The 64,849-nt window shown below is 29.0% G+C and overlaps 2 protein-coding genes, 2 long non-coding RNA genes and 2 pseudogenes across 4 annotated transcripts; 3 read left to right on the top strand and 3 right to left on the bottom strand.

Annotated features, from left to right (window-relative positions):
- Positions 1 to 1,191: 1,191 nt before the first annotated feature.
- On the top strand, positions 1,192 to 1,938 carry LOC126555081 (uncharacterized). Its single transcript, XR_007606762.1, has 3 exons — positions 1,192 to 1,538; positions 1,619 to 1,708; positions 1,792 to 1,938. It is a non-coding gene; the product is annotated as an uncharacterized LOC126555081 (long non-coding RNA).
- Positions 1,939 to 10,620: 8,682 nt separating this feature from the next.
- LOC126555084 (uncharacterized) lies at positions 10,621 to 11,370 on the bottom strand. The gene has a single exon (XM_050210049.1). The coding sequence runs from the start codon at positions 11,368 to 11,370 to the stop codon at positions 10,621 to 10,623; it is 750 nt and encodes a 249-aa protein (XP_050066006.1).
- An 18,239-nt stretch (positions 11,371 to 29,609) lies between these two features.
- On the bottom strand, positions 29,610 to 34,367 carry LOC114130256 (uncharacterized). The gene is made up of 3 exons (XM_027995186.2): positions 33,659 to 34,367; positions 33,026 to 33,527; positions 29,610 to 32,944 (listed from the first exon to the last, which is right to left on the bottom strand). Exons 1-3 carry the CDS (start codon positions 34,136 to 34,138, stop codon positions 29,610 to 29,612), a joined length of 4,317 nt encoding a protein of 1,438 aa, XP_027850987.2. The 5' UTR covers positions 34,139 to 34,367.
- An 8,132-nt stretch (positions 34,368 to 42,499) lies between these two features.
- LOC126555083 (uncharacterized) lies at positions 42,500 to 42,999 on the bottom strand. The gene is made up of 3 exons (XR_007606763.1): positions 42,928 to 42,999; positions 42,787 to 42,872; positions 42,500 to 42,558 (listed from the first exon to the last, which is right to left on the bottom strand). It is a non-coding gene; the product is annotated as an uncharacterized LOC126555083 (long non-coding RNA).
- A 3,142-nt stretch (positions 43,000 to 46,141) lies between these two features.
- Positions 46,142 to 47,159, top strand: LOC126555085 (uncharacterized; annotated as a pseudogene).
- A 5,237-nt stretch (positions 47,160 to 52,396) lies between these two features.
- Positions 52,397 to 60,601, top strand: LOC126555082 (THAP domain-containing protein 1-like; annotated as a pseudogene).
- Positions 60,602 to 64,849: the final 4,248 nt, after the last annotated feature.

Here is a 64,849-nt window from a genome sequence, read left to right on the forward strand (position 1 = left end):
TGAATTTATTGAATAATAACTATTTTATTCATAGAAATAATATAAGGTTTTCTAAAAAAACAAAAAAAAAAAAAACAATAGTGCAACAACATATTAATAATAAAAAAAATTAAATACAATTACAATATTTACAGTAAAAAAAAAAAAAAATTAAAAACATTAAAATATGTAATTAAAAAATTCAAATAGTATATTTAAATAAAAGTTATAATTTAAATTTGCCGCAAAAAAATCGTTCATTCTAGCGCACCACGCCTACTGCAGTTCTCGTTATTTCTTTGGTCGTTATAATTTTGGCGCCAATATTTTGTAATATGAGATTATTACATAATATTACTACGGTACTACAATGTTTACACGTTAATATCTTATTAATTCAATTTTACAATTTCTTTGCTAATATTAATTAATTTTATTGACTTGTTAATTTAATACAAACATTGAAACATGCTGGTTTGCTGCTTTTTAAATTACCTCAGTGGAAGTAAAAAGGTCAAGTGGAATACTGTCGAAAACCTATTAAACTCCATCGATTTCCGAAAGACTCCTTTTTTTAGGAAACTATGGGCTCAACAAGCTCTTTCAGGAATAGATAAAAAGATTAGTTTTGATTCAGGTTTGATATAAACTAAATAAAACAATATTCTTTTTTGTTAGAAATTTAGTATGTAAGCTATATTAAACATTTTGCTTTATTTTATATTTGTACCTGTTGTCTATTCACACCACGGGGTGGCCATACGTATACGTAAGTGAATCATTTCGATGGAGAACGCTTAGAGTGTCCAATTGAAAAGCATTAAACTATTGTACCAAATTATTGTATCCCTCACTCAACCTAATCACTGATAAGACAAGGTTATCACATTTTAAATTGTTTTTTAATGTTATCATTGTTATCGTTGTATATTGACCACGGGTATAGATACTATGGTTGCGTGACGGCATATAGTGGGTTGCAGAAAATAACGGCGTTAAATGTTCTTATCAAAAACCTCCAGATTACTAGCGCTTTTAGCGGAATTTGTGGTATACCATACAGTCATATTATTTTTCAAATCCCGCATTTTTTTTAAATAAAGTTGATGTACAAAAAATTAATCATAATTATTGTTTGTTGATTACTGGTATTGTTTGCCGCAAATAAATGAGTATTTATGATTTAGTGGACTATTTATAACCACTTATCAGTCACTACTATCTATTATGTTCTGGCTTCTTTTGTTATTTTGTTATTTTTATAGTAATAGACTATAGAGTACTACATATTTGCATTGTATATTAGTATATTTCGTATTTTAAAAAAACAAATATTTTTTTTTTCAAACATAAATATGCCAAACTATTGTTGTGTGCGAGAACTTCATACCATCTCCAAAACTATTTTTAAAGTACCACAAAATGAGGATATGAAGAAAAAGTGGGAAGAAGTGTTAGGATTTACTATTAAAAAAAGTTACCATATTTGAGCTACTCATTTTGAAGACTCTGATATCATCAGTAAATGGAAGTCTGGTCAAGAGTCTAATAAGTACACGGTAAACTAATTTTTAATATTATTTTCAATTTTTATCAGTCGTTAAAATTACAATATTTTTGTAATATTATCAATATTTAGATATGTTTGAAAAGACTTCATTTAAAAAAAGGAGCAATTCCTGTTCCTTGTAAAAAAAAGATTTATTCACAAACTTTGGAAAGTATAAAAGTTAGTTAAGTTTTAAATATAGTAATATAATTATAAATATAATACAGCATTTATATAAAATACAATTACTTAATTTATCATAGGATAGTGAATTAAATAAGGCATGCACATCTAGCTTGGACAGCACATTAGATCTTCCTCATACGGATACCTTAAATTCATTTAATTTAAGTTCTCCAAATATTGATTTAATAAAACATGATCACTTGTACTGTATTCAGACATTATCACCTAAGAAGAGAAAGGTAAAATAACTAACTACATTTTGTTATAAGCAAAACATAATTTGTACTTAAATTTTTAACTTTATTTTAAAACTATGTTTCTTGTTGGACAGAAAATTATTTTTATTTTACTAAAATTAAATTGTAGGTATAAATTAGAAAGTTGTATTAAATTTTTATATATTGATGTAATGATGGTAAATTCTGTTTTTCAACTTATTTACCAAAATATTCAAACAATACATTTACCAAATAACTGGTACTGCAATAAAAGTATAGAATACATAGAATATAAGCCAGTTATTGCATTTCATAAATTAAGTGCTTTCAAACCTAACTATAAAAGGCATATTGAAAAACAACTTGTTTTAAACGAAGGTATAAGTAACAATATTGTTCGATTTGATATATAATAAATGTATATTTAATATATAACTAATCTTAAGAAGAAATTAGTTAAGGATGGGTATTTTATGGACTTATGGGGATGATGAAGCGATCACTCTTCTTAAACAATAACAATGTAATTTTACTTAATTAGGTTGTAAAGTAATCTTACATATCAATTATAAAGAGGTTACAACATCAGATAGTGGACTACCAGATACTGCCATAAAAAATATTGAAGATTTAAAATTATATATGTACACTCTGGATGAAATTAAGTTTTGTCAAGGAGCTGTTTCTTCCATAAACTATCCTGATATAAGAGCATCATTTGGAATTCAGTATATAAAATCTAATGGTTATTGGCGACATAATAAATGTTTAATAGTACTGAACGATGACAATAGGTAAAGTATAATATACGTAAATATTTAATACTTTAATATATTGTATTTATTTATAAAAAGTACATACAATATAATTATAAAATTAATCTTATATAATAATTTATATTATAAAATATTACCATTAAATTTAATATTTTAGTAAATGTAATGTTTGTTCTTGGTGTAAACGTTTGGTATACTCAATACAAAAGAAACATACAAATTTACTTATAAAAAAATAATTAGAACATTTTACTTTCCTAATAAAAACAAATTCACTAACGACTTTTAAAATCAACCAACATCATAAGGGGAAAAAATAAACGTACACAAGTAAAAAAAGAAGTATTGCAAAATCAATTAAACCAAATGAAAAATGAAATGAAAAATATAACCGAAAAGAATCTTGATGAATTGTTGATGAAATCAAATATTTCCCCGGGTCAATGTGAAATGGTAAAGGAAATTTATTCAGCATCTAAAGTCAAAAATCCTAAGAACAGACGTTACAATGAAAATTGGATGCTTTTATGCTTGTTGTTTCAGATTAGATAAACAAAATAATATTAATTTAAATAAAACATCATAATAATATAAAATAACATGTTTACCTACCATAGGTCTCCAGGAGGGTATAAGTTTCTCAGAGAACAGAATTTGCTACCTTTGCCTTGCGTAACAACCCTTAGAAAACATCTATTAGCTGTTAAGATTGAATGTGGGTTTGATGAAAAGTTTTTCAAACTTCTAAAAAAAAAATTTGATGTGAAAAATAAATATGAAAAAAAGGTTATACTGGTATACGATGAAATTTTTTTAAGAGAAAATATAAATGTCAACTCAAGAACCTTAACATACCATGACTTAGAAGACTTGGGAGATGATTTTGAAAATAAATCATTGGAAAAAGCTAATCACACTCTTGTGTTGATGATTCAAGGTTTAGCTGAGAATTTACATCAACCTATTGCAGTTTTTACATCAAGAGGATCAGTGAAAGGTATCTAATTATAATTGTAATTAATACAAATAAACATTATGATTAATTACCCAATTATACAGGAATCGATCTGGCTAAAATAGTCACAAAAGCCATACTGCTTCTTGAAAATGCAGGTGTAGAAGTATTAGGGATAACGAGCGATGATGCATCTACCAACAGAACATTGTGGAATGTTTTGGGTGTAAGTGGGAAACTAAATCAACTTCAAAATTCATTTGTGAATCCATTTGACAACACCCGAAGAGTGTTTGTGTTTTCTGATGTGCCACATTTACTAAAAACAATAAGCAATCGGTTACATGCTAAAAAAACTCTCCAAGTAAATTATACAACATGCATTAATTTAATAATATTGTGCAAGTTATAACTTTATAATATGGTTTTAATTTAAAGATTTGCTCAACACTTTCTCCAATTCAATGGAAAATATACGAAAATGTATTTGAAATCGATAGCAAGGCAATTACTAGAGTTTGTCCAAAACTAACAAAAAACCATTTTCAATTGGACAACTTTTCAAAAATGAAAGTGAAATATGCCTCACAAGTAATTTTTTTGAAACCCATTTATAAATTAAATTATTAAACTTAATCTACCCTACACAATTTTATGATTGTATTTTAGGTGTTTAGCAAGTCAATGGCAGACGGCATAGTGTTTTTTAAAAGTAAACATTTTTTTGGATTTAATTGTAGTGAAGAAACCGTTAAATTTACTTTATTTATTAATGATTTGTTTGATGCCCTTAATCGAAAATTTCCTTCAGAAGGGATAAGAAAAGATAGTAAAGATTTACAGGTTTCACAGAAGTGTTGTTTTGTGTTGTATGTTTAATGTTTGTAGTAGAATAGTCAATAGTGCAGTATTTAAATATTTATGTCTTATTTTATGTATATATGTAATTAGAGTTGTTTGTACTACACGTCATTTACAAATTATGTATTTTTAAAGGTATTAAATGAAGCATTAGAATTTCTCAACAATTGGGAGAGGAATTTAATCAAGCAGATAATAAAAGACAATAATTTCCTAACTAAACAGACTTCTGAAGGTCTCAGAGTAACAATTCAATCAACGATTGATTTGGTGAACCATTTTCATGCTAATAGTGATTTAAAATATGTATTGACAAATAAATTTAATCAAGACTGTTTGGAAGTAAAATATTATTAGTCATGTTAACTTTTAAATACTATTAATTTACATAAGTGATATGTATTTTGCATTATAAAAAATCAATAAAAATTTTCAGAAATTCTTTGGTATCATTAGACAGACATCTGGACCTAATGATCATCCTTCAACACCAACTTTCTTACAGTTGTACAGAATACTTTCTGTGTATTCCATGATTAAACCACCTAAAACTGGTAATTGCAGTATTCTAAAAGGTATACAATTTTATATTAGATTTAAATTGTTTTATTTTAAACTAAGTACCTACCTGGCTATCTAATTTCTGTTCAACTGACTTTTTTTCTTTAGAAAATGTTCCAATAATCACCATAACTGATTTAAAAAATATTGTTAATGATGAGAGTAATTTAGTAGAAAGAAATGAAAAGATTTTTAAACTCAAACAAAAGTTAAATAATATTATCGAAGAAGACTGTTGGACTTTTGATGATGTATTTACTGAACGCAGTTACAGTAATATAGATTCTTCAGCGTTTGAATGTATAGTTTACTTTTTAGCTGGGTAATTATTAAAAAAGCATAACAAACACAACTTATAATAGCTTATAAGACTATATTGATATTTAAAAATAATAATGTATTAATTCAACAGATATACTACAAGAATAATATTAAAAAAACAAAATGTGAAAAGTGCATAAATTGTTTAAAAACAGAGTATGGGTAATCAAATAATCAAGCTGCAGATTTGGTTAACTTAAAAACTAGAGGGTTTTTAACTCACCCAAACAATACTTTGTACAAAATCCTAGAAACATTAGAAGTATGTTTCATAAAACATGCAGCATCCCTTAATCTATTGAAGACACATATGAGGAATTCTTTCAAACAAATGACAATAAACTAACATTTCCATGTGGAGTACATAAAACAGATATGTTGACTGATATTTGTGTTACATACATCACTATGAGAATGAGACAGTTTAGTTATTTAAAAAATCAAGGTGTTAAAAAAGTAAACAAATGTAAAAAAAAAGTTTTAAAGTTGGTTCATACAAATATATAATGTATTTTAATGACGTGTGTGAAGTTGGGTGACCAAAGCTAGGTGACTGTTTTTCAGACGAATAGTGATAAGAAACCTTGTATGTGTTGCTGCATTATGTTTAATTCCAGGCGCCAAACATTTATATTGCCATTTCTAAGTTACTTCACCGTTATAAAACACAAGATAGCGCAGCTATGTTGCTAATTTTTATAGCACAGTAAATCGCCAGGTGTTCCCAGTGGAGTCGCCAGTGGCTTTAAAGGAGGGCCGAATATAGGCGGAGATTGGGGGGGCTTAGCCCCCCAAAAATATCGAAAGCCCCCCCAAAATTATCAAACATTTTTCATAGTATATAATATTAAAAAAGTCGGCAAGTGGGTACCGCTCTGCTGTACATTAGGGGGTGGGGTGGACCTCGGACTGGGGTAGATTAAATTTGAATGCAATGATAGGTATCATTGTATACGAAAAACGATTCTGAACGGAGATGATTTGTCAGTCTAGAATATATTATAATTAATATTGTCATATATTCTATTTTGAAACAAATATTTTATTTTTCAATTAGGACGCATTTGCATTTGGCATGGTCAATCAATTTTTCCAAAAACATTGCATGTAGTATCATAATTCACATAGATAATATCTATGATAATTCATAATACCTTATATTATCATAGATATACCTGGTATACCATATTTTTTTTATATAATCACATATAATACACAGATTTCTATATAGAATATATATATATTAGTATAGAAGTCTGTGATATAATATTGTACACAGCCAAGGTTCTTAGATTATAATCTATAAACCTTGCACAGTAAGTTGTAATCACAGAATAGATTAAAAAAAATTTAATCTATTCTGTGTTGTAATGCTGCAGCTGCTGATATAGATAATACACTTTATCTAGATCTGTGATATTTTATGTTTTGTTTACATTCCATATGTTGACGTTGTTGGTTGATTACGGTTTTTAAAATTTTATTTCTATTATGAATTAACCATGACGTATTAATTGTAATCGTTTTAAATTAATATGATTCTACGTCGTATTGATTCCTTGTGTAACAATTACATATTAACATCAAGACGAGCCATTTCTTAAAGATTTCATTATGTAAGTTTAATAAGTACCTATCACATTAATTACTTAATATTTACTTATAATTATGTATTTTGTTTATTGTTTAGATATTACTAATGGCTGAATTTTATCATCAAATATGCATATTATAGTGTAACCAAGCTCAGCTGATGTTATACTCAGTGTACTATAATACAATTAGTTATTAGTTTCTCTCAACTGGTAGACTTTAGTACAGAGGTATTCCAAATAAATTTGACCAGATTACTATGGACTATTTACAATACTAATAATTCAAATTAAACCATTAAATAAAGTATTTTTTTTTTATATTTTATAAAAATAACAGTGGATTAATACATTTCTTAATTCTAAGTTCAATAGATACAGAATTTTGTATCACACAGCACATTGAGTAATGATAAATTGTTTATAAGATTCATAGTTCACAGTACATCAACGATATCAACTAATAAAAATGTTTGCACTGTTAAACACAATGAAGGCCATTGAAAGATTCATATACTTTCAACCCTTAAATTGATTAAATATTTTGAATCTGTAAAAAATAACAAATTTAATGTAATAAATTAGTATAAACATAATATATAATAAGTGGCTTTTTAAGTATTACCTAACCTAACCTTTAATGTATTATATGTATTATATATATTCAAAATTGTGAGTATTCGAGTTGTATCATAGTTAAATGTACAATGTAAAAATGAAGTATTGTATTATGAATAAATAAATTTAAATAAACTCTGATTATTTATTTTTAGTCACTGTATATTATTATTATATACTGGCACAAAATTACAAAATAAAATGTCCTAAACAATTTAAATTATGTATGGAAAATAACATCTATTATACAGGCTAGTCATCTAAATACTTAACACTGGAAGATAGGCTTTGCTGTATAACTGATATTATATAAGTTATTAAAATATGTTATGATCCTAGGCGAATACATATAATGAATGTTGATAATCTTAAGACCGCACAATTAAAATTGTAGTTTGTATTTGGAGGATTGAATACAAACATACATAGTTAAGGTATTAAGGTCAGAAGTGTGGATAATAATATATAGTTCGATATTATTTAAATAAAAATAAAATCTAGGTTTCTGCTTATGTTAAAAAATAACAATTATTATAAGGTTAGCACCCTCACACTTTTTATCCAGGCTTGGGACTGGCAACTCATACATAATATTATGTAAGTGAATAGTTGGCGGTTTATACGTTCCTTTTTGAATCCAATAACAGTCAGATTGTATACTTACAGGTTAAGTTTACAATTTATTTTTAGCTGTGTTATGTTTGTTTTTTTTCCAATTGGAAAATATTTTTACATTCTTTTTAGAATGATAACATATACATCTTTGCTGTTGTTTGGCCATCTTTTTTCTGCAACTATTGTGTCATTGGCGCAAACCAATTGGAAGTTCCTTGTCTCAGGTATGCAATGTAATGGCCAGAACTTGTGTTTTCTCCCATATGTAATATTGCAGCTTGAGTTTTGTATTGTGCTCCAGCAATTTCCAAAATAGAGGTGGGTACGCCACTAAGTTTTAGATCTGTTATCTTGTTGGGAACAAATTGACCATTTACAAATGTTGGAATAAATAGTTTTAGTTGAATTACTATATACTCATTTGCCACTATTATCTGATGTTTATCTTCAGAACTTCCGATGTTATTACAATTATTGCATTTGTAGTCATCTAATGTATTCCAAACATTTTGATTTGTTGAAAATAATGTTTGCAAAGTTTGTGATCTGTGCTGTGGAATCTCAAAATGTAGAATCAAACTTGTAGGTGCATTGTTAGCCGTTGTATGTTTACAAGTATTGCAACGAATGGTATACAATTCTTGAAATCCAAATAAAGATTCAAATGTAGGTCTACTACGGTCCATAAGTGCTTCTAAAAATTCTATACAATCTTGTTGCTGTTGCAGAGTATATAATATTGTCTCATTGTCCAAATATTCTCTGATTGTTCGAGTATCACATGACCCACTGTTACTTGTATATTCGTGTAGGCTATGTTGAAGTGTTGGTCCGAGTTGATTATTGCGAATTTCATTTACAAGAGATTGACAATTAAAAAGAACCTGTATGACAGAATTAGCATAACATGACACACCATCAGTGTTAGTAAAGCCACAAAATGTACTACTTGATGTTATGTCAACTTTATTCTTAATACTTGATATTTTTATTGTTTTTGGAATTTTTTGACACAGTTGCATTATCACTTATTGTTTCTAATAATGAACCTGACCTTATGTTGCAATTTTCTGGAACTTTGAGAGTATTACTATTGACCTGAATAAATTGAATATCATTAATTATGATATTATAATCAACTATTTTGGTTGATTTAGTTTTAGTTTCTGGAACCAAAATAGTGTCACTATCAACCTGTATGAACTCAATATCGTCCAAGTTATTATTATTATTATTCAGGACCTTAGTTGATTTAATCGATTTTTTAGATTTTTCCACAGGAAATCCATCGATTGCAGGAACGTTTGGTTTAATAAAATTGTTTTTGACTTCTTCTTGTACAATTTGGTCATCAACAGTCTCAGAATATTTTTCTATTTCCTTGAAAGTATCTATGTCCATAACCAAAATAGGTCTGTGATCACTTATGAGGGACTCGTACACCAAAGCCGCAATGTCAACATTTGTAATGACATTGTCAATGGTTGTTCCGTGATCTGTAGTAATACCGTCAACCAATATTTTGTAATTGAAATGTTTTAATATTTGAACTAGTTGTTTTGGCGGTTTGTTGAAGTTTATATTGAAATCACCAATAAAGATAACATTGTTTTTGGCGGAAGCTACCGTTTCAATGAAATCACAAAGCTTCTGTAAAGGAAAATTTGGCGATGAATAAATCCCAATATAGGTAATATTTTCAATGATAACTTCAATTGCTTCTAAGTGTGTGTTTTTCTTTTGATCTTGAAGCAATGTTGTGCTGCAGGTTATTTCTTTATGATTAATGGATTCTCCAACAAAACAAATTGAACCACTTTTACCATTTGCATGTATACTGTCTATTCTACAGCATTCAGTATGGTTCTTAATGGTGTATGTGTCAGTTGATTTTGAACCAGTTTCTTGGAAGAACATTATTTTAGATTGTAAAAGAACGATATCCGCATTAATATGAGCTTCATATTTTTTTAAAGACCTTATATTGTGTGACATGCAGGAGAGTGGCATGTTGTGTGTCATAATTCTAGAAAAGCATGGAATAAGACACAACTTGGTGTCCTGAGTCTGCACATTTCATGTTCAACTTTTGCAGAAGGTTTTGGTGGCTTTGCAGGAAAGTAGTCTATACGCAAACCTTGAGCCGAAGTTGCTCGACTACATCCTACATATAACATATTACACTTCAAGAGTTTTTGAGGTATATGAAAAGCTACAGATTGATATGTGGCACCTTGACTTTTGTGTACCGTCAATGCCAAAGCTTCCACTAAGGGCAATTGCATTCTAGTTACTTTATGGTGCTCTGCATTACCAAGTTGAAATTCTAATTTTATAATTTCAATTGGTGTCCACTTGCACATATCATCTGTGTGTTCGCCTTCGGGTTTTAGTTTGTTTTTATCTTCTGTCTGGTTAGTGACCCCACATCTGGCTCATCAAACTTGATCCAAACTCTTTTTGCAACTTCTTTACCTCCTGTAGTCTGTCCTTTGTTTATTTGCATGAGTTCTCCGATTGCACCGTTCACTATGCCGTCTTCGGTTGAAATGTTTACTATCACCATGTATTTAGCTGTTTCTTTTAAAACTAACCTTAAAGCTAAACCCATAGTCTTTTGTCGTGGCAGTTTCTTGGCAGATTCAATATCCGATCGTTTCGCAGACGTATCAATGGCTTCGGATATGAAACTAACTTGATTCATAGAGTTAAGCACTCTCCTGTTCATTTCGTCGACTTCGTAATTAGTAGCCCAAAGATGCATTACTTGTGGTTGAAAAGTAATGTCTAGGTGGGTTATAAGATTTTGGAAATATTTTACATCAGCTTCCTCCAACTGTCCTCTGGCCAACTTTGTTAACATTATTGCAAATTGTTTGTCATTTTTTTGGCGCATTATTTCAGTCAACTCATAAAACTTGAATGTTTCCCAAATAGATTTAATCGATAACATTTCTACAGCACTTGGAAATTTAGTCAATATTTCTTCAAAACTATCGTACAATGGTGTTGCTAATACCGGTGCTAATTGAAAGAAATCGCCAAACACTATTACATTTATGTCACCAAATGGTTTATTTATTCTTAATATAGACCTCAATCGTTGATCAATGTATCCCAGTGTTTTTATGCCAACCATGGAAATTTCATCAATTATCAAAAGTTTTACATTGGCAAACTGACAACGTAGTGTATTTGAAATATCTGAACTTAACTTTGGTAACAATCCGGCAAATTGATTCAATGGTAGTTTGAACTTCCTATTAAGTCTTTTAACTGTTCATTGTCTATCAGGTGCACTATTATCTTACCACCATCTTTAGGTGAATCTACATCTGATGTATTGGTATTTTCAACATAATCTCCAACATCGTTTATTAGTACATCGTCTGGTACCCAATCTTCATCGTCTACAAGCTGATTGTTGTTACGGCCTTGTTCTCCTTCTATTTGGATTTCATTATCGTCTAATTGGGTTTCTTCTACTTTATTAAACTGTTGGTACAACTTTTTTATTTGATCAATGTTTGTTTCATACACTTGTTTACAGTTAATATCTAACAAATCGGTTTTTTCATTGCGCCATGGTAAAAATAACATAATATTTTCTCTGTAAAAGTCTTGTTCATTTTTATCCACATTAAACCTAACATACCGTATGATTTTTCTGATTTTACGTTTATGTATATACTTGTTTGGTTTTCCGATTAGAGTGGAGTCAATCGGATAAGTGGTATCAGGTTCATTATCAGTGTCAGAATCAGAACTGTTTTTAGCCGGTTTTTTTTTACCGCGAACTTCATAATTGGAGCCAAATTCTGCTAAAGTTACATCTTCAAGACTGTGTGGTCTACATGAATAGTATTCATTGAGACCGTCAAAAAAAATGTCATCAGATTTTGGATCCATTTCTCCTCTAACTGCCATTGGTTTCAACATTCGAGTTCTTTTATCAGGATGGCTAGTGTTTATAAATATATACCCAGTTGAAGTATTGCATTGCTTCATACCTAAGCAAGTGTACACTGCTTCCTGTGCAGAAATTTCCTGACTCCCTGAAAAAGTTGACGCTATCTTTTTCAGTTGTTCTTTAACCGATAAATCAGTAGAAGACTTAAGATTTTCGACAATGTCTCTCATTAGTTTTGATATTCCACGTTGGCTTTTTCCAATATACTCGATTACATATCTAACACAAGAATAAACGTCCAATATGAACTGTATATCCATGTTAGATTGCCATAACGGAAATAATTCTTCATTGAATCCAGAAACCATTCGTTGTTTTATTGTACGTTTTAGAAAAACTGTTGGCCGTCTGATAACAGTTCGAATAATGGATTTATATTCATTAACATCTTTAATTGACAATTTTTGTAAAATGTCTTCTAATGATGGATCTGAAGATGAATCACTGTCCTTGAAGTCCCTGAGGTATTGCAGAAGTTGTTTCATATTGTAGTGTACGAATTTTTTTTGTGATCGGATTACTTATGTCTTCTGTTAGCGGAGTCAATATACAGGTTTCATTCATTGGCGGATATGGTATGTTGAAGCGACACTTTTTCATTTGTTTGTCTTTGTCAGTTCTGTAACAAGTGTGTGTATGGCTATGAGTATTTTTATGCAAATACTCATGGGCCGGACTGCCATCGTCTACCATACACGTAATGTATTTGTTGATAAGAGTTACACATGCACCAAAAGTTTCTGGTTTGGCTGGGTCGAAAACAGGTGCATTGTCTAACCACAATAACATGTGTACATGTGGACTGCCCCTATGTTGATATTCGACACGATAAAAGAAATGTTTCACACTGTGTTCTTTGAAAATAACATTTTTGGACTTGATCAATTTAAAAAGTGCTCTAAACCTATGATCAAAATAAGTAGCACAAACAACTGGGTCTCGTCGAATTAAATCTGATTTTTGTGCATAAGTTAGGACAGTATCATCAGACAACGTTTTGGAGTAACGCAGTTTATACAAAATCTTTAACAGATCAGTCCAAGTTGATTCACTAGGGCTAAATGTTAAGAATAATGTCGGTTGACCTTCTTGACGCACCATGGCAAAAACATTTTTTCTCATCGCTGCAAGATATGAAGGTGAATTTTGTACGTTGTGTAACATTCGGTATCCTTGATCGTTATCTATAATTTTGTTTAGAACAGCTGGATTTGCTACGTCATTCGCAGTTGTGTTTCCTTTTTTGTTTTTTCGTAAAACAATTTGCACATTGCTTGCAATTAGTTTTTGAACTAATACTTTGCATTTAAAAAACAAGTTAGATGAGTCCGATGCAAACCTTCGATCTACATTCAGCAGTTCAGACCTTACTACTTTTGAATAATTTTTTAAAGGTGATTTATTTGTACGTGGATGCCCACCAAATAAATCAGGAAAAGCTTTTTCCTCTGCATGGTCATCAATAAGAATAGATAACGGTTTCATGCCTTCACCTGGTGCAAAAGAAACAAAATCACAGTTTTCAATCATCGTGTCCATTGATCCCGGATTGATTGGTTCAATATTTGTGTCTTCATCGTCTGTTTCTTCACTTTCGTGATCTGAGCTGTTTTCCAAACTTTTTGTTGTTTCTGACACATGCGCCAGCCAATCTTTGTCTATTCAGCATCTTTATATAGAGGTTTTTTAATCAAATCATTCAATGCTGATACGACTAATGATGGTCTGACATTTTGATAAAGATAATGTTGTTTAAAGCACGATTTTCTTTTTAATTTTACCTTCATCATCTTAACTGCAGCTAAATTTTCGGTACGCCTTGGCAAAATAGATGTAGTCTTAGTCAGATCTATTGGAACATTGATAACGTTACCTTTGATTTTGAGCTGTCCATCACTGCGAAGACATTTGAATATTTTCATAAATGGTAATCTAAGGGAAACCATTTGCTTTTCTATTTGATTTAATTGCGTAACTGAAGACGGAACACTGTTTAACTCATAACCATTTCCTATGTACAACGGAGGAACTTTGGATTTTTTTATATGCGGAAGACAACTTGTACATATCGTCACAGTACTCTTGGCATCACTTGGAATTGACATCCCAATCGATTGAAGATACCAGAGTTGCATTTATTGACACTGGATGGGAAACGCAATCTATGACACGAATAACATTTTTCTGATAAACCTTGAGACCTTTTCAAAATATATTCAGATATCAAAACATCTTCCTTCTGCCTGGTTTCATTTAATTTTTGCCGTTCTCGTTTTTTATAAGATATTGAATTTGGTGTTTTTTTTTTAGTAGATACATTTTGACATAAACTACTATCTGATGGTAATCTTCGCTTTCTAATGTTTCGAACATTTTGAATTTGATATGTTTTTTTGAAAACTGGATTTTCCATTCGTTTCAATCTGTTCTTCACACTGGCGATCTGGTTGGCTTTTTTAATATCCGGATCTTGCAGTCGTTTCAACATGCTCTTACGACTGGCGATCTGGTTGGCTTTTTTAATATCCGGATCTTGCAGTCGTTTCAACATGCTCTTACGACTGGCGATCTGGTTGGCTTTTTAAACTCCGGATCTTGCAGTCGTTTCAACATGCTCTTACGACTGGCGATCTGGTTGCTTTTTTAAACTCCGGATCTTGCAGTCGTTTCAACATGCTCTTACGACTGGCGATCTGGTTGGCTTTTTTTACATCCGGATCTTGCAGTCGTTTCACATGCTCTTACGACTGGCGATCTGGTTGGCTTTTTTTACATCCGGATCTTGCAGTCGTTTCAACATGCTCTTACGACTGGCGATCTGGTTGGCTTTTTTAAACTCCGGATCTTGCAGTCGTTTCAACATGCTCTTACGACTGGCGATCTGGTTAGCTTTTTTAAACTCCGGATCTTGCAGTCGCTTCGACCTGTTCTTACGACTGGCGATCTGGTTGGCTTTTTTTACATCCGGATCTTGCAGTCGTTTCAACATGCTCTTACGACTGGCGATCTGGTTAGCTTTTTTTAAAACTGGGTCTTTCAATCGTTTTATTGTACTTTTTAAATTTAACAATTTTCTTTGATTTGTAGCAACAATATCATCAGACGCACGGCTTAATTGTTTTCTCAATTTATCCTTTTCAAGTTCTTGCAAATGAAGAACAATGTTTTCGCGTGATATTTGTATTGCTTCTTTTTTATTTTGTGTACGTTTACTCGGACGTCCCATTTTATGAAAAAAAAAAAAAATATATATATATAAGACAAAAATAATAATTAAAAATAAACTTACAGCTAAAAAAAAACCTTAATACTAAAAGTTTAAAAAAAAACAACAACAACAACAACAACTGCTACCTCTGTCAACCAAAAAAAAAAATACAAAATTAGCTGATAATATGAGTAAGTATATAATATTATAAAAGAATTAATTTGAAAATTACCTTAACACAAGTCGCAATCACAGAAATCCAGTAAATGAATCAAGAAAAAAATGATCTAAAACAAAATTATGAATGTTACCAAAAAGAAATATATAATAAAAACACCTGAATTTTAGTAGCACCGCTATTATAATATGATAGAGTGTAAGGACACAACCTTAACATATTTGACATTTACAATTAATATACAAATACATACTAAATTCCTAATTTATTCATTTTCCTTTATTAAATAAAGTAGTTATTTTTTTAAGAGGATGCTATCCATACATTTGTTGTCTCCGTCTTACACACGCCTGATATACCAAAATTTCGTTCACTAGTTTCAATAGTGGGCTGTTAATTTTGATATTGGAGTAAATTGACCAATTATACAATTTTTATATAATAACATTATCTGTGTTTAAGCGTTGGCTTCTATTCTATAGTTTAATTTTCAAGCGGGATATGAGCATTTTTAATTTGTGATATTTCACTGCATACTTGCTCATAGTATGCTTGAAAAAATTGAAAAATCGCCAAAAGCACAGATCATGTTCTTATCTAAAAGTTTGATAATAGGTCAATTTAATCTAATATCAAAACTAACAGCACACTATTGAAACTAGTGAACGAAATTTTGCTATATCGGGTGTGTGTAAGACGGAGATAACAAATGCATGGGTAGCGTCCTCTTAATAAATAATAAATATATCTAATATTTTAAAAATTAGGTACAATTAAAATATTAAATAATATCTCCTACTCATAGTATCTAATAAGTAAAATATGTAAAAGGAACATAGAAAAATAAACTTTAAAATTAATTATGTTTTGTTTACATTTCTTATGAATAAATCGTTCTTTAAACAAATTAATGTTATTTTACTACCAAGATAAGTAATTAGAATATTGATTTAGTTAATGAATAATAAATTCAATAATATAATTTTGTAATTTATTGTTATTTGATTATGATAAAAAATGTGTTAATATTTTTTTCAAACATGACTTAGTAAGACAAAAAACATAAACTGTTTTTTGTTCTACACACGTTCTAATGTTTTTAATAAAAACTAGTATCATACTTTTATTATGAGTAATTTTTATAAATTCACTTAATTAATATAAGTTCATTACTCTCAAATATATTTTATCACTTCATTAAACGGTATAAAAATATTTTAATTTATTATTTTTATAGAAAACACATGGATATAATTACATATTAATATAATAAAGTTGTTAGACAACTATCAATCCCTCTATTTCAGATTTGTGACTTAACCAAGTTTACACTAACCTATTCATATACAAATTTAAGCCACATTCATATGACAATAATATTATCCATTCAATTAACCAGCAAAATTGACTGATCTAAATGTTTAATATAAATAATTATTACAGTAATATTCAATAATCAAATGCTAAATATTTATGGAATCAAAAAAAAACGTTCAGAATCTAAAATTAAAGAGCTTTATTTATATTTAACTATTATAGGTATTTATTATTGTTTAACACGAAAATCATAATATACGAGTACTTTTTAATTGGTAATCAGTCAAAAAGTCTATGGAAAAAAGTCCGAACACATGTTTAGTGTCGGACAAACAAAAAGTCCGAATACAAATTATTCTATTAAATTTTCATTTATAATTGTATAATTTATTATCCATTTTAATCATTTTAATAGGTATTTTAATATACATGTTTATCTAGAATCTAGATCTATATAATGTTTGTTCTTTTATATAATAATCGTGGTAATATTGATTATTGTTTGTAGGTACATAATATTATAATTTTATGGTAGCTAACATGTAGGTAGACATACAGCCACATATCATAGCGATAGATATATCTTAGAATTTAGATCATATACGATCTAAGAGATATTTAATATAATATAATAATTAGGTAATTAACTATAGTAGATTTCCGTTTTATTTTTTTTAGTTATACGAAATAATAAGAATAAGAAAATAGAAAAAAAAATATTAGTTATAAAGAATATTTTGTATTTTCCGAGTTTTTGTTAGAAACTAAATAATGTGCTAAGGATTTTTGTCCGACTATAAAAACTGAATCCGGACTTTTTGTCAAACTTTTTTTAAAACGGACTTTTCTTCAGCGATTAATTTTAGTTAATTGCTGTATTCATAAAATGTACAATGTAAATACACACTACACAACTTGATAAACGAAAAAAATTATTCTCATACATGAGGAAATTCTTGACATAGGTACTAATATAATATATATATACGAATCCGATGATTGCAAAAACGTCATGAGTCAATTATTTAAAGTTTTGGATAATTTATAAAAACTGTAGAATATAAATATTTTTGAAACATAAATTAATTTAAGAAAAAGTACTTATTAAAATATATCATACACCTACTAATAATACTACACCTATAAAGTCGGTTTTTTCACTCAAAAACACATGATATGACTATTATAGTAGGTATATACGTTTTTACTAATATCTCAATTTCAAAAAAAAAAAAAAAAAAATATATGACTCGTGACGTTTTCTAAAAACATCGATTCACAATATTTTTTACTGAGCATAATATTCAGTTTAGCATTTGAAAATTATTGAAGCATAAACTTATAATAATTTGTATAAATCTATAGTTATAAATAATTTATAAAAAAACATAATATGGAGACCAAATTATAATTATAATTTGATTTTTGTGTAGTATTATCAAGCTTTAAATACCAACGCAAACTGATATTTACAATTAAGCAAGCTCCACTACTATAGGCTACAATATTATTAAAACAGAAGAAGAGGCCCAAACAATATACAAATAATAATATTAAATAAATTTCATTCAAAATCAAAGTATGGATCTAAAACATGATATATCTTTCGGATCACCTCCCGTAAACATACCACTGCACCTATGTAGTATGTACCAACCTACTAGGTAGATATTAAGATTATAAACTTAAGTAGTTAGTAGTTACTCACCAGAAAAACAATGTATTTATTAGATATATAAATGTGTATGAAAACAAGTCCCTTCCACATCGATTGCTAAAAACACACTAAATCAGAATTTACAGAATTTAAAATAAAATATATAATCGAATAGTTGTTGCCAATAACTATAGGTAGAAAGGAAGGTATAGAAAAAAAAGTATTTTGATATTTTGTTGCGCGTGTCAGCAATTACTAAGATAACGATTACAATTTCAAAAATCCAAAAGAAATGTATTTTGATATTTCGTCGCGCGTGTCACCAATTAGTAATACGACGGCTGGAATTTCAAAAGGCCAAAACATTAGATATAACAATGAATAGTATCTATGACTTAGACCCACACCGAACAGCATCGGTAGAAAACTGGTAAAATTATACAGCGAGTACAGGCAATAAATTACGATAGGTAATGATAACTAATTAAAAAAAAAAATAAATTGTCAAGGACCTGACACATTACCTGAGACATTTATCAGTAGAGATAAACTTCCGATTTTGGCACACACGTTAAATTACGAAAATAATTGGACTATTTGGACCATTCGAGTTTGACTCAACGTTGAAGCAACACAGAAAAAAAAAAAAAAATATATTCAAATAGCAAATGTAAGTACAATATTGACGTAACTTTATATTTATATTTTATTTTTTTACTGGATAAGTAATATTAGTACACAAACAATTAGAATTTTTTTAAATGCATAATATAATTTGCGATGTTTAAAAAATGTTTCATAAGATTTGCAGTCGTAAGTAATTCTTGAACAAATTTACATCGGAGTGACGTTTTATGAACCAGTTCAGGATTAAAATTATATTTTAATTTTTAGTACCTATTATATTGAAGTTATAAAAGAAAAAATAATAGAATAGGATTTATTAAAAATAATATTTATAAATCATTATAATTTAAATTCCTAAATAAAATTGGAAAATACAAATGCTTTTAATAATTTCTGTAACTAAATGTGTTTGAAACCCATCATATACATATACCATAGTATACTTAAATCAGAGGTTCCCACCAACCTATGGTCCGCAAACCATACCTACCTACAAAATTTAAACAAATATTTTAATTTTATATTAATTATATTAATTTAATATCTTTATTAGTAAAGGAAATACAAGCCCAAAAATCACATTAACGTATTTTTATAATTTTAATTTACTTTTGATAAAAATAATAATACAATATACATTTTTTTAATAATAGTAATTTGTGTTAAATTGTTGATAAATGTAAAACTTTTACTTAAACTTGAACAATAACAAACATTATTATTATTATATATTATATTATATTATATATTATTATTATTTATTATTATAATATGTAAGCTATAAGGAATTTCACTATATTTTATTTATTCATAACCTAAATTCTAAAATGTGTAAAAAATTGATTCTTGGCTATGAGAATAAATAAAGTCTAAAATGTATAGTGGTCTGTGACGTATCGAAAGTTCTCAAAGTAGTTCACAGTGTCAAAAAAAATTAAACCACTGATTTAAATATCTTTCAAAATAGTATAGACATAGTAATTTGTATTTTATACTCAGTTCATTCATTTTACTAATTTTAATCTCAAAATATTATCCAATAAGATATATTTGTGTGACATTGTCACTGATGTCATGAATACCTGTACGGGATCCCTTGCCCAACAATTAAATTAACTCACGATAAGTACACACTGTTAAGCATTATACATACTTTTTTTTGTATAATATGTAAATAAAAAACAACGGTCATCTTTTAAAATTATATAGATTACTTTTTCCTGTATTGTCTACATACTTCTTTTGGTATTATAAATATTAATCACATATCATACAATCATGTGTTTATTTTAATAAATACACATCAATGTTTCTTTTTATACAACCATTTATTTATGTACTGAAATACTATTGTACAGTAATGAAATAATGAAACTACAAAATATAAAATATCAATGCCCCAATGCACATTTAATTTATTATTAATTTTTATTATGAATAATTTAAAAATTATTGATGTAATTTTCATGAAATTAAATTAATTTTATAATAAAAATAAATTAAATAAGCATTATTTAGGGAGTTTTATTTAAATGTATGTATTATCTCATCAAGATGATTAGATTAAAATATATTTATTATCTTATGTAGATACCTAATTATTTTATTTTTATGATCTTAACTCTATTCATATGCTAAACAAAATACCATCATTCAAAATTTGTGGACCTTAAATGATTTATAATTTATTAACAATATCAACTTTGAAATTATATATTTAATATAGTTATTTATGTATTATATAGATGTCTACAATATTAATAATTATTATTATGGGGGTGCTGCCCCCATAAACGAAGAAAAAAAAATAGTAAGCATGAAAAAGTAAATTATTTAACTTCAAACTGATTAATTTCTATTTTTTTTTTTTTTAGATGACAATCAACAAAATGTTGAGAAAAAAAAATAAAAAACCAAGTATGTATATTGTATACCTATTGAGTATGCTATGTGATTAATTTCACATACCTAATTTATTTAATTTTTTTTTTTTTTAAGAATGTAAGACGTGTAAAAAAAACATTTCGGCAAATGCCGATTACAACAGCCAACATTATAAAAATAAAAATAAAAGTAGTATACCTATATTGGATATTAAATTTTAATTAATTAAGCAATAATAACATGTATTTTGTTGTTTAAATCAGAATGCAAAATATGTAGTACAGCCACAAGGCTTGTGCTGGTGGAGACCAGAGAGCCGGTAATTATTGAATTCAATAAAACAGTTTCCTGACTAGGTGCAATTTGAATATGATTATTTTAATAATACAATTTTTTAAATTTTAGAAAACAAAAACCAAGGACCTGAGACTCGTCCTTGACTCGAAAAAAAAAATAGTAAGTTTTTTTTTTTTTAATACTTAAATATCACTATGCACATATCGAATATTTAAATACAATAATATTTATACTAAGTTCCTGTTAATTATAATCAAACCATGTCTTCATTTAATTTATTTATCAGTGGAATATCCAAGAGAAAAGTTCAAACTTCAGGAAATATTAAATTACTCTATAGTTAATTAAATAATAGGTATATGATAGTGCAATTATTGATATTGCAATTCAATTGAAATCATGGGCGCCCATTGGGGGGGGGGCAAGATAGGGCACTTGCCCCCCTGGACAAAAAATATTATGGACTTGTAGCTCAATAAATATTACCATAATATTATTATTATCTTTATTAACTTACATTTGAGAATTTTTTTTATTTTGACACCCCCCCCCCCTAAAATGTTACCTATGGACGCCCATGATTGAAATAACTAAAATGGCTCACTTTTGGTTTTCATAATCACACAATATCAAAATACATTCCACTACATTCAGACTCTCAAATATTTGCAACCAAACATTAAATGTGTATTTATTAAGGATTTTTTTTGTAATGTAACTAAACAACCACCCTCTCTCCCAAAAAAAATTCTGAATATCACTGATGTTGATAAAAAAAAAAAAAAAAATAGGATAACTATCAACAACTTCAAACACCACAATAGTGTACCACTAAAGAATATGTGTATACACTGAAGAATAAGTTTATTAAAAATATTATGTCATAGTCAAACTAAGCATTTTACTAAATGACAATAAGTCAAATAAGTTCATTTTTTATTCAATTTCACTACTAGTCTAGACATTTAGTTAAATGATTTTAAGAAATTAAAAAATATAACGATATTTTCTATTAATTATTAGGTACTAATTAATTTATATATTATATAAAAAAAAAACCATTAGTGATGATAGTGAAATTATACAAAAATGTAATTTAATAAAATGTCTGATTTGACTATATGCCTATCACATATACACTATTCATAAAACTATAGTAAATACAAAATATTATCTAATTCTGTTGTAGAACAAAGAAGTCAAATGGAGGTGGAGAGGACCAGGAGGTCGGTTAATTTCTTTGAATAAAAAAAAAAAAAAAAAATCGTTTTAGTTTTTTTTTTTTTTTTTTTACATCCTACCTATCTACCTACATTCATCATGGATCATTAAAAAAAAAAAATTCTACCTATAAAAATTACAAATTTTATAGTACCTGTTCTTATTATACGTTGACTAGTTGGTTGTGAATGAGTTGCTGGTTGAAGCAGGCAGATATGCTAGCCAGCATAACGTATGCAGACATGCACTAATAAATAAATACACTTTTTTAAATCTGCTTCCTCAGGGTTATAGGACCTGAAAATGTAGGTGAATTATGTTAATGAGTAAGTCAAAGACAAATGTGTCAAAAATTGTAACTCTCAGTGTATACCAATAAAGTTCTCGCCGAAAAGAGTATAACATTGTTAATAATACTTACCTATACATTGTGCTATTTCAATTATTGCATTGAAATGTCTAGTCCATAGTAAAGTTGCCCATAATCACATCGGTTGGAGTAGGAAATTTATAATTTATTGGCCAAAATATATTTTATTTCGACAAAACAATTTCAATGAAAAAAAAAATAATAATAATAAAAAAAAAAATCACACGTGCAGGCTACAATTAATATTCGATTCACAACCAGATTACCAGAAACCACTATTAAACAAATTAAAATTAAAAAGTAAACATACCTTGACGAAATGAGAGGTATTATAGGTTTATATTAAATATAATATAATATTATAAGTCTATGAATATACCATTACAATTAACTAAATATTTTGATTTTTGATAATCACAATGTAGGTACACTATAAAAATAATTTGAGCATAGCGACTGTCAGTGAAATATTCAAATATCACGTACCTATAACATAGAGTAATACTACTACTATATAATAATAGTACTCTATGACCTATAATGTATAAACTTACTATAAATGTATAATAATATAACATTATTTTCGAAAATTTTAAATTACATATTGGTACCACTGTATAGATTATAATGTTCAAACCACGAATTAAAATAATATACTGGATACCCAACGAGGTGATAAGGAGCTCCCAAAGTGACTTTTCATGTACAAAGGACTACTAGCGCTTCAAGGGAATTCAAAATATACTAATGTCGTTGTAATCAGGAATTGAATTATATTATATATATTTCCTAGAAGTTTTATTAATTAATTTAATTCGTGGAATTTAAACGTTGACGGTAAATTATCTTGAAAAAAGTCGCCACTAATATGATTACAAGTGCTAGGTGTAGTTTGCAACAGCTGTTTTAGCGAGTCAATTTGGGTCCCAGAAAAATGGTAGTTTGTATAGGTCGTTGGGTATCCACTATATTTTAATTCGTGGTTCAAACCACGGACTAAGCTGATATTATCCATGAACTCAACGTTTATAGATTATTCAAAATTTGAACTTCAAATGCTAATAAAAAAAAATTGTGCCTATGTATTATTATAATTTTTTAATCACTATAAGAATAACATATGAGGAACTTTGTATAAAATTTACAAGTATTTTGATAGGGCCAAAAAGATTTTATCGACACATAAAAAAACAATTTTCAGAAAAATTGAAAATTTCAGTTGTCTATAAATAGCTCAAAAAAAAGTCAAAATATCTTGAAAATTAAATCACGTAAAAAAAACGAGAATCTTAATAACTGGTAAAATTTTCAAGTATCTACGACTTATACTTTTTGAATATTAACAAATATTTAAAATCGTTTGAGGATAAATCGTTATCGTTACGCGATTTCGTTAAAATTTAAAATTCAAACGCACTTAAAATTTTTCCTATAATGATGCTTCGAGTTTTCTCTATAGCTACTTGAATGAAAACTTATGGAAAACTTAGTGTTGTATTTTTAATCCTTAGTTATAAACACAAAAAATTTTATGATTTTTCAACTTCAAATAATTTGCAAATATTCATGCTTTTGACGAATTTTTGTAAATATTTGAACTTCAAATGCTAATAAAAAAAAATTGTGCCTATGTATTCTTATAAGTTTTTAATCACTATAAGAATAACTTATGAGGAACTTTGTATTAAATTTTCAAGTATTTTGATAGGGCCAAAAAATTTTTATCGACACTTCAAAAATATTTTTTCAGAAAAATTGAAAATTTCAGTTGTCTATAAATAGCTCAAAAAAAGTCAAAATATTTTGAAATTTAAATCACGTAAAGAAAACGCGAATCTTAATAACTGGTAAAATTTTCAAGTATCTACGACTTATACTTTTTGAATAATAACAAATATCAAAAATCGTTTGAGGCTAAACTGTTATTTAACGCGGTTTTTGTAAAAATTTAAATTTCAAACACTCATAAAAATTTTTTGTCTGAATCCGGTAGAGTTTTTTTTACAGATATTTGAAGAAAAATGTATGGAGAACCTTGTACCAAATTTTCAAATCTTAGTTATAAAAGAAAAAAATTTTATGATTTTTCAACTTCAAAATTACTTGCAAATTTTCGCGTTTTCGACAGATTTCGTAAAAATTTGAACTAAAAACGCTTATAAAAAAAATTGTGACTAACGATTTTTAATTTTTTTTAGCTACATTAAAAACAACTCATAAGGAACCTTGTATTAAATTTTCAAAACTTTTTGGTCATCCAAAAATTTTTTATCGACACTTAAAAAAAATTTCTCAAAAAAAACGAAAATTTCAGTGATCTATAAATAACTCAAAAAAAGTCAAAATTTTTTGAAAATTTAACTATATACGGATATCACTGACATTAACATTTGGTGAAAATTTCAAGTATTTTCAGTGATTAGTTTTTGAATTACAACCATAAAAAAAAATCGATTTGGTCGAAAACTGGTTTTGCGTAAAAATTGCCGTTTTTCCGTCATTTTTTTTTTGTTTCTCTCGATTTTTTTGAAAACTGTTGGAAAATGTTAACTTTTTACCTCTATAATGCACCAAGGATATTCACTTTTACATCGGAAACCACCCCCCATGTTTGAAATTGGAGCATTATTTCGACTAGTTATGCTGTACACAGACACAAAAAAAAAACAAAAAAAAAAAAAACAAAAAAAAAAAAAAATACATCATTGTAAAATCAATACATTCATCACTTCGTTCAGAATCTAAAAGGTACTTATTTTACAACGATGACAAAATCTTGGAACTTTACAAAATAATATTTTTTTCCCGAAATGTTGTCAAAATAAATGTCAATATAATAATTTTATAACATAAAATAACTAAAATTTGAAGAAAGTCAACTTTTTATTGATCATTATCAAGTAAATCTTCAGTTTTTATTTATAGTATAGTATTATATTATAAATTAATAATTTTTAAAGTGCATAATATTATATAGTTAGTAATTCATATTTAGTAGTTTTGTAATTTAGTAATTTAGTAGTTGATGCGTACTGAAGAGTGAAGGTATGATAGATAATAGAGTGGGGGTGTGGGGCGAAGCCCCCACGTCTTCATTTGCAAAGCAACATTTAAGCCCCCCCTCAAATATGATCAAATCTCCGCCTATGGGGCCGATATGTTCAATTGATAATATATATATATAAGTATAACACTTTTGACCCACCTACATATCCGGATAATTGTTTTCCGTAGGACGCGTAGTCGACGGTAGTCGTGCGTAGTTTTTAATTTTTTTCGTCGAGTTCCCGGGAGAGTCGAAGAACTTAACCTACATACGTGGAAAGCCAAGAAAATTTCCCATCAGACGTATATATTTAAAAAGGACTCATAGCTTTATTAGCCGCCATTGATTTGCGGCTTCCAAAAATTATTAATGATGATTTACTTAAAGTGCAAATATTATTGAAATATTATACTTACACTCTACGAGAAGTGAATTTGATTATCGTCTATTTTATGTTTAGTTGTATTGGACTGTTCATGTGAGAATTATATTTTAATTGTTTTTGTTTGTTAAGTTTGTTGATGTTTGATATTTTTTCATGTTATTTCTTTAGTGTTTGATTTATGTTTAATTCAATTTTGTTTCTTTTGAATTTGTTGGATTTCAGTTTCATCCTAGGGGGTGTTAATTTATTGATGTATGTTTAATGCTTTTATATGACGTCTTTAGTACGTGCCATCTTTTGTAGAATTATTAAATGCCAGTATTGTAAATACCATATTTTTAACGAAGTCTATTGATGGTTCAGAATCAGTAGATGGCGTCTCACATATCGTTTAAAATTCGAATTTATTTAACCCTTTTGTCGATACTTATTACTCATTGTAGTTATTAGTCATATTATATTTCTGTTAGACTGTTTATATTATTAAATATAATATTATACTATTTGAATTAGTAGCTTTATTTTATATTGTCGATGACTGATGAGTTGCTGCTTCCCCTGCATTGAACATATATAATATCATTATTCATTGTAGAAACCATAAATATATTTGATTATAAAGTTATAACTTGTATAAATAATATTTTAATCTTCTAGATTAAATTCTATTATTATAGACGATAACATTCAGTATAATATATTATATATCATGATAAAATAAACGTTTATAAAAGTTTTTTTTATCGTGTTATATATATTAGTATCAAATTTATAATTAAATGTTTTTACATAGAATTCATGACCTTGTAGGCCAACGGACATATTGTTATAACATATAACGTTTATTTTTAGTTGATTAATGATTTCCCAATAAGTCCATTAAGAGGACCCTATACCCGCATTTGGTGTTGTCCGCCTTACACACGCGTAACATAGTAAAAACTGTTAAATTAATAATAATTACATTTTTAATATATAAAAAGTACATGGTTATTAAGGTACATGCACCTTAATAACTAAGTTCTCTATCTAGCTATCAGGATATGTATATCCCAGTAGCGAGTAGGTACAATACTACAATGATTATCACTATTATTATCTTGGGTTCGAACGATATCGAATTTATTACTTTTAACTTCTAGTCTTTATATGTATTTGATAAGTATTATTATGACCATTGACCAGTGCCGTGATCACCTTCAGTGGGGCCAGGCCCGGGGACTAAGGGGGGGGGCAGAGGGGTCGCGTCTCCAGGGCCCACAATGTTATGGGGGCCCCCCGGACAAAAATTAAGAATTCTAAATATCATTGTCACAAAAAATTAAATTAGGTATTAAAAAAAAGTTATATCGTATAATATTAAATATAAATAATTAAGTATATTTTTGACGTTTTTGTGGAATATACACTATTTCACTATTACTACAGAATAAAGAAATTACAGATATTACAGTGTGTATTTCTATTCTCGATGGTTGAGTTTGATTAGCGATAGGTTAGGTTCATATATCAATAGTTTTGTTAATAATTTATTATTCGAGTTTTTATTGTATATAATCTATTTATAGATTGTTGAGCCCTGTAGCGCGTGTGGGAAATGTCACTATAGTGATTATTCTGTCTGACAGAATAATGCATGACAACTAATAATAATACTTATTGTGTTATTATTTTCAATAGCTCATAGATATTAGACACATCAACATTTAATTATCTGTACGGGCTATACGAATTTTTTTATTTCATATTTTTTAATTTGTTCAATTTAGAGAGTATTGGGATCTCAGTAAACCACCATTTGATGATTCAAATGTGCATAAAATATTAGAATGGTTTGAGGAAACAAAAATAAAAGATGTATTTCCTAATATTTTAATTGCAATTCGATTAAATTTAACAATTCCTGTTGCAAATGGTTCTGCTGAACGGGCATTTGTTTGTTTGGAGTACAATTTTGTTTTTTATATATTTTTACCTGACTTGAAAAATGTTTTGTTTTTACTATCTTTTCTATATTTATATGTATTTAACTAAAAAAAAGGCGGGCAAGTGGGTACCGCTCTGCTGTACATTAGGTGCCATGTGGATCACTATTATACATTATAGGAGGGTTAAATTTGAATCCAATGATAATTATCATTGTATACGAAAAACAATTCTGAACGAAGATTATTTGTCAGCCTAGGATATAATTTCCAGTGGTTGGTGAAAAAGGTGGTTTGTATTTTAATGGCCTGAATACATCAAAATTTAAGTTATTTTATAATAATTGTAAGCTTAACTTATGAAAAATCTTGTATTAAATTTTCAACTATTAGATACTTATACAAACATTTTTATGAATTATACCTACAAAATAATTTGCAAATATTCATGCTTTTGACGAATTTTTGTCAATATTTGAACTTCAAATGCTAATAAAAAAAATTGTGCCTATTTATTCTTATAATTTTTTGATCACTATAAGAATAACTTTTGAGGAACTTTGCATTAAATTTTCAAGTATTTTGATAGAGATTTTAATAAAGATTTTATCGACACATAAAAAAACAATTTTCAGAAAAATTGAAAATTTCAGTTGTCTATAAATACTAAATAGGTAGCTCCCCATCACCCTCGTAACTCATAAGTGAGCACATTCGATAATTATGTTTTATGATTCATTCAGAAACTGACCAAGTGTTAAACAATACAACTAACAGAGAAGTGTTGCTCTTGTAGGAGTGCATTGAAGTTATGAATTAAAAAATAGTTAAAACTTGGCCACAATGAAGATTTCACTACTTTGATAGGCCAACTTTTTTGGGAGGGAGTTTGGAACTTGGCCTTTTTTAACTGTTATGTTTTTGTTGGGGACATCATTTATTTTTGCGGGCTTTTTACCTTTTACAACTTTCTTTGTATCCACCATAATTTAATCGGTTTTATTTTTCTACGGTGATTACTCTGAAGGATGGAAAATAAAAATCTTAAATATTTAAGTATAACATAATATTCTTGTTTATATAATTTCTTCATTATTTTATAATACATAGCAGACCCGGCGAACTCCGTTTCGCCACCAGATTCGTTTTATGTAACATTTCGTTTGGTGATTAAAAGATAAAGAAAAAAAATTTTTTTTGTTATATATTTGAAAAGGAAAATATTTATTTCATTTCACAACAGTAATAAATTCATTTCAATTACCTACTAAAATGAAGTGTTATTTAATTGTTTCATTGTAGTGCTCTTTGGTAAACCACATTTTTTGTTTTTTGGTCTGACGTTAACACAAACAAAGCGGATGGTTTCCCAATTCGTGAACACGCAACGTATAACTGTCCATGTGAAAAACAATGATTTTCCAAATTTATCCCGCAAACACTAAGCGATTGGCCTTGCGACTTATTAATTGTCATTGCGAACGCAAGGCGAACTGGGAATTGCAATCGTTTGAAGTCAAACGGAAGATCAGTCGGAATCATTGGTATTCGAGGAATACATACATTTTCACCTGCGTACTTTCCGTTAATAATGGTTGCCTCAATTAAATTCGGCATAAGTCTCTTTACCGAAAGTCGAGTACCGTTGCAAAGTCGCGGTGGATTCAAATTACGCGGTATCAAAATAACTGTACCAACTTTCAGTTGCAAGTTATGTGGTGGAAATCCTGGTATCTCCAGAGAGTTCAAAAACTCCGTTGGATAATTTACTACATCATCGGGATTTGTTATTGAATCAACGGATTTGTATGTCACCAAATCGCCAGCAATTTTTGATTGAATGGTGAAATTCAGTGCGTGGACATCATTATTCTTTGCTGCAAGAATTGCTCGTTGACTTAACCAAGCATAATTCATATAATTCTCACTAATGTTTGGGAAAACATTTTCAATAAGAACTAATTGAGTGTCTACAAATCGGCAAAAGTCGTTGGTAAGAGTAATTAATCCAGATGTCGCATCAACTGGGACTTTTCCATTTCCAAGATCTAACAATTGTTTGGAAAATTGTGCAGCACTTTGATCATTTTGAAGTTGAACTCTCATATTAGTGGTTAGCGATAATGTTTTTACGTTATTCCATAAAGGTGATGCCTTTAGGCAAGCATTCAATTCATCTGCAGGCGTTCCACGGGGAACTACTGGCAACGTCTGCCTGAAATCGCCTGCCAACAATATCATCAAGCCGCCAAAGATGTTGTTATTTCTTCGAAGATCCTTCAGTGTGAAGTTAAGTGCTTCAAGTGATTTCTTATGTGCCATTGTGCACTCATCCCAAACAATGAGCTTGCATTGCATTAACAATTTTCCCATTGCACTGGATCGGGAAATATTGCACGTTGGAGTATCAATTGTGTTTAAATTGAGTGGCAACTTAAGCGCAGAATGTGCAGTACGACCGCCATCTAGAAGAGTCGCCGCAATTCCAGATGATGCTAACGCCAAAGCTATGTCACATCTTGATCGAATAGTGGCCAAAATCAATGAAATGACAAATGTTTTCCCTGTTCCTCCAGGTGCATCCAGGAAGAATAGACCACCAGTATTATTGTCCACCGCTTGCATTAATGTTTTGTATACTTGTTTTTGCTGTTCATTCAGCAACGGAACATTATTTCTAACGAATTCCTGCAATGTATCAACATTGTATTGCAGCTCTCGATTTAATTCTTGGTTGAATGCATCGTGCATCGATCGATTTGGCGCAATCATTCCTACTTCAATCAGTAGCTTGTTTGCAATAGTCAAGCATTGATCCTCAATCAGAATCAATCCTTCATTGTAGATTTCATCGGTTATTTGGATGTCAGGATTATTCGTTTGAATACGCAAGCGATGCAAGATATCTTCACATATGGCGTCTTTGTATTTGTTCCATAACTGAATTGGTTGTGAAGGAAAACATGTGGTGATGATAATTGCGAACAGCGTTCGTATTTGGTACGCATTTGATGAAACAACTGAATCTGCAAGTGTTAAATCCCAATGAGAATCGTTCTCCAGCAAACCCAATAGTTGACATGCTTCTCGATATGTTTGGCATTGGTGGCCATTCACAGTTTTCAAATGCGCAAATGATTTCGGTCCACGTACATTTACTAACAGCAGTCGCAAATAAAAACATTCATCGTTTCTAGGATGAACAGTGTACATACGACCTAGTGCATCAGTTGAAAACACCTGTGGCCAGTCTGGAACTGGGGTTCCTTGTTTGCGACGTTGGAATTTCTTTGTTGATTGATTCCAAGTGTAATACTTGGGCATTTCAACGTACATCAGCGTCGCTGCGAATGGATCTGCTTCACACATTGCAAAGAAGCTAGTCAATGTTGTCGATGGTGGTCTCTCAGCTCGTTGTGCCGCATTAGCCTCAGTGAAGTAAACTCTTTGGCCATTTTCCAAATGCACTGCTAAATGTACAACTGTGGGATATCTTTCATGAATTTGAAATGACAATAATCGCCACAGTGCTTCATTAGTACTGACGTATCTGCCCATTTGGAAGTTGCTGATTTCGTCATTCACATTTTCCGACGCAATACCAAACACAGCCATGTCGCTGCCTTTTGTGACGTACTTGCACAAATATTTGATTGATTTGGCCGAATGACAACTCTCAACGTTTGCATGTGTTTCGAAAATTCGTGATAGCAGCGGGCAATATGGTACAATGAATTCATTTCCGATCTCAATCTCTTGATTTTGAACTTTAACTTTGATAGTTCGACCGTTATCTTCTTTTGAACGCCGACGATAAACTGGATATCCATCGTTCCCTGTGACTGTTTCAGCAACTAACGGTCGCGGATATCGTTTTGTGCACTTTCCATCAGCCATGCAAGGCGATAATGGATTTAATGCACCGCACGGTCCATGCACCATCTGTGTCGTCACAATGTCGTGTAGACGGGGATCAGTGACTGGATCAGGAATTTCAGCTGATATGATGTCATCCACTTCATTTGAATGTAATTTGTTCAGCAACCAAATTAGGATATGAGCATGCGGTAGTCCACGCTTCTGCCATTCCACCGAGTACATATAACAACGTGTGTCACCAAAAACTCGATACTTAGTAAGCACATCCATCATAACCTTGAGTTTTTGCTGAAATACTCTGGCGATTATGTCATGGCGATCTTGCGGTTTTTGACCCGGTTCCAACTCGCTTTCAATTTCCGTCCACTTCGGATTGCATGTGACCGTAATAAATAAATCCGGAGTTCCATAATTTCGCACGTACGTCATAGCGTCTTGAGCGTATTCGTGCATGTGGCGTGGGCTTCCGATATAAGTTGATGGGAGAATCGTCAGTCGTCCAATATTCTGAACATCACCATCTGAATGAATAGCATCACGCAAGTGTATATAGTCCTCAGATCGTAGCTTTGGCTGATTGAATCTGATGAACGCTAAACGTTCGGTCTCGACTTTGACATACATGTCGACAGCGAATTGCTGGAATAGCCGACCGCACTTCAGAATGACATTCTCCTCATGTGTACGAATCATCATACGATACGCATAGTAATTCATTGCGCTTAGATTTTTATTATTCGTTGATACTCCTGAAAATGCAAAATTAAATGAATTGTTAATGGAAACCAATAAAAGTAATAATGGAAATAATTAGTGTGTGAATATTGTACCTGTAATTGGATCGACCATCTTCAACGTGATGTCGTATCCGTCTTGCCCTTGCCAATAAATGATTGGATATTGTAACGCATCGTACAAACGATGTGTCTCGTTTACACGATGCATGATATTGCTTCTTCGCTGAACGACAATGTCTCGTGATTTAGTTGGATCGCCAACAATAATTGCAGCAACATCATTAACGGTGGGTGCATTGAATCTTCGCACATGTTCACCTGTTGGAGTACAATCCGCTCTTATGACAAATTTGTGCGTATCCGATGGCATTCGTTCCAATGCTGTTTTGAACATATTAACCACAGCATTATTAGCGTGAAAAAATGCTTGCAACTGTTCAATAGTTCGTCTCTTTAACTGTTGTGCTCCCTGTATATTGCACCGCACGTTCAGCTGATCCACCATCGACGAAATGAAATATATTTGCAGAAATTGATGCGGTTCATCTGGTGTTGGCACCATTGAACCATGCAAATGATATATTTGACCTTGTATCTGTAATTGCAAATAATCATTAAAATTTGTTCATGAATACATTGTAAATCGTGTGATGGTGTAGTGTGTGGTGTATATGAAGTTGTTATGTGTTGCAATTATGTGTTGGTTATGTGTGTTGTATCTTTTACCTTGCAAGTCGGCATGAAGCCGCCTTCTCGAATGATATTAGCTCCAAAGGAAGTCATGCGAAAGCAGTTATTAAATTCAAGGATGTGTTGAAGAAAATGGCTGGAATCGGGATCACTTCCATCAAACAATGTTTTCAGTGGCTGTGGTGGTGTAAGTAATGGATCCAGTTTGACTTTTCCACTTGCGCAGCACAATCCAACCGTTTCTCTTTTGAACTTTACCGCATTGCAATATCGGCATATAGTCGTCATTCGTCCAATATCCAAATTTTCATCATCACTGTAGTTCGCAGTGGGATCATATTGGAATGCCAAGCGATTGTATGATGCCAATGATCTTCGTGTGCTCACGCGATGTCTCAATCGGTCATTTTCTCTTATTATATTTTGTCTTTCTTCTCTTAAGTTCCTTGAATAGACTTGTTGCTGGCTTGCATGTCTTGTGCGGCGGCCGATGTTCGCACGTCGTTCTCTAGGCATTTTGGACTATGGACAGAGTGTTGAATTTAACTTCAAATGCACGATCCACATAATTTACACTGAGCTTAAATGAAATTAACTGAGCAGAGAATAATGACTATCTGTCACACACTTTATCACTCACCGTTGCTATTGGTTTGAAGTACATGCTATGTATAATAGATGGCGCTGTATGTGAAAAACGATTTCCCCACTTTTCTGTTGAATTTTTCCTGAATTTTCCAGAATTTTCTTTTCTATAAACCTCACGGAGCCCAAGACCTTTCCAACGAATGCAAAACCGTGGAAATCGGTTCGTGCGTTCTGGAGTTATAGCGTCAGGGAGGAAAACCGGACTTATTTTTATATAATAGATAATATAACTATAAACGTCCAAGTAAATTATCGAGCGACTGCCGGAACGTATATCTATTATTATATCGTGATTCGTTCGATCGCACGGCGTACACAACACACACACAATACATACAGATCTGATATATTTTATACGAATACGGGTGGCGATCGATTCGTACTGGAACGATAGTGTAATTATAAATTTATAAACCAGTCACTGTGAATATTTTTAATTTTTATATAATATACTCGTAAGTACTATGTATTATACTATTATTATTATTATTATGTATTATTTATTATTATTATTATTATGTACGCATAAGAATTAATAAGATATTATAAAAACGATATTTCGTCAACGAAAATTTATTTTCATTATTTTTTTTTTGTCTACTTTTTAAAAACGGGACATTTTAGCATCCCGAAGATTCCACGTTTGACAACGGGACTGTCCCGTTCAAAACGTGACGTATGGTCACCTTAAAATGAATATACCTTACCTATAATAATATTATATTGTTGACCTCATGACAAAATATGTTCAATGTTGTAATCTAATATAACTACATATTATCTTCGAAACATTAAATATAAATAAATTATTCTAAAATATAAATGGAATTAAACGTGATCTATAGAGCGTAAATTTGCTATGTTACCCACTTGTAAGACGGAGACAACAATAAATGGTTTTTTGTTTTAATTATGGAAAACTAATAAATACTAAATAGTAAATTTTCAATATTATTTGATTGAAAGCTAAAAAAGTAAAAACCATTTTGATACCTATTTTATGGTTTTATAGAGATGGACTGTGCTGAACTATAGAAGTCTGTTGTGAACAATGTATGTAATATAAATAAAAAAGAACCTCGAAGAAACTGTTTGAGATGTTACCTAATGTTATACTTTATCGCATAAGCAGAATAACATCTACAGTAAAGCATAATATGTTATTTATAATAAAGCTTAAATAAATTTAATAACTTGATCCATATTTTTATTTAAAATTTAGATTATTTATAATATTATAATATTTATAATAGTACGTGGTAGTAAAACATTATGCCGCGTGCCTGCGTAAACGTTGAGAATGTTGCCATAGCGTTAGCGTCAATCAATGCCTTATTGCCTTCTGCCCAGTGTTGCCAGATTCGAGGATTTTTCCTTTTTCCGGGGATTTTTTCATTGTTAAAGGAAAAAGTCGAGGATCCGGAGATTTTAAACGAAATACGAGGATTTCTCGGTAAAACTACAAAAAACTGCATATTTGAAATAAATAAAATTAATTTGTCCATAAATTGTGTGAGTACACATAACTCATGTTATTGCATGCAATTAGTAGTCGTGGGTAGACTAGACAGTGGACAGTCAGTCGTGTGGACTCACGATTTAAGATAATATATTATCTTATGGTATAGTATAGTGGTCTATACCATAGAGTATATTAAAGTCTAAAGATAAGACCGTGGTCTATACGTATGACTGTATGAGAGATATTAATAATTAATTTTAATATTTTGTATTTTTGTTGAAACACTTGAAACTAGTTAATAGATATAACTGATACATATTTTATTTAAAAACTTAAAATGTCTTCTAGTGAAGATGAATACAGCAGAATAAAAGGACCGAAAAAAAAGCCGTACACTCCAAAGTACAGAAAAGACTGGGAACGTTTACCAGATTTACAAAAATGGTTGACTTGCAGTAAGAAAGGTGACATTTACTTTCACTGTAATGTATGTTATGATGATTTTTTAGGAGGTCTCACCGCAGTTCGTAAACATGGGTCATCTGAAAAGCATAAAAAAAATGCTTCATCTGTAAAAAATATGATTGATCCAATGTTAAAATTTAAATCTTTAAAAACTCTAGAAGATAAAACAAAAGAATCAGAACTGCGTGTATCAATGTTTATTGTAGAACATAATATTTCAATTAGGACTTCTGATCATCTTGTACAGTTAATTAAAAGTATACCACCAGAAGTGAAGAACAACTTGACTTGCAGTAGAACAAAAGCAACTGCATTAATAAACAATGTGATCGGTAAATTCTCATTTGAAAATTTGATTTCCAGAATGCAAAATAGTTATTTTTCCATACTTATTGATGAGTCGACCGACCGATCTGCAATTAAACATTTAGCCATTGTAGTGAGAATTATGGATAAAAATCGATTTTTGGTGAGAGATGAATTTGCTTGCTTAGAACCAATAAGCCATGCAACTGCAAGCAATATTTTTGATGTTATTATTAAGTTTTTTAATACAAACAGTATACCATATAAAGACAATCTAATTGGCTTTGCATCAGACGGAGCTAATGCTATGTTCGGCTGTAAGCATTCTGTCAAAACACTGCTAGAAGAAGAAGTACCAGGAATTTTTTTAATGAAATGTATATGCCATTCCATGGCATTATGCGCATCATATGCTGCTGAAAAGTTGCCAAATACCGTAGAAGATCTTATAAGAGATATATACACTTACATGAAGTTAAGTTTTAAGAGGCAGAGTGAATATAAAGAGTTTCAAGTTTTTGTTGATGCTAAGCCCCACAAACTTTTACAAGCATCGCAAACTCGATGGCTTTCATTACATTCTTGCGTCAAACGAATATTAGAACAATACAAAGCACTCAAGCTGTACTTCGAAGGTGAGCATTTAATAGACAATAAGGCAGGTAACATTCATTCAGTTTTATCAAATCCTTTTACCGAGCTGTATTTAAATTTTTTAGATTTTGCTTTGCCCATCCTAACTAATGTAAATCTCGCATTTCAATCTGAAAGTCCTCAAATTCATTTAATTTATTCAAAAGTTGCTACAGCGTATAAAACAATATTAGACTGTTACATAAATAATGAATATTTAAATTCAACTCAGTTATCTCAAATTCAGTACAGAAATCCAAATAATTTTTTAAGTACGGAAAATATTTATTTAGGAGGCAAGTGTACAGCAGTTTTATCAAACAGTTCGTTTTCTAAGAGAGACATAAATAATTTTGTGACTAACTGCCTTAATTTTTATGTGGAATGTTGTCATCAACTTTACAAAAGGTTTCCATTAAATTCTGTACACATGAAATGTTTGGAGCTAATGTCTTTTTTGGATCCCAAAAATGCAAAGAGTATTAGATCTATTTCATCTATTGCATACCACTTTGAAGAAAAATTAAAAATCGATTTAAATGCTTTGGACATTGAATGGAGACAACTTTGTAATCATAATAATTTAAACTTTGAATTAGATCCATTAGAGTTTTGGAAGCATATTAACACATTAAAAAATTGCGATAGAAGTGAAGTTTACCCTTTGATCAATAAATTAGTTGCATATTTATTTACACTACCACATAGCAGCGCGTGTGTAGAAAGATTATTTAGTTCAATAAATTTGAATAAAACTAAAACACGTAACCAACTATCCACAAAAACTCTAACTGGTTTATTAAATTCAAAAAGCTGTTTGATTAATAATGAAAAATCATGTTATAACTTTGATGTTCCATATAAAATGATTTGTAAACACAACTCAGATATATATCAGACCAACGAATAAAAAAATAAAAATATGTTTATCCTAAGCTATAAGTTTTTGTTATAATATAAACTAAAACTATAAATTGTTTATTAATTTTCCTATTATTTTGTTAATACATCATACTTAACGGTTCAACCTTTTATATTCTGTTATTTATTTGTAATTTGTTTAAGTTGTTTTTTTTTTTTTAAATATGTTTATCCTAAGCTATAAGTTTTTGTTATAATATAAACTAAAACTATAAATTGTTTATTAATTTTCCTATTATTTTGTTAATACATCATACTTAACGGTTCAATCTTTTATATTCTGTTATTTATTTGTAATTTGTTTAAGTTGTTTTTTTTTTTTTAAATATTTTTATCCTAAGTATGGATAGTTTTTGTTATAATATAAACTAAAACTATAAATTGTTTATTAATTTTCCTATTATTTTGTTAATACATCATACTTAACGGTTCAACCTTTTATATTCTGTTATTTATTTGTAATTTGTTTAAGTTGTTTTTTTTTTTTTAAATATTTTTATCCTAAGTACGGATAGTTTTTGTTGTATGAACTAAAAATACCTATAAATTATATGTATTATTATAATTATAATTATATAAAAATATAATTTATTTCCAAGTAAGAATGGATAAAGTTGTTTTTTTAATTGAGTATAAACAGATGAATAAAATTCTTTATCTTAACATAATATAATATAGAATTATTTTGATTCCAGATTTAGTAGTCAGTGTAGGTAGCGATATCATTATTTTTAGACAGCTACTTAATGTAAAATACTTTAAAAAAGTATTCATAAATCAAGGAAAAACCGGGGATTTTGAACTCAGCAAAAAAAGGATTTTTCAGGGAAAAAGAGGATTTTCTTCAAAGGTGACAGGATTTTACATTTTTTGATCTGGCAACACTGCTTCTGCCTTCATTACTCAATCAGCTTGCGACCTAGGCGCACGCACACAGACAAAAAAAAAAAAAAATCTTAAATAAAGACTGTAAGTACAATACTTCTAGTATTTAATTTATTTAATGTTTTATGTTTCTTTGCACGTATGTTCAATATTAAATTAATTTAATGGTTATAATTAATTTGGTTACATCAATTACAATTTTTGAATATGATTTATTTATAGTAAAAAAAATTACAATTTCACGAAACACATGTTCTAAAAATCAAAATTTAATTAATTTTTCCACCATTCTATATTTCTATAAGTTTATTTGATTGCTTCAATATTTCTCGTGGGACATGCTGTATTTTAAATCAGTGAAAAAATTAGTTTCTTCAAATATTTTTATTTAAATTACATTTGCGTTAGGTACTTAAAATTATTTTTATCACGTTACATTATTATTAAATTATTTTGTAGGTATAATTCATAAAAATGTTTGTATAAGTAGCTAAGAGTTGAAAATTCAATACAATATTTTCTATAAGTTAAGCTTATAATAATTATAAAAGAACTTAAATTTTGATGTATTCAGGCCATTAAAACATAAACCACCTTTTTCACCAACCACTGAAAATTATATCCTAGGCTGAAAAATCATCTTCGTTCAGAATTGTTTTTCGTATACAATGATAATTATCATTGGATTCAAATTTAACCCTCCTATAATAATATATAATAGTGATGCACGCGGCACCTAATGTACAACGGAGCGTTACCCACTTCCCACTTTTTTAAGCTTAAAATTACTTATATTATTTATTATTATTATATATTTAACTAATTATTATATTGTATTGTAAAGTAAACACGAATTAAAATAACTAAAATTAAAAATTAATATTATAGTCTGCATATTAATATTATAAACGTTCCGGTTCGTAAAATTTTCCATTTCAAGCACTGGGTATTGTTAACTATTATCGGAATTGAAAATAATTAATTAGTCTTTTTTTTTTTTTCTGGAATATCTTAACGGCTTGTTTTAGTAATACATTCAAATAAATAAATAATTAACATGGAAGATAACGCGATTATGTGTTACTTCGTAGAAATTACTTTTAAAAAGTAATTGCGTTACTTTAAGTAAAATGTAATGAAATTACTACTGCGTTACATACCTACTGAAAAAGTAATTAGTAATTTGCGTTACGTTACTACCTACCCATTCTGTTTAGTGCATAACTTTTAAAATCATTTTGTCACATTTATTAAATTATGAATAATGAATGAGAACGGCCATTTTCAACTGATGTTTCATATGTATAAATTAAACTTTATGCTAGAATTTAACTTATGTTTAGATGTCAACGTATATTTATAATTACGGCGGTGGCCAGAAGGGTGGCACAGGCGGCAGAGGCGGGGCAAATGGCCCAACAGGATTAGTAAGTTACCAATGAATACACCTACTAATTAGTTTTAGATTCTGAATTTCTGAATGAAGTGATGAATGTATTGATTTTACAATATGTATTTTTAAATTTTTTTTTGTCCGTGTACATGATAAATAGCAAAATTTTATTTTTATTCTTTCAAAATGGTAGACACTTTGATTTCCAACTTCAGTAGCTTTTTCGATAGAAAGGTGAAATTAATGTATTGGAGAGGTCAAAATTAAAATTCTCTGTAATTTTCTTAAGTGCCAAAAAAAAAAAAATTCAGGATAATCGGTAACTTTTAGCATAATTGATTTTGGATTTTGTAACCTGAATCAAATCACTGTTGATACATAACATTTTCACTGAATGTTCATATTAGCGTTTGCTACAAATCTTAAAATTTTCCAAATGTTTTAGTTACTTCAAGCTGTCAATACAATTCTATTCTTTGGGTCAAAAAGTTTGAAAATGTATTTAATACACGGTTCACTATAAATTGATATAATAGCGGTTGGAAAATATTAAAAATATATGCATGGTTTTTTTTTTAGAACTGTTTAAGTTCAAATGTTGACAAAACGCACTAAATTGAAAATTTTCAGATTATTTAGTTAAAATATACTTCACTGACAAATCGTCTTCACTCAGAATCGTTTTTCGTAGGTATACAATTATATTATCATTGAGTTCAAATTTAATACCATCCATTAGGGTAATTCACTTATAACCTACTACACAGCTCTAATTCACTTACTCTCTTTTTATGGTTTTGATTTAGTTCTATCTTAATATATTGTATTGTAAATGTAATGGTTGTATCAAGTCAATATCTGTGTCAAGTGTATCAAACCTTACTCGTGTAATAACAACAAATTAACTAAAACGCAAGTGTATACATTTTTTCTTTTATACTTCGCTATTAAAATACTCTTTAAGTACTTTATTGATTTGAACCAATAATGATAAAGCTCTTTTTTTAACTTAATATATAATTTATACCTATTAATGTGTAATCAATGTAACCAGACAAATATATTAGGGGTGTATCTATTTGTGATTGTCCATTTTTCAGTCCACCTATAGAAAAGAACTTGTTCAACATTTTCATTTGGTATATACCATTTATTGCGTTCACTTTGTATTAATTTCAATTTAAAAAACTACTGATTTTGTTTGTTTTTCATACTTATTATTATAAATTAAACAGTTAGTGATGTTATTTTAGGATTTAGTTACATAGCTTTAATATATTAGATATAACGTCTTGTTTTAAAATAACTTCATTGCTCAAAATCTACTGAGCAAAATTATGTCTCCCAGCAAAATATGGGCTTCCTGAAATTGGGTATTTAAATTTATCATGGATATGTTTTAATTTCAATTTTTTTGATCTTCTAGAATGCAATTTTTGCCAAAAAATAGGCCATAAAGCTGCTGACTGCCGGCATAATCGGCCAGCAGCAGCAGCAACAACAAAACAAGATGCTGCCAATGTGGCAGCAAAAAAGGCGGAGAGGGTGAAAAAGGCAACAGAGGCAGCTTTAGCCTTGGCTGAAAAGCTTCAAGCTGAGGCTGCAAAGCTTGAAGCCGAGGCTAATGCTGCCTCTGCTGTCTCTGCTGGCAGCAGCAGTACCACCACAACAAATAAATAAAACTTTAAAACTTATTAATACTTATTAATAAAATTAATAAAAAAAAAAAAAGAAATAAAAAAATATTTAATATAAAATATATGTTTTTATTTCCTGGTCATAAATTTAAATTTAACATTAGTGTTTGTCATGGTTAATATAATCATTAATAATTATATGATAATCAAAATAGTCATAACCAACATTCATCAATATCAAAGAGTAACTTCTTGTCAGCGTACTATATGCAGGAAGAGGATATTTAGTTTCCCTAAGATGCTCATAACCATGGACTCCCAAGGCAAACCTCATTTTGAAGCCCATTACTATAGTGTCATTGGTCCACTTCCGAGTGGGTGTACTTAAAGCAGATATCTGATCATCATTAAGGAATTGGTGTAACAATTCATTAGCTTTCTTAACTTTGGTCTGTAAGTGTTCAACTTCCAGCTGAACTAGCTTGTTTTCTTCTTCAACCTTTTCAAGTTCTTTAATTTCTTTTTTCATATGGTCATTCTCATCTTTTAGGCGATTCATTTCAGCTCTAATTTTTTCAAGTTCTTCCTGCAAAGCAAAAGAAAACATTGAACAAATAGAACCATGTGTAAATATAAAAATATAATGTATAATTTAAAGTTTGTATTAATTATGTATATAAATTCATAATTTAAATTAACACTTCTTTGCCGATAACCTTCAAACTTTACATGTACCTTATTAAAATTACATAAATCAACATATATCAAATATTTAAACCACAAAATGATAAATATTATAATTTATTAGACTTACTATTGGATCTAGTGACAAACATTCCTCTCCAGGCAGCTAACAGGTTCAGAGTAATTCTCACTGATGGTAACATTGCTTTCTATTGACTAATATATAAACAAGATTAAAATTAAAGTTAAAATAATTTAAAATTTAACTTACTGTAGCCTGTGATAATCGTTTTTCAGTCGAAGATACATTTTTCTTAAGATTATCACTACTCAAATTTCCTATAGACTGTAAAATAAGTAATAAACACAACATTAAAACATTAAAATACATTAAAAAGATTAAAATTATTACCAATAATAGTAATACATTTTCATATATAATTTAGATAACAAAGCTACTATTCTGTACTTAAAATAATTTGTTTTAATAATGGTATACCTATACCTTATACAAGGATTTTCTTTTGGTCTCCAACATGCGAGGGGGATTGGGCACATCAAAGAGTGTTGGAATTGCATTTGATTTTAGTTACTTTAAACCATTCAGACGATGCTGTTCGAATTGGTTTTCCTCAAAATGAATCTATTGAAATAAGCATAAGATATGAAATTATTTTCTGATCTTATTATAGGTAGGTACTTCTTATAAGTATAATATAATATATTAATGTATGGAGTAAATTATAGAAGATGTATTATAACATAAATTATTATACCTACCTTAAACTAAAAACTTACTTCACACAACTCCGACGACTCTGTAGGTACCCATTTATCACGGCGACAATTTTGAAGCCAAATTTTTCGTCTTGAAATATCTTTGGGAAATCGAAATAAACGAATACCTTTTCTTCGGGAATTCGAACAGTTTACAGCGGTACATCCGCCCATCTTATTTAGTTTCTTTTATTAACTTGGATCCACTCATAAAAATTAATTTCACTAGACTTAAGCAGTCAAGACTAACAAAAAGTCAAAAAATATTCTGATTTAAAAGCATTGACATTACATTTTTCATTATTTTTCCTATATTGATAAGTGATAACTGGTGAGTTGTGTCGCAAAATGGCGGGTGATTATACCTACTTCTATAGTGCCCTAACCAAGGTTTATAGATTTATAGATTATAGTATAATCTATAAACCTTGATGGCCTACGATAGTGTGATAACAGTGACGTCAACAATCAACATTATTATTTATCAATTTCGGTTATCGATTGTTTTGTTTGAGATTTGAATCAGTCCGCACATATTTACTTTTCTTTATTTGTTTTAAATATGGAAACTAAACATTTTAAAGCGGAAAAACTTAGTTTTGAGTACTCCGAAAAATGTGTACTTTTAGAGATCATCACTCGACACTTCAGTACAATTGATTCCAAAGACTGACAGGGTAAATATTAGACTAAAAAACCAGAAGTTGATAAATGTTGCAGGGCAATTTGCCGCAGCATCCTCAATTTGTCATGTAGACTCTCTGAGTTTAAAAACGCTGTGGGAGAACCTAAAGAGGAAGGATGAGGTGGCAATTGCTGCGCAAACGGATAACCTATATGACACAGGTACATACACTATGAACATATCGATGTAAACAAATGTGTCGTTTTTACAGGAGGAGGTAAACCAAAAAAATTATAGCTGATCCTATAGTCAAAACAGTTGTGCTAAATCGACCATATGTTGAACCATTCTGTAACATGTATGATGACAACGCAAATTCTAAATTCTAAATCAAATAATCATAGGCAAGTTAATTTACTTATGAATACTATTATTATTTTAATAGCAGTTACAATGTTTATTAATATTTATATGTTAAACCTATAACTGATGACTTCTAAAATAAAATAAGCTAAAAAATTGCTTGGGCCTGAACAACATAGAAAATCAAGTTTGTAGTCTAGTACTTGGTCTTAGTTATTCTCCATAGGTTATCTTTTTCATATGAACATATAGGTATTTTGTTCTTTTTTAATAACTAATTCTTCTTACATATTAATAAATTATAAATTAAATAATTAAAACACTAAATGCCGTCCCACTTTAAATATCAGACTGCGGACTGTCAGTTATGCATAAACAAATTAAATGCATGACTGGTGTGGTTACAAATTGTGTTTTAAAGCTATATCTGTTGACTGTGATCAAAAGACATACAAATTACTGTTTAGGTTTGACTCACCTTATATTAAAAGTACCTGAATAAAATTAGTTTGATATCTAGTTTAAGAAACTTTTGGTGCTAATTTCGTCAAATGATTAGTTTTTTTTCCACATTAAATCTTAGAACCAATTTAAAATGTTGTAATAACAAATTGAGTTTTTGACAAAACCATGTTTTTTTTTTCTTAACGCGTATAATATTACTTATTACGCTATCTGTTATAGCCTTTTCTAGTGCAGTCAAATCTCGATAACTGAATACTGAAATTTTTGTTTACCCTTTGAAGTCTATATAATATTATTTATATTATATTCTATGTATAATAATTGTGTCGTATAATACTCAAAAATACATTTTTATTTCCTTTGAGATTCGAGTGATTAAGACAATACTGTACCAGAAATTTGTCATTATCATTATTTATCTTATTATGATTTAGCTAATGTTCTTAACAAGGTAATTTTTCTTAATAGTCAAGCTAATCAAAATTAGTAATTTAGTTATAATATTCATATGCAATTTGTAACGTGCTGTTACTCTATAGTCTATATGTTGTATATAATTTTTCAATCCATTTTATCTATTTTTTTGTTTTATGTTACATCATTTTTGACACAATAAACAAAAGAAATCATTAATTGCATAATCAACAATTCTGTTTTCTTGAGGAATGCAATTAATGGCTATCCAGCGACAACACAGAGAACATGATACCCATTCTACATATTCATCATCCGGTTGACAACGATGCTTATCTGAGTGCCAGTTACAGTATAAACATATATTTGTCATATCTTCAGAATTCTCTAAGAGATAAGTTTTTAAATATTCTCTGTGAAGGTTAGGATCAAACTCTAAACTGAACTTAGAACTGTCCATAATTTTAAATGCATAATATATAATATAAACTCCACAATTAAATGCATCTTCTTGTTTTGGAACGTTTTCAACAGGGCATGGAATAGGTGTTAATAAAGGACATTGTTGTGTATCATCACCGTAGATAACATCTGATTTCAATATTTCAAATTCCCTATTGAAACGACCTTTAGATATTCGACCATCTGTGTCATATGGTTTAATCGGGTCCATGATATAACACTGTCTGACTTTGAATTTTAATAAAGATATAATCCAGTGAGAATTTTTAACTAACCATGGCAGAATAACCATACTATCCTTAGTGAAAGTAATTTTGTTATACTCTTCTCCAATTTCTTTTTTTTCCATCAGCCATGTCACATCATTGCATGATAAAATATGAGTATTTTTTAAATCCAGCTTAAAAGCATACGACAACAAACAAATATCAATAACAAAGTTACACAACCAATTTTTTCCAGATAATGAATCAAAATCTGAGATGTGCAGATCGGTCATGATGTTACAATTTTTATCACTAGATAATAAATAACTATATTTTCTAACTAGATAGTCTTTATTTTTTGGCATCTTTATTCGTTTATAGTATGTCAAATCTTTAGGGAGCATATTTTGGTGAAAATCTTTAGATTGCACTGGTAGTTGAAACGGAGTTTTATAACTGCCAGGTGTCGAAATCGATTTCATTAAACAATTATCGTCGAATGGCTTACTTAAATCATGTACAACCACGTCGTTGTTAAAAGGCTCATCAACAGTGAACCTAGTCTCATTGTCACATTTGATGACCACAATGCTTTCAATACCATCGACCACTTTGGGTGAAAGATTATTTTCATCAGCTACAGAGATCGAAGACCTTGGGATTTTTAACGATAAGGCTGTGAAAGGACGGTACTTAGTGGGTTGGAGATGTTTGTGTTGTTTCTCTTTTTTTCCCCAACTTTCTATTGCGTCCAAATGGTTATGGCTAGACATTTCTGAGACTTTTCTTTTCCTATTCACTTTGGTATTTATCTGCCTAGATTCATTGTCAAAATCTAATGCACGCGTACAAGTTTTTTTTCTAATATTATACTTTATTTGTTTGTGTGCATTCATCACACGCTCTCTCATAAGTCTTAAAAACTGACCGCACTTCCACCTTCGGTCACCATCAAGTATGTCAACTTTTACAGTTTTAAACCAAGATTCAACGGTTGCATTACTCTGGCGGATTTCAATGCCATTGTTGAGTTTATTATTCATAATAGGTGTCCACAGTGCTAAGAAAGGTACACATTTGAGTATAAACTCGTGTAAATATGATTCATCGTAATATTCATTGCTTATATTTTCATTATTTACAGAACAATGGGGCAAGACGCTAGATTTTACATGTTCTTTGATAGACTGAAATCTACAGTACATCATAGACTTATTTGTGTCAGATTCGCATAGAAATTTATTTATTTCATCTGAATAATCTTTGCCTTCGTTGTTTGATTCATTCAACAGTTGGTGGTTAACATTACACTTGTCTCTCATTGTATTAATAGCATTTTTAGTTTCTCCTGTACTACATGGAGACAACAATATTAATGAAAATATTTTAAACCAATTTCAATATCCTCCAAACTCTTTGCATTAAACAGTAAACATATCCAATCGATAACATTATTTCTTTTCATCTTTTCTACAGTCTTATTGTGATTTGTCTCAGATTGAAAGTATGTATATACATGGTTTACTATGATTTTTGTGTAATGATTTACACAGATGTTAATGATAGTAACATTAGACCCATCAAAATTTTCAACCAATACTCTGTAACATCAGTTAAGATAATCAAATATGGAATTAAAACCATTCCATCCTATACACAATGCACAATTCATTTGTGCATAACTGAAATCTGTCACTATGTTTGTGAATACAGGCCAAGGCAGTTTGTGTTTCAAAACAAATGCTTTGAAAGCGTTCAACCATTGTGAAATTGCAACTATATCGTGTGCTGAACTAATCATCTCTACAACGGGACACGTTACATTCGAATTCCTAGGTAAAGGTACATTTACCACTAGAACATAGTAAAGTACTCTTTTGGTGTTCTTGTCAATTTCCTGACCAATGTACCAGTTGCATCCAAATAACCAGTTACTGATTTTTGATTTTTAATTAGTTTTTTAGTATGTCCAACTGTTCTTTACTATAGCAGTGTACAGACGGTATACCTACATGCTGTACAAAGTTGCTCTTTATCGTTACACATCAATAGAATATCATGAAAATATCTTTATCATAATCATCAGCAGTCAAGGCCTCTGATCTGATTTTCTAATGACATCATCTGATTTAATACCTTGCAAATTGCCACAACTCAATTGAGTGGGTGATGCCAAGTCAACAGTGTCTGACCTGAAGGAAAACGCTTTAGTCTTTTTTAGCACTTCTTTGTTCAAATCTCGCTGAAACCCTTTTACGTGATTTGTGAGACCATCATCATCTGGATTGTGATGATAATTCAAACCAGAACTATAGACATTTGCTACGAACGTTCCATTTGCAAGCTGGACTTTAATCCTAAAAGTCTTACACCCCTCATGGCTACAATACATGTACACATTGCAATGACTTAAAATATCTGACCATTTTCGCATTAATAACACATGTATTGTTCACAGTTCTAATGCGCTTTCTGAACATAATAGGATATTTTGTTTTGTCCAAACGGGTTTGACTTTTGAAGTTTGTATAGTTCATAAGGGACCATTCTTCAAATGAAAATTTGAAAGATCCTTCAAAAAACACAAAATCATGGTTTTCATACTGTTTAGGAAATTGATTTTTTGTTTTTAGAGGTAGAACAATGCCAGACTTTACAGGTGTTTTATTATAAAAAGCATTCCTGAGGGGGCTTTCTACATGTTTTCCGTTTGTTATTTTACTTGGGGTAACAAACACAGATTCATCATTCATGTTTTCTGGTAAAATTGGAGTACTACTAGGTATTAATGGATCTCTCTTAGTTTGAATGAAATCAATTTCTGCCGATGAATTTGTATATTCGAATGATATATCATTGTCATTATGCAAAAGTTCAGACTCTGTGTGCACAGTATAAGAAGTACAATTTTTAAAAATATCAGCATCATTATCAGAGTTTTCAGTAAAACAAAAACTATTTGTATCAATTATATTGTCTGTGTTGTCCATTTGTAAACACGATGACAGATTGAAATACTTTTTACATTGTTTGTACACTTTATATCTGTTAACTTTATTTATTGTAACTTTAATGTGTCTACATATGTTGGATAGAGTTGTGTAATTATAATTTACAAAATCGTTAGCCGTGTAATTACAATACTCAATACATTTTATTATTATTAAATTCTGATTTATTAGCTATAACATCACAGTTCATAGTTTCAATACACTTTCGAAGAGATGAATTTTTTCTTTTAATAGCATTCACTATAGATTTTTTCAAATTGTGATCATTACCTTTCTTAAAAATGGTCATGCAAATATTACTTACACAACTATCTGAAACCGAGACATTCTCAAAATTTAATTCTGGATATTCGGTGTTAATATAATAAGCTACCTCTTTCAATTTATCTTTTAAACTCATTTTTAACCTTATAAATTATTACTTACAGTGTCTGAAACAGTAATTCTTAGACACTTTTGATTGTCTGAAACAGTAATTCTTAGACACTTTTGATTGTCTGAAACAGTCATTCTTAGACACTTTTGATTGTCTGAAACAGTAATTCTTAGACACTTTTAATTGTCTGAAACAGTAATTCGTCGACAGTTTTGTGTCTGAAACAGTAATTCGTCGACAGTTTTGAACGTCTGAAACAGTAATTCGTCGACGGTTTTGTGTCTGAAACAGTAATTCGTCGACACTTAAAGCTGTCAGAGTCTATACTCCTCGGACAGCTACAACAAACTACAAAAAACTAAAAAATTAAAATTAAACGAAATAAAAAAATTAAAATTAAATGAAATAAAAAAATTAAAATTAAATGAAATAAAAACAATGTTAAAAATAAAACACAATAAAAAATTAACAATATTATACAATTAAATGTTTATAATGAACACTGTATAATAACAAAATGAAAACACGAGGAATAATTCGAATAGTAAAATATTCTAACAATTAAATGTTAGAATTAACACTTGAAGAATACCGTAGAACACCGAAGTGAATTCGCAAGGAAAAAACTGCGGAAAACCAAATTGAAAGCGCGAGGAAAAAATCGGAGAAATACAGAATAGAAAACTTGAATAAAAACCTGGATCACTTGCGCCTGAAAATACATACATTTTAATTAATGTAATTAACAATAAATATTACTGCATACAATAATATTTTACACTTTAAGAAATCATCATTAAACTTGTGACAATGCGACACTGACACACATGTACAAATACAACACAATATTATAAAAATACAAACATATTAAAAACATCATTATTTTGAATTGAAAAAAAAGTATGAATCGTTAACAAATTATTATTACTAGGAAAACAAACACTAATTTTAATAAAAATCTTCATATTGTACAAATATTGTAATACATGTGCTGACGATTGTCACTTTTTCAAATATTGCATATTTAAACAAAAAATATTAGACAGGTATGATTTTAATAACTAAAATAAAGATTTAAGCCTAAAAAGGATCCAATAACACTGAGTGATGATAAATTAAATATGTTATCTTGTGTATAATAGTGAATGTAGACAGTAGACTGCATGCCACCTGAAAACAGATGAGAAAAATAAATTTATTGAGAAATATATTCTAAGAGAACAGATTATATTTACTTGTTTCTAGACCTTCATAAATGGAAATCTTGTCATTCAACTTATTTTGCAACAGCTTGTGGATTGAAATACTCAAAACATAAACACTCCTTCAATGATTAGAACTGTGACTAGATATTATGATTCATACCTATCAAATAATAAACTTTATATAAATATTTTTGTCATTACTTCTGGTACTCGGCAGTACCAAATTTTTTACAATAACAAAGGTATTTCAATATAACACATCATACGTCTGGATATGACGACATACACTTAAGCATTAATTATATTATATTATATAAAAATTATCAGCACCTACAATAATGTTTTATGTATAAATATTAATTTTATTATTTCTATAGCTATTTATTGACAGAGAAATACATAAGTACTTTTATATGAGATGTTAATATTGAAGCCAATTAAAATCCAGAATCAATCTTAATAATTAAATGCATTAACTATTTAAATAGTGTAGGTATTGATTTTAATATTTTTAATTGTTTGAGTGTATCTAATATAATTAGTAATTGATATTGAAAAATATAAATCAAATACAATATTACCTTAAAACATAAAGAAACAGTTTCTGTTATTTTTAAACCTGTTAAAATCATTAAGATTATTTTTTTAAGTTTATAGAATATAACTTGAATATGTAATACATTAGTTTTCTAAGCTCGAAATGTCCATCCATCTTCTTAATGTGCCTACAATATATCTAATAACTACATAGATCTCTGTAAAATATTGAGGGAGGCTCAAATAATTGGTATCAAACAGATAATGTAGTTGTGGATATTTTTCGTTTGCACTAACAATCATTATGTGGATAGTTAAACGAAATATTACAATGCACTTAAATAAAATACAACTAGATAATTAAATAACTAAGAAAATACTTACATTTCCAAATAATGGTTATACCACAGTATCTTTAAACTTTTAAACAACATGTCAACGTATATTTGTTAGAACTTAGTACGTGTATTATTATGGACTATGGAGAGATTAATAAGTTATAACCTAACTTTCTAGTTTCTATTATTATTGGTTTGTTACAAATCATAATGGTATGATGACAATATGTTCGGTATAATTATCGTGGTAATATTTATTTATAATATACTTTTAAAACAGATAATTATTACATAACATAGTGCGACATCTTGTGTTTTATAACGGTGAAGTAACTTATAAATGGCAATATAAATGTTTGGCGCCTGGAATTAAACATAATGCAGCAACACATACAAGGTTTCTTATCACTATTCGTCTGAAAAACAGTCACCTAGCTTTGGTCACCCAACTTCACACACGTTTTTAATGTACTTTTATTTGATTACATTGAACCTATTTTGTATAAATATTAATATATATTTTGATATTTACTTATTATTACACTTTATATACCTAGGTGTATAATAATAATTGTTTTATCAAATACAAAATATAAATAATTACTCACCTATTACCTTTTATTACTAATCATACAATTAATAACTTTGTGGGCTTGGCTTTAGTATCTAAATCTAATATTTATAGCCGACTGGCGAGTGGCGCACACAGTTGACTACAAGTTCCACTAAAAGCTCTAGCAGTCTGGAGGTTTTTGATAAGAACATTGCACGGTCAAAAAATTGTCATCGTCGTGCAACCATTAATATCTATAGCCATGATATTGACGCCAAATTCCAAGTCTCAAGTTTCGAAATTGGAATTCTCGTCTGCTAAATGTTTAATACGTAAAGTAAACATACTTATATTATATTTACTATAAGTAAAGACGTACAGTTTTTCATTATTACTTTTACTTTGTGCTTAATAGTCTACAACTCTAAAACAATGCCAAGTTGTTTTTTGTGTAAACGTTCTTGGTCTGCGAAAAAAACAGACGTTAGCTTTCATCGGTAAGTAACACTTGTAAACATTTTTTATGGTACACGTTGAACATTTTAATAGTTTAATTTTTGTAATGTATATTAGACTACCAGCAGATGAACCACGTAAAAATCGGTGGATCCAATTTTTTTCAAGATTGTGGTGCTGATACCACCAAAATTAAGCATTCTACCTCCATACTCGAACATTTCATTTCAGACTGCTTCAAAAATTACGTTAGAAGCAAACTTTTAAAAGAAGATGCCGTGTCTTCTATCGTGGTAAAACGTTTAAAATATGTAAGTGAACTCAATAATACTATTTATCTAAATTATGCTCTGCAAAATTACATTCATGCCTATCAATTATAGTTTAAAATTATTATGATTATTTATTTATTATCTTTTCACTGTTTAGGCTAAAATTACTGTTCCTGAGGTGAAAGTTTCTTTATCCAATACATCAACATCTACTTGTGTAAGTATAAAATATTATTTATTTAAACATAATATGTATAATGTATAAATGGTGTTATTATTATGATTATATATGTAGCTCGAAGCATAGATTAAATATACTATAGATAGCCCACGCCATGGAAAGACGCGGCAACCAGTTAGGCGGACGTTTTGGACCCCGGCGGAATAGTACTAATGGACCCCCATAGGATCGCTCTAAGTATTTAAGTTATTGCGCATGCGTGTACGGCATGTCGTCAACGTGACAATTATTGTAAAACAAAAAACTTGAACAGTTCCGACTTCCAACACTGAATGTTCGTATTATGACTAATAATAATAAGTCTAATATGATCGGTCATATATTATTACCGCGCCAATGGTAAAATGTGTGTGTTAATATCTAGTTTTTAAAAGGCAATTGACATAATAATATATCATTTATAAGCTAATAATTAATTAATATGTATTATTTGTAAAATACATATCGGTAAACTTTAAAACTTTACTAGTGACAACAGACATTAAAATATAAATATTATAGGACATAGCTGGTATTATACATATAATAATTATGTCTAACTATACATATATAATAACTATGTTTATTAGGTGGTTAGTTATTAATATCTAATAAAACAATATATATTCTTTATTTCATAAAATGGGTAATGAGAGTAGCATACTACTTTTATTTTACAAAAATTTACCTAATTATAAATTCTTAAAATTATTATTGCATAATTGTAAAAAAAAAAAAAAATATAAATATAATAATATAGACAAATATAATGACAAAACTAATATATTACATTTTATAAAATACAGGTGAAAATTTTAAAAATAGGTAGCTATATATTCATTTTCATAAAAAGTTCCGAGGACAATACTAGTATTAATAATTATAATTATATTATCTTTGTTAAAAAAAATCGTAAAACCTTCAAATTTTTATACTAAAAAATATACATAATACATATTATAATATGTACCAATATCATTTTATATTATATTTACATGCCAACTATTGAATTATAATATATAATATTTAAAAATTTTTCAAAATTTTTAATTTATTTGCTGTCTGTACACTGGAACGTCCTTTCAAATGTTTAGATGTCCAATTAAAATGCCTTAATAATTTACAATGTATTAACTTTTGGATTATAAAATCGATATGTTGATAACAGTTTGGATCAACATTTAAATCAGATATCAATTCTGTTTTTTTTTTTTTTTGAATAGTTGCACATAATTTTCTTTTATGAGGACTTAGTTCTACAAAATCTTTTAATATTTTGTGCTGTGTAGACACGAAGTTAGTAAATGAATCAGATGGTTTTTTTAAGACTGCTTTTTTCAATGTCAGCACTTTCAAATTGTTTGTAAAAAATTAAATATTCTTGGTCATCAAAGAAAAAATCGTCACTTAAAATAATTAATTCGCATTTAGTGCATTTAAATTGATCCATGCATTTTTTGGCCAAATATCCCGCAAAATAGGTGTTTGAACAAGTTTCTAACGTTATTTTTTTTTCTACGTTACTGAGGCATTGATCGAAATTACCCTCCTCTTCCGAACATACAAATGAATCAGAATCTGATTCAACTAAGGCATCTGATGTATCTGTATAAGGTGTAGAAATAGAAGCGTTCTCTGAATTAGGGTTAAATAAATTATAATCAAAATCATTTTCGCAATTTGATGAATCTGTGGCTTTCATGAGGTTGTGTCTTGCTTGAAACCGAAATGACGTTCGAAAAGTACGAGCAGTCGGATTTCTGTTGAAACCTCCACGCTGACGAAAAACCGAAAAGTATTTTCTATGATATCCTGGTTTAAACGATTAGTCAGAAGATATTTAAAACCTAAGTTTTTTTGTTGTGTATAAATCATTATTATTGAGTTTATACTCCATACCATGGCGTCGAAACATGGAAGAACTTTACCATACACTTTTATAGGTTGTATTAACTCCAGTTGTGCACACCATTCTTTAGCTTTCATTAATTTATTAAATAAATAAGGTTTATCATCATTTAAAGCACAAGAATATATGTTAGAACTGTATAATGATTTACTGTTTAAACAGTCAAATAAATTGTTTAATTCTTGAACAAAATCGGCGGTTGCAACGGCAGTTTTTGATTTTATTTGACCAGTAGCAATGCATGTTCTTAAAACAGCTGCTACCGAATTGCTAAAAATTTGAAGAGCAAGTATACAATTCATTTTTTGAAAAGGGTTGGGATTCATATGACTGTCAGTTAGTTTTAAAAGGGCTCTACTAGTATTACTTGATTTATCAATATTATAAGCCAACTTAATATCAGAAAAAGAAACTTCTTGTCCATTAAATTTAAAATTATATTTCAAAAAATTGTTTCTAAAATTTTTTAAAATATGTGGCACATCAAAAATAGAAAATATAGTTTTACCTTTAATTTCAACAAATGGTTTTTCTTTACAACAACCTAAGTGCCTTAAAGCTGAATAATTATTGGAACCTTGATCACAAACGAGTGCTACAATATTAAAACCTAGCTCTGCGCATTTTTCGATTACATCTACAATTAAATCTTTTAATATTAAACTACTCATAGATGAACCCGTTAAAAAATAAGCCAATGGTAATTTCCAATTACTATAAAGCCCCCGAACAATGAAAACCATTGCCTGTGTAGCCAATTTATTTGTTCTGCCTTTGTGTCCTAAATCCTCAAACCCTTCAACCATATCTAAATACTTTGAATATTCTAAAAAGATTTTATTTTCATTTCATCGAATATTATTACACAGTGTTTTTCATCATCTGACATTGTATCCAACTTATTTTTAATTTGCTTTAGCCAAAGTGAATTAAAACCGGGACAAAATTTAGACTTGCCAATCCATCTACGCAACGTTGTTTCACCTGGTAAAATTATTTGCTGATTATTTCTAAGAAATTTGTATGTAGCTGGCGATTTATAGTACAAATTTATAGCAAAATTTTTTTCAGCTAGAGTCCAGGGTGTTCTTGAATTACGCTTATGAAACATTTGCATTTCTGCTATTACTTTAGATCCTGAACTTGAAAATGTGATATTGTTCTTAAATTTATGTAAATTTAATTTATTACGAGATATTTGTAGTTTTTTTCTTAGTTTGCTTATATTAGATGAATTTTTTTTTAACAACATATTTTTTTTTTTAATTAATTCTTCCAGACGTTTTTTTGACATTTGTTCACGTTGTTTGTTAGGGAAAAGAACTGTTTTCGCTTTGATTAAACGACGTTTGCGAGTGCTAATGGGTGAAGGCATATCTACAAATGATTTAATTATTGAACTTGTTGATGGAGAGCATTCATAATTCAAAATTGGCGAAGATGGTGATGTATTTAATGTAGCAGGAAGATGAGGAGATTCGATTGGCGTTCTTGGACATTTTTTTTTGTAAATTTTTGTTGGTGTTTTAACGTGTAAATTTGGTGACTCGGGTTCTTCAGATTCGTTTAAAGGTGAAGTTGGAATGTATTGTTCCTCATCAATTGGTACTTCAGTACAATCGTATTTCATTGGAACTGCTTTTTGCTTTAGCCTTTGTTGTGTTTTCAATATTATTAAAATCCGTAGGTTTAAAATGCAAGTTACAAACATGTCGGTTATTCAATTGTTCTAAAGTTAGATCTGCCAATTTAATATTTCCTACAGATAAAATAATGTAAGTCAAAAAAAAATATAGAAATGGTGGTGTACTTCCGATACTAACTACATTCGCTTCTTATAAAAAACATTGTCAAATATTATAAAATAATAGTGAAACACAAATTGTGTTAAAAATATGTGTAATAAATTAATGTTAAAAGGACGTATTATACAAAACATGAACGCAGTACGCGTGAAACAAGCTAAAAAAAATGTATGTTGAAAGTAAAATTGCAATTATTTATTCGATTAAGACTGTATATTGTAAAGCAATATGTTTTTATATCCTAAAGCATAGTGATAAGATTATAGATATAAGATTATAAAATATAATTTGTATTCAATTATTTACTGAGCACGTAATTCAAAACGTAGGTATAAAGACTAGAAAATCTAATTTCTAAACAGTACTTTAAAAAGTTGCATATTTTAAATAATAGCTTTATGCAATATGGTAAGTATTTACAAATAAACTATATCTATTTTCATCATCATCATATATTAGATATCCGTAATTTACTTTAATTGTTTGCACTTTTCTTATAAAACATATTTTGGGCGTATTATACGTACCTACCTAATGACAAAAAGTTTAAGGTCGCTATGAATAAATATGTTCTTTTAAAAAAAAAAAACAAAATAACTCAAGTTATGTATTCTTATAATTTTTGAATCATAATAAGAATAACTTATGAGGAACTTTCTTTTAAATTTTCAAGTGTTTTGACTCAGTCAATAATATTTTATCGATATTTATAATAAAATTATAGAGGTAAAAAGTTAACATTTTCTAACAGTTTTCAAATAAATCGAGAAAAACAAAAAAAAAATGACGGAAAAACGGCAATTTTTACGCAAAAACAGTTTTCGACCAAATCGATTTTTTTTTATGGTTGTAATTCAAAAACTAATCACTGAAAATACTTGAAATTTTCAAAAAATGTTAATGTCAGTAGTATCCGTATATAGTTAAATTTTCAAAAAATTTTGACTTTTTTTGAGTTATTTATAGACCACTATGAAATTTTCGATTTTTTGAGAAATTTTTTTTAAAGTGTCGATAAAAATTTTTGGATGACCAAAAAGTTTTGAAAATTTAATACAAGGTTCCTTATGAGTTGTTTTTATTGTAGCTAAAAAAATTAAAAATCGTTAGTCACAATTTTTTTTATAAGAGTTTATAGTTCAAATTTTTACGAAATCTGTCGAAAACGCGAAAATTTGCAAGTAATTTTGAAGTTGAAAAATCATAAAATTTTTTTTCTTTTATAACTAAGTTTTGAAAATTTGGTACAAGGTTCTCCATACATTTTTCTTCAAATATCTGTAAAAAAACTCTACCGGATTCAGACAAAAAATTTTATGAGTGTTTGAAATTTAAATTTTTACAAAACCACGCTAAATAACGGTTTAGCCTCAAACGATTTTTGATATTTGTTATAATTCAAAAAGTATAAGTCGTAGATACTTGAAAATTTTACCAGTTATTTAGATTGGTATTGTATTTACTTGATTTAATTTTCAAAATACTTTGAGTTTTTTTGAGCTATTTATAGACAACTGAAATTTTCAATTTTTCAGAAAATTTTTTTTTGAAGGGTCGATAAAATTTTTTTGGCCCTATCAAAATACTTGAAAATGTTATACAAAGTTCCTCATAAGTTATTATTATAGTGATTAAAAAATTATAAGAATACATAGGCACAATTTTTTTTTATTAGCATTTGAAGTTCAAATATTGACAAAAATTCGTCAAAACCATGAATATTTGCAAATTATTTTGTAGGTATATTTCATAAAAATTTTTGTATAAGTAGCTAAGAGTTGAAAATTTAATACAAGGTTTTTCATAAGTTTAACTTACAATTATTATAAAAGAACTTAAATTTTCTTGTATTCAGGCCATTAAAACATAAACCACCTTTTTCACCAACCACTAGAAATTATATCCTAGGCTGACAAATCATCTTCGTTCAGAATCGTTTTTGGTATACAATGATAACTATCATTGGATTCAAATTTAACACTCCTATAATATATAATAATGATCCATACGGCACCTAATGTACAGCAGAGCGGTACTCACTTGCCCGCTTTTTTTAACTTAAGATATAAATCCAAAAAATTTTATGAAATTTATAAAATTTATAAAATTACTTGTACATTTTCTACATTTTCATAATTTTGACATATTTCAAAAAAACTTTAAACGCTTATAAAAAAAAATTGTGACCGACGATTTTTGATTTTTTTTTTAATTACAATAAGAACAACTTATTAGAAAAAAAACACACATCATTGTAAAATCAATACAATCATCACTTCGTTCAGAATTTAAAATACAAACACGTTTTTAAATGAATTTTGTAATGCGATTTTTGTTTGTAACACGTCCTCTTAATTATTTAATTAAAACTACATACAATTTAAATGTATTTATTTTTAAATTTTTTAAAAGAATAATAATTCAATTTTTAAAATGTATGTTATTTAACTAGGTAACTAACCTGACTGTTTAACCCATTCTTTTGCCTGGTCTTGATTTTTGGGAAAACGGAATAACTTTGTATTTTTATCATTTCTTTTACTTTTGCCACAGTTAAAAAACATACATTTATTGCCTTTTGTAGCCATGATATTATTTAGGTAAATATACTAATTGGTAAATTGACGGAAAAGTTAAAAACTGTGTCGTCGCGGCTCGTGCAGATTTATAAATGTTCTAAAGTTTTAATATTATAATATTTAATAATGTCATATTATTTATTATTTTTGTCTACAGTAACAATATAGAGTTGTTGTATAAGCGTTGATGATTATAGTTTGTACTTATTTATATTGTTTCATTATTCATTTACTCCGTATCGCAATTTATTTTTAGTATAAACCGGTCGAACGCCAGTCATATCCCCCCCGCACAGACAATTTTTCCCTTTCTATTTGATTTTAATAATAATTTATTATATTAATTGTAATCTATTTTTCGATATTACACAAATGCGTACGCTATCTATTGAGACGTTGTGTTATTAATTTATACGTTTCCATATCTTCTATACCGGTGGGCTATCTATAGTATATTTAATCTATGCTCGAAGGGTTTGAATTGGAAGGATTTGGAAAACTTCCTGACCTACTTTGTGATAAACAGAGTTCACCATCAGATAGCTTTAGTCTAAATAGACCATCCGAAGAAGTAATGAAATACATTTTTTTTAGTTATTAAGACTGAAAGTAAAAAATGTTTTAAATTAATTATTTTAGTTACTGAAGTCACAGTCGGTAGCTGTTATGGTTCAAGCGTCAATTTCAGAAAGTCATGATACACCTAGAAGCACATTTCTGAAACATTCTGTGTCATCACTAGTTGATATGTGTAATGCTAAGGACAAAAAATTGAAGATACTTAATCAGCGTTTAAGAAGACATAAAAAAACAATCGTTTCTTTGAAAAGTAACTTAAAATGATAGAAATATTATGTATTATTAATGCTATACTGTTTTAGGGGAACAGAAAAAAAGTCTCCAGAAAAACAGTACAAATTGGAATATTTTAAATAAAACTTATATAATCATTCTGTATGATATATTATGCACATGGTTTAGGGATAATAAAATAGAACTTAACAATTTTTTAAAAGCTATAGCTCAAAAAATTAAGTTTAAGTAATACAAATTTTATTTTTATTTTTTTGCTTATATTTTATTTAAAATATTCCAATTTGTACTTATTTTAGTGGAGACTTTTTTTCTTAGAGACTTTTTTTTCTACCATCCTGTTTTTAAATGTTATCAATACATTAAAGGCCAAGTTATTGATTAACCAAGAGCAGGCGCATTTATTAGATTCAAATTTCGGTAAGCATAAAGATTTAAACAAACATTTTGTGAACAAAAATACAGGAAAGAAATTGCCAAAACTCTACAGCATGTAGCTACGTAAATTTGCTGTCACTCTAAATTATTATTTTCTCAAGGAGTACACATTTGTTCGTAGAGAATTTAATTCTGTCCTTCCAAGCCTTCGCACGCTAAGTAAGTGGTATGCTAATGTAGATGCTGAACCTGGCTTTACGAACTAAGCACTAAACACCTTAACGCTAGCTTGCAAAAATTGTCAATATCCAATATATTGTGTTTTAAGTATGGATGAAATAGCAATTCGCAAATGTCTTGAATTTGATGGTCACAAGTACCATGGATTTGTGGACTATGGGTTTGAAATTGATAGTGATGCTAAGAGTGAAGCAACTGAATGCTTTGTTTTCATGGTAACGGCCATAAATGCTTCATGGAAATTTCCAGTTGTGTATTTCTTCTGTAACCATCTAATTAGTGAACAGAAAAGAACTTAGTGCGTCGCTGATTAAATGTTTTAACTGAAACTGGGATTACCGTAGTAAGTCTTACATTTGATGGATGTGCAGTGAATGTTAGCATGGCCAAAGCACTAAGCTGTAAATTAGCATCTACACCTCAATTAATAAAAACTGATTTTAATGCATTTAATGATTTCAATGTCAATATCATCAACACACATGACCCAGCACACATGGTGAAGCTTGTTCGCAATACTTTTGGAGAGAAAAGGCAATTAATTGACTGCAACAATGGCATAATTGATTTTAAGTATATTGAACTTTTATTAATACTGCAAAAAAATGAGAAAGGGCATTTAGCCAACAAACTTAAAAAAGTGCATGTTTTTTACTTTAAAAATAAGATGAAGGTAAAGTTAGCCACACAGTTACTTTCTTCATCAATTGCAAAAGCTTTAACTTTTTGCAAAGATTTCTTAAATTAAATGATTTTAAGGATTGAACTGCGACTATAAACTTTATTCAAATATTTAATGATGCGTTTGATATTTTAAATTCGAGATCTCAGTCTACTTACGGTTTCAAAGGTGCAGTTAATGATTCTTATTATTCTTATATTTTTTCATTTATTCAAAAGTTTTATTTGTATGTAAATAAATTAAAATTAATTACAGGACAACCGATTTTAGAGTCCCAGCGATCAACCGAGTTTTTAGGGTTTTTAATTAGTTTTAATTCCTTGATCAATCTAAAAAAAAGTTTAATTGACACAGATAAATTAAAAAATTTACCATTTTATAAACTTTGTCAAGATCACCTGGAAATGCTTTATGGAAGTGTTAGGGCGCAAGGGGGTAGGGTAACAATAACAATCCAACTGCGCGACAATTTAAATTCGCTTATAAAAAGTTACTGGTGAATGCCCAAATCAAAGATAGTGGTCTGGGTAACTGTATATCTCTTCAAGATATTCCGATTTTAAACTGTTCAAGTGTCTCGTCAAATCCAGTTCAAGTAATTAATAGTTCTAATGCCACTTTTTATAAAGACATTGAATTAGTGTCAGAATCATGTACTGTGGAAAAACATGCAACTCATATTAATTTAAGCTCTGTTTCTAAAGAGGTTACAATTTATATAGCTGGGTTTGTGTCGCATAAACTGTTCACCCAATTAAAATGTGATATTTGTGCTCAAGCATTGATAGGAACCAAATCAAATTTTTTAACTTCATTAGTTACTTTAAAAGATATGGGTGGCTTAACATGCAATGTGCAGATGTAATAGAAATATGCTTGATTACTGATAAATTTATTAAAACGTATATGCATGATAACCAGCCTTTAAATCCTTTATTAATTTAAAGCAAAATTTTAGCCAGCTTCATAAATAATAAAAACATTTTTTCTTCGATTGATTATCATAACATAGAAAATTGTCCTTTAACAAACCATGTAATTCTTTTATTAAAATCTGTAATTTCAACATTTTATAATATAAAAGTTAAATATATGTGTAAAGAAAAAAAAGCGGGCAAGTGGTACCGTTCTGCTGTACATTAGGGGGTGGGGTTGAACTCGGACTAGGGTAGGTTAAATTTGAATGCAATGATATGTATCATTGTATACGAAAAACGATTCTGAACGAAGATGATTTGTTAGTTTAGAATATATTATATTTAAATATTGTCATATATTTTATTTTTCAATTAGGACGCATTTGCATTTGGCATGGTTAATCAATTTTTCCAAAAATATTGCATGTAGGTAGTTATCATAATTCACATAGATAATATCTATGATAATTCATAATACCTTATATTATCATAGATATAACTGGTATACCATATAATCACATATAATATTGTACACAGCCAAGGTTTATAGATTATAATCTATAAACCTTGCACAGCTGCTGCAGCTGCTGGTATAGATAATAAACTTTATCTATATTTGTGATATTTTATGTTTTGTTTACATTCCGTATGTTGACATTGTTGGTTGATTACGGTTTTTAAAATTATATTTCTATTATGAATTAACCATGATTTAATTGTAATCGTTTTAAATTAATATGATTCTACGTCGTGTTGATTACTTGTGTAACAATTACATATTAACATCAAGACGAGCCATTTCCTAAAGATTTCATTAATGTAAGTTTAATAAGTACCTATCACATTAAATTACTTAATATTTACTTATAATTATGTATTTTGTTTATTGTTTAGATATTACTAATGGCTGAATTGTATCATCAAATGTGCATATTATTATAGTGTAACCAACCTCAGCTGATGTTACACTCAGTGAACTGTAGTACAAATTGTTATTTGCCTCTCAACTGGTAGACTTTAGTATAGAGGTATTACAAATAAATTTGACTAGATTACTATGGACTATTCACAATATTAATAATTCAAATTAAATCATTAAATAAAGAATTTTTTTTTATATTTTATTATATTTCATAAAATTAACAGTGGATAATTACATTTGTTTAATTTGAAGTTCAGTAGATACAGAATTGTGTAAAAGTTTCGTATCCACAGCACATTGTGTAATGATAAATTCTTTATAAGATTCATAGTTCTTAGTACATCAACAATATCAACTAATAAAAATGTTTGCACTGTTAAACCGAATGAAGGCCATTGAAAGATGCATGTACTTTCAACCGTTAAATTGATTAAATATTTTGAATCTGTAAAAAATAACAAATTTAATGTAATAAATTAGTATAAACATATATAATAAGTTGCTTTTTAAATATTTACTTTTTACCTTTAATGTATTATAATATATTCAATAAATTGTTAGTATTCGAGTTGTATCATAGTTAAATGTACAATGTAAAATAATATGAAGTATTATGAATAAATAAATTTAAATAAAATCTGATTATTTATTTTTAGTCACTGTATATTATAATTATTTACTTGGCACAAAATTACAAAATATCATGTCCTAAACAATTTAAATTATGTATGGAAAATAACATCTTATTATACAGGCTTAAGTCATCTAAATACTTAATAGTGGAAGATAGGCTTTGCTGTATAACTGATATTATATAAGTTATTAAAATATGTTATGATCCTAGGCGAATACATAATGAATGTTGATAATCTTAAGACCTGTAGTAAACCGACGTTTTTAGTATAAAAACGTAGTTCCGAAGTCCAGTGGCCTATAACCATATCACGCCACCGAGTCGGACCACTAATACGTTTCCTGATTGGATTAGACACATCACGCCACTTCATAGACGTAGATCATCCGATTCTCCATCACGGCATGTTCCATATAAATATGAGTCCTCATCATAGATTTAATTAGATTTAATTAGAGTTAGTTAGAGTTAGCTAAGAGTCAGTTAGACCAAGTTAGTGTTGTCACTCGCTCTCCGGTAGCTAAGTACTTGTGCTTACGCTAACGAAAGCCTTTTCATTATTGTTTTATAAGTTAATAAAAGTATCAATTGTCTTATTAATTTATTGTTAACTTATATATACCTCAACTCTCCAACCTACGACGGAACGTGCATTCGTCGTAAAAGAAGCGTGCAGTAACTATCACTGGTTACTACATAAATTTGGTGTCAGGTGTGGGGTCATACTTCATCAAACGAAATTTTTTTGAGTCAAATCAAAAAATAAGTACTTTGAGACCCACCGACGAAACCACGTTCACGACAGGAAGGAGAACAGAGAGAATTCAAACGGTCTAGTCCAGGGAGGACAGAAATCAAATTCCAGAAGGACGGAAGTCAACTTTTCAAACGACCCACGGATAAAGATGCAAGCTCTGTAAGTCATTTGAATAATATTGTATATTGTATGTCTGACAGAGATCCCAAAAATTGGCAAGTAGTATCATATAATCCGGAAACATTTAAAATAAAAATGGTTAACCCAGAAAAATTAA

Source organism: Aphis gossypii, unplaced genomic scaffold (genome assembly GCF_020184175.1).
Source record: "Aphis gossypii isolate Hap1 unplaced genomic scaffold, ASM2018417v2 Contig00701, whole genome shotgun sequence".
Lineage (NCBI taxonomy): Eukaryota > Metazoa > Arthropoda > Insecta > Hemiptera > Aphididae > Aphis > Aphis gossypii.

Excerpts from the sequence above, each read along its gene's own strand:
- LOC126555084 (XM_050210049.1), bottom strand. The coding sequence starts at position 11,370 with ATGGTTGGCATAAAAACACTGGGATACATTGATCAACGATTGAGGTCT.
- LOC114130256 (XM_027995186.2), bottom strand. The coding sequence starts at position 34,138 with ATGCCTAGAGAACGACGTGCGAACATCGGCCGCCGCACAAGACATGCA. Across the intron at positions 33,528-33,658 it reads GCTTCATGCCGACTTGCAAG|ATACAAGGTCAAATATATCA; the intron begins GTAAAAGATACA and ends TTGCAATTACAG. Across the intron at positions 32,945-33,025 it reads GATGGTCGATCCAATTACAG|GAGTATCAACGAATAATAAA; the intron begins GTACAATATTCA and ends TTGCATTTTCAG.